General features: G+C 50.5%; 6 protein-coding genes and 1 pseudogene across 23 annotated transcripts; 3 read left to right on the top strand and 4 right to left on the bottom strand.

The window, feature by feature from the left end:
* Positions 1-12,316: 12,316 nt before the first annotated feature.
* On the bottom strand, positions 12,317-20,185 carry C13H2orf81 (chromosome 13 C2orf81 homolog). Of its 5 annotated transcripts, XM_025354218.1 has the most exons (4): positions 15,568-16,193; positions 14,158-14,388; positions 13,851-14,069; positions 12,317-13,760 (listed from the first exon to the last, which is right to left on the bottom strand). In XM_025354218.1, exons 1-4 carry the CDS (start codon positions 15,592-15,594, stop codon positions 12,396-12,398), a joined length of 1,842 nt encoding a protein of 613 aa, XP_025210003.1. In that variant the 5' UTR covers positions 15,595-16,193; the 3' UTR covers positions 12,317-12,395. The 5 variants fall into 5 exon arrangements, with proteins under 5 accessions (XP_025210003.1, XP_025210004.1, XP_025210002.1 ...); XM_025354219.1 differs by lacking the exon at positions 15,568-16,193 and adding an exon at positions 20,105-20,185 and having other exon boundaries at positions 12,317-14,069; positions 14,305-14,388; XM_025354217.1 differs by lacking the exon at positions 15,568-16,193 and adding an exon at positions 20,105-20,185 and having other exon boundaries at positions 12,317-14,069.
* On the bottom strand, positions 16,270-16,616 carry LOC112605279 (annotated as a pseudogene).
* Positions 20,186-20,280: 95 nt separating the features above from the next.
* On the top strand, positions 20,281-24,278 carry WDR54 (WD repeat domain 54). Of its 5 annotated transcripts, none has more exons than XM_025354416.1 (10): positions 20,281-20,369; positions 20,692-20,947; positions 21,403-21,465; positions 21,853-21,919; positions 22,012-22,065; positions 22,389-22,516; positions 23,393-23,493; positions 23,592-23,754; positions 23,936-24,010; positions 24,093-24,278. In XM_025354416.1, the coding sequence occupies exons 2-10, from the start codon at positions 20,726-20,728 to the stop codon at positions 24,222-24,224; spliced, it is 1,005 nt and encodes a 334-aa protein (XP_025210201.1). In that variant the 5' UTR covers positions 20,281-20,369; positions 20,692-20,725; the 3' UTR covers positions 24,225-24,278. The 5 variants fall into 5 exon arrangements, with proteins under 5 accessions (XP_025210201.1, XP_025210199.1, XP_025210197.1 ...); XM_025354414.1 differs by having other exon boundaries at positions 20,281-20,346; positions 20,725-20,947; XM_025354412.1 differs by having other exon boundaries at positions 20,297-20,415.
* A 105-nt stretch (positions 24,279-24,383) lies between these two features.
* RTKN (rhotekin) lies at positions 24,384-41,751 on the bottom strand. Of its 3 annotated transcripts, XM_025354407.1 has the most exons (13): positions 39,696-39,925; positions 38,892-39,318; positions 31,269-31,468; positions 29,084-29,145; positions 28,933-28,986; positions 28,716-28,833; positions 28,315-28,524; positions 27,359-27,453; positions 27,142-27,248; positions 26,789-26,917; positions 25,947-26,115; positions 25,691-25,795; positions 24,384-25,097 (listed from the first exon to the last, which is right to left on the bottom strand). In XM_025354407.1, the coding sequence occupies exons 2-13, from the start codon at positions 38,961-38,963 to the stop codon at positions 24,766-24,768; spliced, it is 1,653 nt and encodes a 550-aa protein (XP_025210192.1). In that variant the 5' UTR covers positions 38,964-39,318; positions 39,696-39,925; the 3' UTR covers positions 24,384-24,765. The 3 variants fall into 3 exon arrangements, with proteins under 3 accessions (XP_025210192.1, XP_025210191.1, XP_025210193.1); XM_025354406.1 differs by lacking the exons at positions 38,892-39,318; positions 39,696-39,925 and adding an exon at positions 41,044-41,751; XM_025354408.1 differs by lacking the exon at positions 38,892-39,318 and having other exon boundaries at positions 39,696-39,973.
* Positions 41,752-55,218: 13,467 nt separating this feature from the next.
* Positions 55,219-58,155, top strand: INO80B (INO80 complex subunit B). Of its 4 annotated transcripts, none has more exons than XM_025354420.1 (5): positions 55,219-55,364; positions 55,595-55,787; positions 56,008-56,126; positions 56,296-56,465; positions 57,536-58,155. In XM_025354420.1, exons 1-5 carry the CDS (start codon positions 55,256-55,258, stop codon positions 58,064-58,066), a joined length of 1,122 nt encoding a protein of 373 aa, XP_025210205.1. In that variant the 5' UTR covers positions 55,219-55,255; the 3' UTR covers positions 58,067-58,155. The 4 variants fall into 4 exon arrangements, with proteins under 4 accessions (XP_025210205.1, XP_025210203.1, XP_025210204.1 ...); XM_025354418.1 differs by having other exon boundaries at positions 55,225-55,364; positions 55,580-55,787; XM_025354419.1 differs by having other exon boundaries at positions 55,228-55,364; positions 56,341-56,465; positions 57,536-58,152.
* Positions 58,156-58,269: 114 nt separating this feature from the next.
* Positions 58,270-61,117, top strand: WBP1 (WW domain binding protein 1). 3 transcript variants are annotated; one of them, XM_025354424.1, is made up of 5 exons: positions 58,270-58,884; positions 59,042-59,129; positions 59,855-59,957; positions 60,085-60,261; positions 60,433-61,117. In XM_025354424.1, exons 2-5 carry the CDS (start codon positions 59,082-59,084, stop codon positions 60,891-60,893), a joined length of 789 nt encoding a protein of 262 aa, XP_025210209.1. In that variant the 5' UTR covers positions 58,270-58,884; positions 59,042-59,081; the 3' UTR covers positions 60,894-61,117. The 3 variants fall into 3 exon arrangements, with proteins under 3 accessions (XP_025210209.1, XP_025210207.1, XP_025210208.1); XM_025354422.1 differs by lacking the exon at positions 59,042-59,129 and having other exon boundaries at positions 58,274-58,884; XM_025354423.1 differs by lacking the exon at positions 59,042-59,129 and having other exon boundaries at positions 58,491-58,750.
* A 173-nt stretch (positions 61,118-61,290) lies between these two features.
* MOGS (mannosyl-oligosaccharide glucosidase) lies at positions 61,291-65,391 on the bottom strand. 3 transcript variants are annotated; one of them, XM_025354402.1, is made up of 5 exons: positions 65,226-65,335; positions 64,808-64,899; positions 64,408-64,634; positions 63,424-63,620; positions 61,291-63,246 (listed from the first exon to the last, which is right to left on the bottom strand). In XM_025354402.1, exons 2-5 carry the CDS (start codon positions 64,839-64,841, stop codon positions 61,509-61,511), a joined length of 2,196 nt encoding a protein of 731 aa, XP_025210187.1. In that variant the 5' UTR covers positions 64,842-64,899; positions 65,226-65,335; the 3' UTR covers positions 61,291-61,508. The 3 variants fall into 3 exon arrangements, with proteins under 3 accessions (XP_025210187.1, XP_025210186.1, XP_025210188.1); XM_025354401.1 differs by having other exon boundaries at positions 61,295-63,246; positions 64,808-65,391; XM_025354403.1 differs by lacking the exon at positions 64,808-64,899 and having other exon boundaries at positions 61,295-63,246; positions 65,226-65,297.
* Between the last annotated feature and the right edge of the window lie 788 nt (positions 65,392-66,179).

Here is a 66,179-nt window from a genome sequence, read left to right on the forward strand (position 1 = left end):
GTTTGAGACCATCCAGTGAAACACTATCTCAAAGAAGAAAAAAAAAGGTCGGAGGTGGGCAGGGGATAGGGACAGAAAATGAAATCATGGAGGGTTGGAATGGAGAACTATACTCCGCCACACACATAGGCCAGGAAAAAGAGTAACATCCTCCAGAGAGTGAAAAACAACAAGAAGGAGTCCCTTCCAGAGGGAAACAGTAAGGGTAAAAGCCTATCTTAGAGGTGAGGAAAAGAAATCTTCTCTGATTATTCAAATAATAAGCGTGTACTCATACAAGTTTAGGACCAGAATATATATATATACACACACATATATATATAAAAAATATATATGTATAGAAAAAAAAGGGCCAGGCGCGGTGGCTCAAGCCTGTTATCCCAGCACTTTGGGAGGCCGAGATGGGCGGATCACGAGGTCAGGAGATCGAGACCATCCTGGCTAATACGGTGAAACCCCGTCTCTACTAAAAAATACAAAAAAAAACCTAGCCAGGCGAGGTGGCGGGCGCCTGTAGTCCCAGCTACTCGGGAGGCTGAGGCAGGAGAATGGTGTAAACCCAGGAGGCAGAGCTTGCAGTGAACTGAGACCACGCCACTGCACTCCAGCCTGGGCGACAGAGCGAGACTCTGTCTCAAAAAAAAAAAAAAAAAATATATATATATATATAGAGAGAGAGAGAAAAAAATATATAGAGAAAATATATATAGAGAAAATATATATAGAGAAAAAATATATATATATATTTTTAAAGTCCCAAAACAAAAATTTAATTTTAAGTGGTACCAAGTTGGTTAGTACTCCTGGGAACCTGGCCAAACGAAATGTAATGAGGGAATGCCTCATTCCTAATTCCAGTCTTAAATAATTTCTACAGCTATGGTTCCAAGAAGGATGAGTTTACAGTCACTAAAAACACAGGAAACAAGCCACCATAAACTGTTCAAGCCTGCAAAGATTATAGATACTGGAATTTTCAGTTACAGTATATAAAATGAATAAGCTAAGTATGTTTTTAAAACACATAGGAGGATTTAAAATATAAGAAAGGAACAGGAGAGTATCAAAATTGACCAGGTAGATTGGAATATAACTAATTATAAAATCTAGTAATAAAAAAATAATGGGCTGGGCGTAGTGGCTCACACACCTGTAATCCCAGCACTTTGGGAGGGCGAGGCAGGTGGATCACCTGAGGTCAGGAGTTTAAGACTAGCCTGGCCAACAGGGTGAAACTCTGTCTCTACTAAAAATACGAAAATTAGCCGGTCATGGTGGCGGGTACCTGTAATCCCAGCTACTCAGGAGGCTGAGGCAGGAGAATCACCTGAACCCAGGAGGCAGAGGTTGCAGTGAGCTGATGATATTGCGCCACTGCACTCCAGCCTAGGTGACAAGAGTGAGACTCCATCTCAAAAAAATTAATTAATTAATTAAAAAAAATAATGATTGGTAACATAAGGTTACTGGATGGAATAAACAAGAGATTGGCCATGGTTGAAGAAAAAAATTAGTAAGTTGGAAAATAGATCTTTTTTTTTGAACTAGAAGTGTCTATTGCAGAAATTTGGCTAAGGTTCGAATTGGGGGCCCAAATAGAGCTTTTAAAAAATGAACTTAAATGTAACTTTAACGTATATAGAGAAGGAAAATATGAAAGAGAAATTAAGAGACATAAAAGATAAAGTGGGAAGATCTAGCTTTTATCTAAATTGCAATTCTATAGAGAGAGAAGAAAAAGGTCTGGGCACAGTGGCTCACTCCTGTAATCCCAGCACTTTGTGAGGCCAAGGCAGGAGGATTGTTAGAAGCCATGAGTTTGAGGCTGCAGCAAGCTAGGATTGTGCCACTACACTCCAGCCTGGGTGACAGAGGAAGACTCTGTCTCAAAAAACAAAAAAAAAAAAAAAGAGAGAGAGAGAAAATGGGGGGTGCAAAGGAAGGAAGGAGGGAGGGAAAAAGGGAAGGAAGGAAAGAAGGAAGGAAGGCAGACAGGCAGGCAGGCAGCCAGGCAGGCAAGGAAGGAAGCTAATAAAGAAGAGATTGTATTTAAAAGAGTAATACAGGTTAGATACATATCCTCAGATTCAGGAAATCTGAGAAATTTCCACCAGAATAAATAAAAAGAAATTCACATGTAATAAATTCGTGAGTTTATTACGATGAAACTAGAAAAGCAATGACAAAGATAAAATCTTAAAAGGAGCAAAAGAGAAAAGGCAAAGTCCCTGCAAAATAACTGTTAGATTAACATTAATTTATCAATAACAATGAAAGCCAGAAGATGTAGAAATACTATATTTGTACGTGGGTGGTGGCTCACACCTGTAATCCCAGCATTTTGGGAGGCTGAGGCCGGTGGATCACCTGAAGTCAGGAGTTTGAGACCAACCTGGCCAACATGATGAAACCCCGTCTCTACTAAAAATACAAAAACTAGCTGGGCGTAGTGTCAGGCGCCTGTAATCCCAGCTACTCCGGAGGCTGAGGCAGGAGAATCGCTAGAATCCAGAAGGCAGAGGTTGCAGTGAGCCGAAATCGCGACATTGCACTCTAGCCTGGGCAACAAGAGCAAGACTCCATCTTAAAAAAAAAAAAAAAAAAAAGGCCGGGTGCAGTGGCTCACGCCTGTAATCCCAGCACTTTGGGAGGCCGAGGTGGGCAGATCACCTGAGTTCGAGACCAGCCTGACCAACATGGAGAAACCCCATCTCTACTACAAATACAAAATTAGCCGATCGTGCTGGCGCATGCCCGTAATCCCAGCTACTCAGGAGGCAGGAGAATCACTTGAACTCGGAAGGCAGAGGTTTCGGTGAACTGAGATCGCGCCATTGCACTCCGACCTGGGCAACAAGAGCGAAACTCCCATCTCAAAAAAACAAACAAAAAAAAAAAACAAAAAAAACCAAAAAACCTGTTGGCCAGGCGCGGTGGCTCACGCCTGTAATCCCAGCACTTTGGGAGGCCAAGGTGGGCGGATCACGAGGTCAGGAGATGGAAACCATCCTGGCTAACACGGTGAAACCCCGTCCCTACTAAAAAAAAAAAAAACAAAAATCATCCAGGCGTGATGGAGGGCGCCTATAATCTCAGCTACCCGGGAGGCTGAGGCAGGAGAAAGGCGTGAACCCGCGGGGCGGAGGTTGCAGTGAGCCTAGACCGCGCCACTGCATTCCAGCCTGGGCGAGAGAGAGAGACTCTGTCTTAAAAAAAAAAAAAAAAAAAAAGTACTCATAACAGCAAAACCAGGCAATTTCAACATAAATAAGGAAAAATACAGGCCAATCTCCTTTATTATTTATTGTTTATTATTTTTATTTTATTTATTTGGGCCAATCTCCTTCAGGAACATAGTAAAAAGTTCTTTAAAACAAACAAAAAAAAAAAGCCTGTAATCCCAGCACTTTGGGAGGCTGAGACGGGTAGATCACGAGGTCAGGAGATCAAGACCATCCTGGCTAACACGGTGAAACCCTGTCTCTACTAAAAAATACAAAAAACTAGCCGGGCGAGGTGGCGGGCGCCTGTAGTCCCAGCTACTCGGGAGGCTGAGGCAGGAGAATGGCGTGAACCCAGGAGGCGGAGCTTGCAGTGAGCTGAGATCCAGCCACTGCACTCCAGCCTGGGTGACAGAGCGAGACTCCGTCTCAAAAAAAAACAAACCATGAGCATGCTGTTTAGCAATGCATAAAAAAGGTAACACTATTACAAAGTGGTTTATTCCAGAAATGTAAGGTTGTTTCAATACTAGAAAATCTATTATGGTTTTCTAGAAAAAGAAATATGAGTTAGAATAGTTACAAAGGAAGAAATAAAACTGTGATTATTCCTGGATGATGTGATTTTCCATATAGAAAAACCAAGAGAATCTATGGATAACTTATTAGAATTAGATAACTTCATAAAGTTGTTTGATGTAAGATCAATATGAGGCAGGAGAGGTAGTCAAGGAAGTGACCAAGTAATCAAGGCAGCAACAGTGGTGACTGTACAATCAACACAATAAACCTCAGCATATGCATTGTAACTGAGCTCATTCAAGCAAAGCTATCCTCAGTAGGGAATTTCCCCTGTAGACAGCATGTGCAGTTTGATTTTACCTGTCCTCAAACTGACCCATTGCTCATTTTATTAGTAAAAAGCACACCCCTGGATATTGAAGATGCTAATGAGACATGTGACATATGAACAAGCATATACAGCTACTGAGCATCCACACCCAGAGGACTACCCAGAACATGCTTACTAGTAACACCTCTTGCCACCTCATGAATAATCATGTCAGACTTCCATAAAGGGAGTCTCGCTAGTGCCAGTCTTTGCTGTCTCATCCTTATAAGCAGCCTGCCCTGAATTCTCTCCCTCTCTCGGTATACTGCCTGTTCTGTACCTACCTTTCAAAATATTTTTTCTTTTGCAATAAATACTCTATGCTGCACTTCTTTTGCTGTGTGTCTCGTGTTTAAATTCTTTTAAACTAAGAACTGAGGTTTCACACAGCCATCAACAGATATACACATTTTAAAATATCATTTATAATAGCATAAAAATGAGAGTGCCTGAATATAAATGCAGTAAAACTTCTGTGCAAGATCTTTGTGGATAAAATTATTTAAAGTTTTGTACAGGTATTAAGAAGATTTAAATAGATATGAGTCAACCTTGTCCACGGTTGGGAAGACTCAATCTCATAAAAATGTCAATCCTCCCAAGTAGATCTATAGATTCAATGCAATCCCCAACAGGGTGTGTGTGTGTGAAATTCAAAGAGCTGATTCTAAAATTTATATATATGAACAAGGATCCCAGAAAAGGAGCAATGGGCTCATACTCCCTAAATTAACTGGATCACCCACAGCAGGCTCAGTATAATACTAGCTGGGAGACAACACCCTATGAGGTTGGGGTGCTGTGCTATAGGATGTGGTACATGGCTTAATCCAGAGGTCACTGTGTGGGGCTGTCTTCCCCATAGGCAAGAAGCACAGGTCTGGGAATCAAGAGGTACAAATGAAAGTTTCCCTTCTTACTGGTAACCCTAATGCTCCCTGGAAGGAGTTTTACTTCAAGTCACCACAACCCGCCATGACACTCGGTAGGTTGGGAGATCCTAGTGCCTAAAGGATGAGTACTTCCACCAGCGAACTGGCAGTAAAGTGGAAGATTAAACTGTGTCGATTATTCTTTTTTTTTTTTCTTTTTGAGACAGGGTCTTGCTCTGTCACCCAGGCTGGAGTGCAGTGGCGCAACCTTGGCTCACTGCAGCCTTGACCTCCTGGTCTCAATGCAATCCTCCCACCTTACTCTCCTGAGTAACTGGGACCACAGGAACACATCACTCTGCTCAGCTAATTTTTGTATTTTTTCATAGAGATGGGGTTTCACCAAGTTGCTCAGGCTGGTCATGAACTCCTGAGCTCAAGCAATCTGCCCACCTCGGCCTCCCAAAGCATTGGGATTACAGCTGGCCCCTGACTATTCTTGGCTCTCAAGTCATCAGTAAGCCAACAGGCAGAGGAAGTGGTCATTATATTGGACAGTGATTGGTCCTAGAAGCCAGCAAACAAAGAGCATAATCAGAGTAAGTGCTGGAAGTTAGAGGAAGGGTGGCAAGTTAGGGCAGAGGTCACAGAGGGTCAGTCCATCTTGACTAGGCTTGTCAGTCGAACTGAGGCATTACAGAGGCTCTGGGCAACATGAGGATCCTGAGAGGCTTTAATGGGAAGAGTTATCACACAGGAACTGCTGAAATATTTTCCAGAAATACCATCCTGCTCCTCTGCCAAGCTCAAGTAGAGGACTGGGAATACACTTTATTTGAGATCCTGTTGGGAGGGAGGAGCAAAAAAGAAGTCATGCCAGGCAAACTTTGGCCTGCTGGGACACACTGAGAAGTTGAGCCCTGCCCCATTCCTCTAGGCCAAATCAGTTCTTTCCCCTACCCACCTTCATGAAGAAGCTGACAAGCCAGAAGAAGCAGCAGTATGGCCGAGAGAAATGCCTCATAATCCCCATGTACAAAACACCGGGCTCCACAACATTCACAGTCATTCCTAAGAAGGTGAGACACAAGGAGAGCGCAAAGTGAAGAGAGAGGAGGATGACCGATAAAAGGGGTTAAGTAGGGCCGGGCGCAATGGCTCAAGCCTGTAATCCCAGCACTTTGGGAGGCTGAGACGGGCGGATCACGAGGTCAGGAGATCGAGACCATCCTGGCTAACACGGTGAAACCCCGTCTCTACTAAAAATACAAAAAAAAAAAAAAATAGCCGGGCATGGTGGTAGGCGTCTGTAGTTCCAGCTACTCGGGAGGCTGAGGCAGGAGAATGGTGCAAACCTGGAAGGCAGAGCTTGCAGTGAGCTGAGATCCGGCCACTGCACTCCAGCCTGGGCAACAGAGTGAGACTCCGTCTCAAAAAAAAAATAAAAAATAAAAAATAAAAAAAAGGGGTTAAGTGTAGTTCAGCAGCATGCAAATGAGGGAAGGGTCCTTCCAAGTCTGTTGGGTAGTGTTGATCAGCGACTTGAGGGTGGTGCAGGGGACACTGGTACTCCATAGCTTACCTTAATGGTATCCAAGCCAGTAAGGAAGAATAGGTATTGGAAGTGTTGGGTGAACTGCAGGAGGAACACGATGGATGATGCTGGTATTGAAAACACCAGCAGGAAAGAAATACTGTGGGAGATGAAAGAATGGGAAAAGGTTGAAATGATGTGAATACAGGATTGAGAGAAATAGAGGGTACACAGATGATAGTTGGAGTGGAATAAAATCCTGGTTTGGGGGCACATTGGGCATACTTTATGGCCAGGACATGTTGGAAGGAGATGCGAAAGGTTGGGAGGTGGTGCTGGGACTGGAGTAAGGGGTGTCAGAGGCAGTTACCTGTTCCTGGAAGTCTCTGGGCAAGCTCTCCAGTGAATGAAGTCAATAGCAGTTTGCTGCAGTCATAGTTTTGGTTAAAGGTCGAAGGGCCTCCAGCCTGTCAGGTGCCCCTCATCAATGTACCCATGTGCATACTGAACGGAAGACACATTCACCCCTGGGGCTGACTCTGCCAGTTGTAGGGCCCCTGGGTAGAGATGAGAGGGACCATACTCCTTCAATCCAAGTTCTAGAGTAAACTCCCATGCTCACTCCCCAACCTGCTTCTCCAGAAGATAGGAGAGCAGGGCTCTCTAAGAAGGGGCAGTGGGGCCCCTATCCAGAAATCTGGGCTAGGCATACGAGAGCTTAATATTAGCTGGGACCTCATTTTCATTATTAGCTGCCTTCCTAATGATCTTTTTCTTCTTTCATATTAGTGTTTAGAGTTTTGCCTTGCTTTTCTTGTACGTGCTAGTTGAAGCTAACTTAATTGATCCTCATTTATATGTTTTATTTCACTGATGGCTAAGAAGGGGAAGGAGAAGCTGGAAACACTGTGAAAGTTGCTTTCATGTATTTATACATTAATTCCTTCATTTAGCCATCCCACAAATGTTCATTAGGCACCTGGAATATGGCAGACACTAACCTAGGTGCTAAGGACATAAGGGTGCTAGGTTTGGGGGAAAAGAAATATGTGTGCAGAGATACTTGAGAAAATATTTTTAAAGAAACAAAGCTAGGGAAGGCCATCACTGGAAAACTATTGACAAGTTTAATATTAAAAAACAAAAACAAAAACAAAATTACAGTCTTGAAGTTAAATCTTAAAAAAATGTTTAAAATAGTACATAAGTTTTAGTCTGTTCTCACACCACTATTTTTTTTTTTTTTTTTTTTTTTTGAGACGGAGTCTCGCTCTGTCACCCAGGCTGGAGTGCAGTGGCCGGATCTCAGCTCACTGCAAGCTCCGCCTCCCGGGTTCCCGCCATTCTCCTGCCTCAGCCTCCCGAGTAGCTGGGACTACAGGCGCCGCCACCTCGCCCGGCTAGTTTTTTTGTATTTTTTTTAGTAGAGACGGGGTTTCACCGGGTTAGCCAGGATGGTCTCGATCTCCTGACCTCGTGATCCACCCGTCTCGGCCTCCCAAAGTGCTGGGATTACAGGCTTGAGCCACCGCGCCCGGCCTCTCACACCACTATTAAGATGCTACCTGAGACTGGGTAATTTATAAACAAAAAAAGTTTAATTGACTCACAACTCTGCATGGCTGGGGAGATCTCAGGAAACTTATAATCACGGCGGAAGACAAAGGGGAAGCAAGGCATGTCTTACATGGTCGCAGGTGAGACAGAGAGCAGGCAGGGGAAAATTGCCATTTTTAAAACCATCAGATCTTGTGAGATCTCTCTCAATATCACAAGAACAGCATGGGGGAAACTGCCCCCATGATCCAGTCACTTCCCACCAGGTCCCTCCCTCCACATGTGGGGATTACAGTTCAAGATGAGATTTGGGTGGGGACACAGAGCCAAACCATATCAGTAAGTATACAAAAAAATCTGGATTGGCCGGGTGTGGTGGCTCATGCCTGTAATCCCAGCACTTTGAGAGGCCAAGGCAGGTGGATCACCTGAGGTCAGCCTGCCCAACATGGTGAAACCCCGTCTCTAGCAAAAATACAAAAAATTAGCCGGGCGTGGTGTTGGGCGCCTATAATCCCAGGAGAGTGAGGCAGGAGAATCGCTTGAACCCAGGAGGTGGAGGTTGCAGTGAGCCAAAATCGCGTCATTGCACTCCAGCCTGGGAAACAAGAGCAAAACTCCGTCTCAAAAAAAAAAAAAAAAAAAAAGGCTGGATTATATAAAGTATAAAAAATAGTTGTCACATATCAGTTTACAGTATTGTTTTTAAAATGCTAAAACTATTTCAAGGCTTACACTGAAATTAAGAATCACTCAGCAGGAGGCCAGCCTGCTGCATGGGCTGCTTCCAACACCTGCGCCTTGTCTCCCCAGGAAAAAAAAAATTAATACAAAATAAAATTTAAAAATTACAAATTATAAATGAAAAACTGAGCAGGTGGTATTTAGCCAAAATTTGCTGGAAAGAAAATTATTCTTAAAGAAGACAATGGACTTTAAATTTGCAGACAGTGACATAGAGAGCAAAAGCACTCTCTGCTCAGTTGGAGAGACTGATCCTCACAGAGCAACATCAGTGCAGTCACAGAGATGTGTCCAAGGGGGCTAATGGAGCCCAGTAAATGGGGGTGACTGGGGGAGGTGAAGGTTGTGGAAAGATCCACAGCAGAGGTGATATCTGTGCTGCATCTTGGCAGGTGAACTAAAGTTAGCCAGGCCAACACGATGAGAAAGGATATCCCAGGTAGAAGGAACCATATGTGCAAAAACACAGTAAGAGGGTGAAAAAAAAACCAGACCATGGTCCAAGAGCTGCAGATTGCCTGGCTGGAGACTAGGAGGTGGGTTAAGGAAGGGCAAAAGGCAAGGCTCTCAGCCAGTGGAGGGTTTTTTTTTTTTTTTTTTGAGACAGAGTTTCACTCTTGTTGCCCAAGCTGGAGTGCAATGGCGCAGTCTCAGCTCACTGAAACCTCCACCTCTCAGGTTCAAGCAATTCTCCTGCCTCAGCCTCCCGAGTAGCTGGGATTACAGGCATGCACCACCATGCCCGGCTAATTTTGTATTTTTACTAGAGATGGGGTTTCTCCATGTTGGTCAGGCTGGTCTCGAACTCCCGACCTCAGGTGATTAGCCCACCTCAGCCTCTCAAAGTGCTGGGATTACAAGCATGAGCCACCACGCCCAGCCTAGCACAGGGCCTTCTAAGTGTAGAGAAGGGGCTTAGAGTTCATCCTACAAAGGAGAGGGGTACCTTCAAAGGATTTTAAGCAAGAAAGTGTCATGATGAAAAGTGATTACTAGATGTGGCAGTGGGGATAATAGATTAGAGAAGAGGAGACAGGAAAGAAGTTTAAGAAACTGTCACTAAGCAAGATGCAGATAATGTCATGACATGTTACAATTTGTGGAAAGGGACAAAAACAATCATACTTGCAGGTGCATAGAGTTTTGCCTTTGTTCACTTTCCAGTTGGGATTAATTTAGTTGACCACGAAAGGATACGTGAGACCCTGAGTTGCCTCTCGGCGGGGGAACAGGTGGTTGATGTACAAGAAGAGAAGAATAGTTTAAAAAAAAAACAAAACTCTCTATATCCTTTTGTACACTTTCAATTTTGTACTTTGGATATGTATTACCTGACCCCCCCCAAAAGAATTGCTTTTCTTTTAAAGAGGCTATCATTGCAAGGGGATGAGTAATTTTTTTAAAAAAAACAAACAAAAATAATAAAGGGGCTATTCTACAATCTAAGAGAAAGCATCCGGGAGAATGTGCCTGCCACCCACTCCCCGAACCTTTCCCCGGAGGAGCCAAACTTTCTCAATCAGAAAGGGCCTCTTCAAAGGACTTAGGCCCAAGGCAGTAATGCATCAACTGTATCACCTGTATGGCCTACACCTCTGGCCGACCCTGAGAAAATAAACTGGGTCTTCTTGCTTTCTCTGTTTCTGATGCCTAGTATCCCCCTCAAGAAGCCTTTGTTGCAAAAACTGACTGTACTGGTCTGGCTGGAACTAGGGGATGGGAGAAGGAGATCTGGGATCTCATATCCCCTTGCTGATTATATTTTGGGCTGAATGATTCTTCTACCAGCCTTCTAATACTGGCTTGTGCCAGCTGGGCCTCCCTGATGTGTAACACAAAAAGTGTGTTGGGTCACCACTCAGCAAGCAGTTGGGTGCCAAGAGGCAAGAGGTGGTCCTGGGAGACAGTCACTAGAATGCCAGGGGTACAGGGAAGAGGGGCAGCACAGAAGGTGCCCATCCTTCCTTACCTTGGAGTAGATTTGTGAGCAGAAAGGGCCCAACATAGTTAGTGACAAAGGTAAGATCCAGGCCCTCTGGGGTAAGTGTCTTGGGGAATCCTGGGAGGAAATGAAAACACTGGCATTGAGTGATAAAGGGACCACCTTGAGGGAGACAAGGTCTGGGAGGGACATATTACCTTCAGCAGAAATGCCACAGGGGCACGTACATGCAAAGATGGGGGCAATGAAGTTTAAGGCTATAACTCAATGTTGGCTTTTTAGGGGAGGGTATGGATTAGTGTGTTCTGGTAAGATTGCATACGTTAGGCTTTGAGGACACCTGTTTTAGGGTTCCTGAGCTAGAAAGGAGGCTGCAGAAAGGTGTTTGGAGAAGCAAGCCAAGGCACATACCAGCATTGTTTACCAGCAGATGTATCTCAGGATTCTCCTGTAGAAGCCTCCGGGCAAAGCTCCGAATAGAGGTCATGGAGCTAAGGTCCACCTCACCAAGCAGGAGGCCGTTACTGTTTGAGGCTGCTTGAATCTCAGCCAGGGCTTACTGTCCACATTCCCTGCTCTGACAGGTAAGGATCACTTGGGCCCCACACGGAGCTAGGTCCTGGCATACAACCTTCCTGATGCCTGTGGGAGGACAGCTTTGGCTGGGTGGTGACTACAGTGAATAAGGGACACTCTAGGGGAGGAACCAGGGTGTTGATAGTGGATGCTTCTCCCTGCCTTCCCTGTGAGAGTTGTTGTAGGCTGAGGACCACAGTGAGGATTCAGGGTGGCAGGAGCACTCACCACTGTTGGCCCCAGTCACTATGGCTGTTTTCCCAGTCAGATCTGTGGAGCAGCGCTGGAGGTCCCAGGGATGAGACTTCTGCCAGAGCAGCACACATAGTTGAAGCAGGAGGACCAGAATAAGGAAGACAGAACCAGCGCCCCAGACTAGGATGCTGAGTGCAGCCCACAGCAACACAGCAGAAACTTCCTGGGCCTGCTGGGGAAATGCTGTAGGAGGAAGTGGGTGCAGGATAAATCTGGGCAGAGTGGAGACCAGCAAGGAGGCAGGTGTGGAGCCTGAGATAAAATTTAAGGAGGCACTGACTCTGGAGTTTGTTCAATATACTGTTTGAATTTGAGAGTTCCTCCTTAACTCCAAAAGTGAAATTTGGATTTGCAGTCTGAGGTGAAGTGACCAAGCTCCAGGGACCGGGGAAGCAAGAAATCAAGTTCTTCATATCTCGAATCACTCTTTGCTTATGCAGGGCCATCTCCTTCCTCCCCTACTGAAAGGAGACTCCAAGTTCTCTCTACAGAGCCAGACCTGCTGGCAGCCCTTATGTGTACTCCTTTGGAGGACGGGGATTTCTCTACAATACCTCTGCGATGGGCCAGTTTTGGCCCTAAAGCAGGGTCTCCTAAGGGTGGCGAGAGGATTATTTCCTGAACCCTGGTTCTATCTTCTTCTAGGCCTGCAGGATAACTGCTCCCCTTGGAGTTCAGTGAGAGGGTGGACACCCTTGGAAGAAACTGACAAGAGACATCAGACTAGTTCCTAAGGCAACTCAGGTGTTTATTTCTGGCAAGTAGAGGGAGGGGCCTGTTACCACTGCCAGAGGCTAAGGGATCAGAGTGAGGCAGCGGGCTTAGAGGAGTGTGACCACACTTTGGGGGTTGAGTTCTTCATTAGCTGTGCTACGGTCACCTGGGGCTTTGGGGCACCTGTCTGGATGGGGTGTTGCTCAACAGGAGGAAAGGTGCTACCTTCTTTGTCCTCTTGTTCAGGCAGAGCGGAGCTGAACAACATCTGGGTGCTCCGGTTCCACATGCTCACACCAGGGGCCAGCTTCAGGGCTTCTGGCAGCAACAGCGGCTTCCACATCACCTGGGAAGTGGCTTCAAGGACCGGGGGTGTGGTTCGAGGCCATCTGCCAGGATCCTGGCCCTCCCTGTCTGCCAGCTCCAGACCCTGTGGAGGCACACGGGTCCGGCCAGTCCACAGCTCGCCCAGCAGCTCGGCCTCCCCCTCCCAACCGCTGGGCCACCTGGCACTGGGCCACAGCTTGGGGCTAAGGCTGCGGGCCACATCAGGGAGCACCGGGTGTGTGGTGAGGAAGCGGATCCTGGAGTCGGGGAGTGACAGCTTTGACCTGAAGGATGGTGACGATAGGCCTAAATTTAAAGTGGGGAACTGGAGTGCGGGGCCCGAGTCCAAGGCACGGAAAGGAACGCCTGGCCGGAGAGGGAAGAACGCTGCCGGGGAGACACGGGTGCTGGGGCCGAGGGCTTGGAGTTCGGCCCGGGCCTTGGTCTTCTCGCACCGCTGGCGTCCGCGGTAGGCTTCCAAGGGGCGTGTTTGAGAGTCTGGGACCAGGACCTCAGCCACAGGGCACACCCAGTGGCACGGGAGCCGCGCAGGGTCCAGGCGCTTCACGGCCGCCTTGCGGCGCATCCTGTGGTGCTGGGCGCTCAGCAGCACATCCGAGGATCCGGCCCGCTGCTGCTGGGAGGACGCCGAGGGGCCGGTGGCGCCGCCCACAGAGGGGCAGGACTCCGACACGCCCGAGGCAATGCGTGGCACCCCCTCCGACCTGGGTTCCAGCCGATCCCCAGCCGCGTCCAGTTGGGGCATGCAACAGTAGAGGTCCTCCAATGACAAATGGAAGTCTAGCGGCTGTCCCCTCTGGGTTAAGGCCTGGGAGCTGGCCACCAGGTACGGCTCCAGAGAAGAGTCGGCATCCTCCGCAGGCGCCTCCTCCACCGACAGTTGGAAGCTTGCGCTCAAGGACCCGGCCGAGGAGAGGCCTCTAGACTGGCCGTCCGTTTCCTCTACAGGACCGCCGGGCCCTGCCTCCTGAAACAGCTCTGACGTAGTAGGAGGGACAGAGGTGACTTTCAGCTCCGGAGAAGGCTCCCAAGATTCCATCTGCTCCTGGGAGCCTCGACCCATCCATGACCTTCCTAAAGGGATCTGGTCCACGCCCCCAGGGTCCTGGGGAAATGCACTCGGACAGTGAGATGTCGGAAAGGGGAGAGCAGGAGTAGGGGCAAAGGAGACCGGAGAGGTTCCTGAGGAGTGTACTTCGCCTTGGAAGTTCTCCAGGCCCTCCGAGGTGGGCGCGTGCAGCACGGGCACTGAACCCTGAGCCCAGGAGTCTGTCGTGCATGCTGAAGGTTCCTCGTCCTCACCCCATGTAGGGTCCTCAGCCACTGCAGATTCTCCCTCGTCCCGGGCCAGGAAGCGCCACTCCGTGATCTGCAGCATGGCCTCTCGGGCCTGGCTGATGGTGAATGGAATGCACTGCGGAGGCGAGAGAGGGTCTCTCAGGTCGGCAGGGAGAGGCGGGAGAGGGAGGAAATGAGTCTGAAGGACCCGAATCCCGGCCCACCTGCTGAGTCAGGTAGACTTTGAAAGCAGAGTCCATGACTCGAGCCAGCAAGTCAGCCAAGATGTCCCCTACCACGTCCTCGCCCTCCTCGAGGGCGGTAAGCGCCATCCACTCGGCCTCATTGAGCCGCCCAGGCACAATATCCACCTGCGGCACTGGCACAGTGGGCGGCCGTACTTTTTCCGCCTTGGACCGGGTCACCCCGCGGTCTCGGACCTGCCTCTCCTGCCTCTGTGAGAACAAAACAGGGCAGTCAGAGCAGGAAACCAAGAAGTGGAACGTAAGAGTAGCTGTAGGTTAGAAGGAAGCTTTCTCCAGTTGTCTAGTGGGAAGGAAAAGGGCCAATTGAGGAAGAGCCCATATGTGACTGATACTTAGTAGATGTTTCACCTAATAATTTTCATTAACAGCCCACTAACCACAATTGACAGATAAACTGAAGTGGGGAGGCTGAGGCAGGAGAATTGCTTGAACCCGGGAGATGGAGGTTGCAGTGAGCAGATTGCGCCACTGCACTCCAACCTGGCGACAGTGAGACTGCGTCTCAAAAAAAAAAAAAAAAAAAAAAAAAGAAAAAAGAAAAGAAAGAAAGAAAAGAAAAAAAAAGAAAAAGAAGAAAGAAACTGACAGAAGTTAACCATCCTTGCTTAGGAGCACACAGTGAGCAAACTCAGGCAATGTGAAGGTTTAACTTCATGGGCCTTATACCAGTGCAAAGTGTTCAAAATTCTTCAGTGTTCAAAGTACTTGAGAAAGACAATTCAGTAAACAGTCCTGGAATTATTGGTGCTATTTAGAGTCTTCTCCACATTTTGTTTTCCAGAAAAGGATTTTTTTTTTGTTTTTTTTTTAAATTCAAGTAACTGCAAATAGGAAACCAGAGGGGGAGCCCCAGGCTGGGACAAATAATGGCTACCCCTCCCTGACAGACCAGGGGAAGGAGGTGGCCCCTACACCCTTTATGGTGGATTCGGGCCCCCTTGCTCTCTTTGGGGCAGCATCCTAGGGGCAGGACCCCGACTGGAGTAGTCGGTCACCCAGCCTGCCATGCCCCAGCCCCTCTTCCCCACGAAGAGTAACTTGGGGGAGGGGATCATGTGCAGAGCAGGAGGCAATGTGGATGAACAAATATTTAGCGCTGGTAGCAGCAGCAATGACGGATGTCAAAGAATGGAACGTTGAACCAAAAACAAAACAACTGTCTGGAGGTAGTTTGTGAACAAAGGAAAAATGGAACCAGAACCTTGGGGGGTGGCAGGAGCAGGAGGGTTGGGAGTGGGAAGGGTGGTTTCCTTGTTATTGGTGCCCCATCTGAGGAGGGGGAAATGGCCAAGTGGTAGAAGCAAAGTAGGGGTGGGGGAGCAGCCCCAGCCCATCTCAGGTGGCTGCCACAGGGCTCATGGGCCTCACCTGGACAATAGGTGACTGCATCTCCATCACTGCAATATGCACTCAGTACCCAGGCAGAGGGTAAGGGGGCTGGGGCCACTGCAAAGAGGGAGTAGGGGACTCACACCCCTCCTGCTTTCCTGTAGCCAATGGGGGCTGTCCAATCTAGTGCAGGGACTAGGGAAGGTGGTGAAGGATGAAAGGTGTGAGCCTCACATGGTGACAAAGACAGTTTGGCTGGGGGAATCCTGGGGGCCAGCACCCCCCTCCATTGGCCACACCTGCTGCTGCCAGGACAGTGGAGTAGGGTGTCCCAGAATGGGGGCTTGGGCCCCTTTTAAGGCCAGGGGAGCCCTCCCAGGCCCCTCTATGGGAAGCCAGAGGGAACAGTGGAGGAGCAGAGAGGTGGCCCCCAAACCAAAAGCGCAGAGAGCAATGTCCCCACCACCAAAGGAGTGGGGACGCAGCAGGTGCAGGGTGCGGCTAAGTGGGACATTAGCTTTGTCCAGGAGGGCACATATGTATGAGTGGGTGGGCGGGGGTTGGAGGTGGGAACAGGCCAGGGGAAAAGTCCTCCCCACTCAGCCCATAGGGACCCTGCAGCGGCTGGTGTGTTATGTAGTGTGGTGGTGAGGGCCAGGTGGAAGATGGGGGTGGTGGCAGGAGGTGGTGGTGATGGTGGGTGTCGGGAGGGGGTGGAGGGTGTGGCGGGGTGGGAGTGGATCAAAGCTGTCCAGTCCCAGAAGGAAGCTGCTCCTTCGGTGAGGACTCCTGCGAGATGCCCTTCTCTTCCTCCTTCTCCAGTTTTTTTGGTCTTTCCCTTGGTTTCCTTCCTGGAGTTGTGGTGGTTTTCCGGGTCTTAGCAGCACCCTTGTTTTTGCTTCCCTTTGGTCGACCCGAGGTCTCTTAGGTGTTGGCATTTCGCTGGGCTCCTTCTGACTCCATACCAGCGATGTCCCGGGACTCACCGGAGGCTGCTGGTGGGGCCTGCCACGGCCCCGCTTCTCAGTGCCGTCCTTTTTCTGCTTGGAGGCCAAGGACTGGCTGGACTTTGAGCTTGACTTGCTCATCTTCCCTTCTCTAAGGAGCAGGTGGAAGAGTGATGGCTGGGATGGGCGAACTCGGCCGCCAGCCTGCGGTGCATGCTCCGGTTTGGCGGGAGCGGCGGTGCTGGGCGCTGAGGCCCGGCCAGGCTCCACCGCTGCCGCCGCTGGTTGCAAATGCGGATGCCTTCCTGGAGCCGCACCAGCGCCAGAAATAGCCCAGGCTCGGAGTCCCCCTTAGGACAGCGCAGCCCCGCCTCAGGGGAGCTAAAAAGTTCTCTACATTTTTTTTTTTTTTTAATCAACTATTCTTATCTCCATTTTATGGTAATTTACCCAGTATCACACAAGTAGGAGGTAGTGAAGTCAGAATGCATTCACATGCAAGTCTGACTCCAGAGCGTCTCAACCAAAGACATTTGCAACAAATATGAAAAAAAAAAAATATCCCGAGTAAATTAAAAGCTCATATTTAAAAAATGGCCGGGCACGGTGGTTCATGCCTGTAATCCCAGCACTTTGGGAGGCTGAGGTGGGTGGATCATTTGAGGTCAGCAGTTCGAGATCAGCCTAGCCAACATGGTGAAACCCCGTCTCTACTAATAATACAAAAATTAGCCAGGTATGGTGGTGGGCGCCTGTAATCTCAGCTACTAGGGAGGCCGAGGCATGAGAATTACTTGAACCCAGGAGGCAGAGTTTGCAGTGAGCTGAGATCATCCTGTCGAACTCCAGCCTGGGTGACAGAGCGAGACTCTGTCTCAAATAAATAAATAAATAAATAAATAAATACTAATAAAATAAAAAATAGAAGAAGAAAAATGGCCAGGCACAGTGGTGCACACCCATAGTACCAGCTGCTTGGGAGGCTGAGGCAGGGAGATTGCTTGAGCCCAGGAGTTCAAGTCCAGCTTGGGCTACATTGCAATAAAAATTTAAACTATAAGAAGAAAAACCATTTGAGATCCCAAAGATAAGCAAAGGACGTGACATTTCACAAAAGAGGGGCTGTAGATGACTAATAAATATAGTATTGAGATTCTGATTTCTAGTTCATCAAATTAGAAATTATTTTAAAAACAAGAATACTCAACATTGGCAAAGGTTTAGTGTGACATCATGCTGCAACAGTATGCATGAAGACATCAAAAAATGTTTTCACTTCTTCAACCCTGCAATTTCAGTTCTATAAATACAACCAAAAGGCATTTTCTGAAATGAATATAAAAATATATTCTCCAGGCCGGGCACGGTGGCTCAAGCCTGTAATCCCAGCACTTTGGGAGGCCAAGACGGGTGGATCACGAGGTCAGGAGATTGAGACCATCCTGGCTAACACGGTGAAACCCCGTCTCTACTAAAAAACACAAAAAACTAGCTGGGCGAGGTGGCGGGCGCCTGTAGTCCCAGGTACTGGGGAGGCTGAGGCAGGAGAATGGTGTAAACCCGGGAGGCAGAGCTTGCAGGGAGCTGAGATCCAGCCACTGCACTCCAGCCTGGGCAACAGAGCGAGACTCCATCTCAAAAAAATATATATATATTTTTTGGTTCTTAATATATATATATTCTCCAACAAATTCCCTGTGGTATTTTTATAATAGCAGAATATTGAAAATATGTCTTTAAAAAGAGAATAATTGACTATGCTATATATACTGAAATATTACGCAATGATTAAAGGTAATCTTTTCTGTTTGTTTTTGTTTTTGAGACGGAGTTTCGCTCTGTCACCCAGGCTGGAGTGCAGTGGCAAGATCTCAGCTCATTGTAACCTCTACCTCCCAGGTTCAAGCAATTCTCCTGCCTCAGCCTCCTGAGTAGCTGGGATTACAGGCGCCTGCCACAAGGCCCGGCTAATTTTTTTTCTATTTTTAGTAGAGATGGGGTTTCACCATGTTGGCCAGGCTTGTCTTGAACTGGCCTCAAGTGATCTGCTCACCTCGCAGGCGTGAGCCACTGACCCAGCCATTAAAGGTAATCTTTAGAAAGAATTTGCAATGGCATAAAGCAAATGTTTATGATGTAATATTAAGTGAAAGAAGCAGGATACAAAATTACATATCAATTATGATTTCATATATGTAAACCACTATGTGTTCAACAAAAGGAAAACATCAAAATGATAACAGAGAGTACATTTCCTTCCTATGCTCTTTTCTATTTTGTAAGTTCTCTACAATTAGTTTGTTTCCTTTTGTAATCACTTAAAAAAAAAAAAAGACTAGTCCCCAAAACTCACTTTAGGGACATAAAAAGTTTACAAACAATCTCTTGGGAGCTCCCTCAATTCCCCACAACAGTCTCCCTGAACCTGGTTCCTTCCAAAATGCACCTCCAAATGTGATCTTCCCAAACCTTTGCTTATTGCCCTGTAAAACCTTGTCTCATATCTGTTTCCTAAAATTCATTATCTCCCCAAATCTGCTGTTTCCTAAGTCTTGCACTGAACTCAAAATCCCTTAAGTCTCATTACCCCATCCACCAGTGAGAAGAGCCCTGTGGCAAGCACCAGGAGTGGCCCACAGCCCAGGCCAAGCTTGACTAGAGCAGGGCTGACTGGACTGGGTAAAGAGAGTTGGTTCCTTAGACCTCCCCTCCCAGCTTCGCATCTGACACCCGTGATGGTGACCAGAGGGGACAGAGATATTTTTGCATAAAGGCTCTTCAAATCCGTTTTCTTTTTTCTTTTTCTTTCTTTTTTTTTTTTTTTTTGGAGACAGTCTCTCTTTGTCACCCAGGCTACAGTGCAGCGGCGCGATCTCGGCTCACTGCAACCTCCGCCTCCCCGGTTCAAGCGATTCTCCTGCCTCAGCCTCCCCAGTAGCTGGGACTACAGGCACCGCGCCACCACACCCAGCTAATCTTTTGTATTTTAGTAGAGACGGGGTCTCACCATGTTGGCCTGGCTGGTTTTGAACTCCTGAGCTTAGGCAATCCGCCCGCCTCAGCCTCCCAAAGTGCTGGGATTACAGGCCTGAGCCATTGCAACCGGCCCCGTTTTCTTTATTTTAAAATTGATTGGTTCTTAAACAATTTAAAATTGATTGGTTCTTAAACAATTAAACAATTGATTGGTTCTTAAACAATTCAGAGGCTGACTTTCAAGTGCAGCCTCTGAATTATTTAATATATTTCTTCCTCTTGAAATTCTCGAGATAGATTTTTTGTTATCTTCTCTCTCTAAATGCTTATCCATTTAAATACGCACCACCATGTTAAGAGACTTACTACATTCATTAGCTGTTTCAAAATCCACTTCCCGTTCTCGGGCTCTACACCACCCACTGACCCTTTCCCTCATGGCCTGAGTGTGACAAAGCGTTTGAGTGGGCACCGTGCAGGTGTAGGTTTTCTGCCCGAGTACCGACGTGGCTTCCTAGGTCATCTAGAACTCCCGCGCGGTGGGCGGGGGCAAGTAGGCGCACTGGGCGGCCCAGAGCCAGCCCACTGTTCCCGACACCGTCCTTAACGGCCGACCCTGGCTCTGGTATATCCCCAGCTGAACTGAAGCTCACCGAGCCTTCGTGCGCCATAGCCAACGCGGTCGCAGCAACTCTGCCGTTTCTGCTGCGTCCCGGCCGCGCCGCGGCCCAACAGTCGCCTCGGCAACCACGCGCTCGGGGTCGCTCGCCCCGCCCACAGTTGCCCCGGCAACCGCGCCACGTTCCGGCCGCTCACCCCGCCCAAGGGCCGTGCGTACGTGCGTCGTCTCTATGGTGGCGGTGGATTTGGAGGGACCCTACGAACCAAGAGTCAGGCGAGCCGATCTGGGGGCTGCGGGTGTTACTTCTGACCTAGGCCGGGGGCTTCAGGGATCCGAGCCGAGGTAGAAAGCCTTGGGGTCTTCATCACACTTATTTGGCTCGCAGGCTTGGGGCCATCGGGTGGTCCTGTGTCATCACCATTCCTCCTCTGCGATTCCCCCGTCGCCCCAAAACAGCCCTGGGACTCCCCTGTCTTGCTCCTCTAGACCCTCCCCACGCCATGTGACCCTCCCCCATCACCGTCGTCAGGGCACCCCATCCTGTGACCCAGTATCAGGCATCTTCCGAAATGCTCGATGATAGCCTCCCTCGGACATCTCCGCTGCGTCTGTTTGTAGCGCGCCTGGTGATTCGGAGGCACCTCCCTACAGGATGTTCCGCTGGGAGCGCTCCATTCCCCTTCGAGGCTCGGCCGCCGCCCTGTGCAACAACCTCAGTGTGCTGCAGCTGCCGGCTCGCAACCTCACGTATTTTGGTGTGGTTCATGGACCAAGCGCCCAGCTTCTCAGCGCTGCTCCTGAGGGTGTGCCCTTGGCCCAGCGCCAGCTCCACGCTAAGGAGGGTGCTGGAGTGAGCCCACCACTTATCACTCAGGTGAGGCATGGAGTTAGCAGTGATGTTGCTGAACCCAGTCCTACCCCCAGCCTTTTCTCTCCAAACCTTCAGGAACAGGCATGTTCTAACCTCAGAATCTCCACCTTTCTGCCCGGCGCGGTGGCTCACGCCTGTAATCCCAACACTTTGGGAGGCTGAGACGGGCACTTGAGGCCAGGAGTTCGAGACCAGCCTGGCCAACATGGTGAAACCTCTTCTCTACTAAGAATACAAAAATATTAACGGGGTGCACCTGTAATCCCAGCTACTTGGGAGGCTGAGGCAGGAGAATCGCTTGAACCCAGGAGACTGAGGTTGCAGTGAGCCGAGATGGTGCCACTGCACTCCAGCCTGGGCAACACAGCAAGACTCCATTCCCCCCCACCCCCCGCCAAAAAAAAAGACTCATCTTCCCTGCTTTGATTTTCTCCCTACACTGATGCACCTCCCTCCAGGTCCACTGGTGTGTCCTCCCCTTCCGAGTGCTGCTGGTACTCACCTCACATCGAGGAATACAGGTAAGAAGAGGACTCTCCTGCTTGCCCCACCAGAGCCTTCTCAGCTCCCCTCCAGGCTTCCAGACTCTTCCCCACTTGCCTCTGAACACTTCCAAACTTTTCACATGCTTGGCCCACTCACTCTTTTTCTATTTTTTATCTGCAATCTTTCCATCTTTTCCAGTTCCCAAGTGTCACCTCCAGTATCTGCCCCTTTACTAGCTGTGTGTTCTTACACTATTAACTTCTCACTCTCACTGTTATCCTCTGAAAAAATTAGGATAAAAATAGTACCTACATCCCAGATTTGTTTTGAGGATTAAATGGGCTAAGGCTAACATGGATATGTGAAGTACTCAGCAGAGGTCAGTTGGGTTATGCCCCCTGGTTCTTGCCCTTGTCTTCCAGATGTACGAGTCCAATGGCTACACCATGGTCTACTGGCATGCACTGGACTCTGGAGATGCCTCCCCAGGTACCTGCAGGACCAAATGGGGTAGGGGCAGAGAGTGTTTGCTAGGGCTGCAGGAAGGGATATTTCTGATCATTCTTCCCTTTCATATTCAGTACAGGCTGTGTTTGCCCGGGGAATTGCTGCCAGTGGCCACTTCATCTGTGTGGGTGAGGGAGCCAAGGGTAGGGCATGGAGGGGTGCTGGAGCATGTGGGTTGTGGCCAGGAGGATAATGAGGGCCTGAGGAAACTGTGGAAAGTTAGAGGGAAGGGTGGAACTGGAGTGGAATCAGAGACTCCAGTAAACCATGGAAGGGTTCAGAGGATCAGGGTGGGATAGGATGAGGATGGTGAATGAAGGGGCATGGCTGTTGGAGCAGTGAGAGGGGGTTTTGTTACTATGGTTTCTGGGATGGAGTAAGTGTTGAGTATGGTGGCTGGAGACCCAGGTGGGTCAGGAAGTCATCACTGGGGTACTGGTTCTGGCTATAGGAACATGGTCAGGCCGGGTGCTGGTGTTTGACATCCCGGCCAAGGGTCCCAACATTGTACTGAGCGAGGAGCTGGCTGGGCACCAGACACCAATCACAGACATTGCCACTGAGCCTGCCCAGGGACAGGTGAGTGGAATTCCCCTACCCAGCTGGGAGCCTTCCCCACCCTGGGAGGGAGGGGACCTGGCTCTGAGTCTTGGCTCTGCCACTAAACAGGTGGATTGGCAAATCTGCATTTTCCTAGTCTTTAGCAACCAGGTTTGGTGATAAAGCCAGAGATACTTTACATTTATGTAGTATTTTATAGTTAACTAAGGCTTTATAATACTGATGTGAAATGAGGAGTTGGAACAAATGGTTTCTAAGATACTTTCCAGCTCTGAAATGTGCAGCCTCCTTCTCTAGGGCAAGTCCCACCTATTCAGGCCCAGCTCCAGTGCCATCCATCCTCTCCAGGAAGCCTTCCCCATATTCTAGCTCCCACTGATCTTAGCTGAAACCTGAATTGGCACTGCCCTCAAAAGACAACTCTTGTCTCCCCAATTAATTTGCAAACCTCTTGAGAGGAGGGTATTTTCTTATTCATATTCTCCATTGTACCTGGCATAGGGCTAGGCCCATGGGCTGTGTTGGCTGCCTGGTGTTGGGGGTGCAGGGGCCCAGGGTCTAGTCATGACTGTGACTGGTTCACTACAAGACCTCCAGAAGGTCATGACACTGTGGCCTCAGTTTTATCATCCATCCAGAGAGGCAATTATGCAGCCCCTCCTAACGTGTTACTGGGGGATGGGACTCCACGAAGAAATTCAAGGAAAGCAGTTCATGCTTCCTAAGGGAACGCTGGTGGTAGGGGTGGTTTCTGATGGGTCTAGCTAGTGAGACCCATCTTGCCCTTTGCCTGGAGAGGCAAAGATGCACACATTGCCTCCCTTCCCCTCCTGCCCTGTATACAGGACCATAGCAGGGGAGAAAGGGAAGGGCTGATCTTGCCTTTCCCTTCAGGATTGTGTGGCTGACATGGTGACGGCAGATGACTCAGGCTTGCTGTGTGTCTGGCGGTCAGGGCCAGAATTCACATTATTGATCCGCATTCCAGGATTTGGGTAGGTGAGGCAGAAGGGGTAGAGGGCTTCCTGAGGTAGCTTCAGGTTGGGGAGTGCGATTTGATCTGGCAAAACAAAGTTGGGTGTCACTCTTGCAGAGTGCCGTGCCCCTCTGTGCAGTTGTGGCAGGGGATCATAGCAGCAGGCTATGGGAACGGACAAGTGCATCTGTATGAGGCCGCCACAGGAAATCTACATGTCCAGATCAATGCCCATGCCCGCGCCATCTGCGCCCTGGACCTGGCTCCTGAGGTGGGCAAGGTCAGTCTCCTCCTCTGTCCCTACATACCCTTTTTCCTGGCAGTGGAATGTTGAGAGAACACCACAGGCTTGTCTTCGCAACTCACTATAGCCCCCTCCCCGGGGCACCTCGACTGCGGATTCCATCTTATACCTGTCCCCTGTCAGGGCATTCTGACTCCCCCCGCTTCCTCTTCCACAGCTACTCTCTGCAGGTGAGGACACCTTTGTGCATATCTGGAAGCTGAGCAGAAGCCCAGAGAGTGGCTACATTGAGGTATGTGTCATGGGGTGGGGGGAAGGGGGGGGGGGGCCCAAGCATGGGGCAGCAGGCCCTGACCAGCCCTCTGCTCTCCCAGGTGGAACACTGTCATGGTGAGTGTGTCTCTGACACCCAGCTGTGTGGTGCTCGATTTTGTGATTCCTCAGGCAGCTCCTTTGCCGTAACTGGCTATGACCTTGCGGAGATCCGGAGATTCAGCAGTGTGTGAGAAGAGCAGCCTTCCTTTGTCCCTGTGGTATTCATAAAGTACCCACTCCACCCAGCGTTAGTCTGATTACTCAGTATCACAGTCATATTTCACAGCTGGTAAACTACGCTCCAGGGATGAAGTGAGGCAGGTCTAGACCAGGCAGAGAGAGGCACCCTGTCCTCAGGAGCCAGGTGAAGGCTGCTGTTAAATAGCTTTAATGGTTGATGTGGGAGTCACAAGGGAGGTATGTTTCCTCCAAGGGTTCTTCAGTGCCATCCTCAAAGCTGGTTAGTGCAGGGAGGTAGGGCAGAGTTGGTTCCAGTTTTCTTCCAGGAAGGGTTTAGGGAGGTCCCAGCCAGCCCCAGGAATGAGTCCCTCAGTACCATGGCAACCACAATTTAAGAGGGGCTTCTGCCCACCCCTGCAGCCTACCCCAGGTCCAGCAGAGGAACAGGAGGCCAGACTGGCCAGCTTGCTATAGACAGCGCCGTATCCAGAGCCCGACTGTGCATGGGTCATTTTCTCTTCTGGGCAGATCCTATGCCAGCACCTTTCTCTCTCACACTGGTGACTGGAGCCAAGTGCGAGGTTGGCCTTTACTGCAGAGGCCTCTGGTCCGTGGGGATCGCTGAGGTGGGAGGGGGGCAACCGAGCGAGCCCTCGGGGAGTGGTCTGGGGGTACAGCATCCAGGGAAAAGGTTCGGGGTCTCCCCCAGGGCAGGGGGTGGGTCCAGGCTGGGGCTGGGGCCACTGAGGCAGGCGAGCAGGGGTTAGGCAGGGCAGGCTGGTCTGTAAACATTGCCAGCCAGGGTGGGGGTGTTTCCAGCCTTGCGCCCTCCCGCTGGGTCAGGATGTCTGTCACCGCTGCGATGTCATCCAGCGGCTCAATAGCTGTGGCACCAGGAAGGGATTGGGGGACGGGTGGGCTAGTCAGAGCTCAGGCCCCAAGCCTACCCAGCCCTATCACCTGTCACTGTAATAGGAGGAAAGCAAAGCCCGGATCTCAGCCGAGATTGCGTTATCCTGCAGGAGCAGCCCCTCACCTAGGCCCCCTGGGGCTATAGGCTCTGATAAAACTGTGGGATGAGGGGCACAAGGTAGATGGGGATGGGAAGGGGACGGGTGGGGAGCAGAGGTGGGTGAAGAAACCAAGAAACAGGAGAAAACGAAAGCGGTGCCAGGCAAGTGAGGGGTCAGAGGAAGAGACAGGAATCCACATGCAGAAAGGGAAACAGAAAACAAGAAATTAGGAAAGAAATCAATGAAATGATCCTGGCTTATTGGGGTTTTGTTTTGAAATTTGATGGAGGTGGTTCTAAGAGTTGGAGAAGAGAAAAGAACACACAGGATTGGGTGAGAATTGGGTCCCCAGAGATCTGGTGTAGCCCAGAGTGTGCTTTCTCTGTTTCCATTATCTGGTTTCTCTTGAAGTCCCCAACCCTACTTCCCATTAGCTTCCTGGAGTGCACATTCCTCTCACTTACCCATCTCATGGTACAAGGACCCCTGCTTTGCCAGTGCTTGGGGTGGTTTCCGGGAAGCAGGAGTTTCAATTTTCATGATTTCATCACAACACTGCTTCCACTGGCCTGGAGGAAGAGCGCTGATTAGAAGAGAAGGCCAGGCTGCCCTTTATCCTGCTACATTCCCTTCCACACAATCTTGAAACAGAGACCTTTAGGAAAAATGACAAAACTCCAGTCCTTCCCAGAGGTTCAACCCATCCCCCTTCTCTCTTACTCATGTCAAAGAAAAGCTGCCACAGAGCCTCCATCCAGCTCTGCAGGGCTTCCCGACTTTCTGTCTGAAGGGTGTGTGTCACCACATCATCCCCATACTGGTTACTGATGCTTAGCGTGAAGGGCCGTCCTAGAGCCTGGTCCAGCTCCCCTGCCCGGACTCGAGTCTCCTGCAGGAGAAAGAAGAGGTCTACCTTGGTCACAGAAGTTGGCAGTGACAATCAGGCAGCCTTGATCACCCCTGCCTTAGAAGAATGAGCTTGTGGGGCTTTTCCTGAGCCCTCTCATTTGCCTCCTACTGACCAGAGTAGGAAGGAATGGCAAAAAAGGGCTGGAGATGAGACAGCCAGTCCTGAGTCAGGGGAGGAAGAGCAGCTTGAGACAGGGAAAGATGGATTGAGCCAGGCAGGGAAGACACAGAGGTAGGCAAGGATGCTCCAGCCAGAGGTCCCTCCGAATTGCCAAAAAGTAGGCAGGAAAGCCAATAAAAGGGATGGGGAGCAAAGAAGGGCAATTGGACCTGGAGAGAAATGGGAAGTGGTAAAATAGATACAAGTTGGAATCTGAGGGAGAAGAGGGAGAGAGGATGAAAAGCCCTGAACTGGCAGGCGGGAAAACCCTCTCTGAGACTTGGCAGGGACTGAGGATGGCAAATGAATGGGACAGTCCTCTCCCAGTGATGCTGTGGTGGGGAGAATACGGGCCCCAGAAGCTGGATGTGGCACTGTCAGGAGCAGGAGGCCTGCTTCTATCTCTCTGAGGTACGTGCCCACCCTCCTGGGGCCTGAAGGAGAGGCTCCTGGGCCTGTGCCTTTGGTGGCCTTACCACAAGGGACCCATCACCTTGTTGATGGCAATAGTAAGCAGCGGCTCTTCCCCAGTGTCTGCATCCTCAGGTCGCCGGTAACAGAAGAGGTTTGTGCCTTTTAGAACTCCATGCACTTGTGCCCAGTTCTGCATCTCCCCAGCTGACTGCACAAATGACTCAACATTTTCTGGGGAAGTCACACCCCCCAGTATCCCTCTTCTCAGCCCCCCTTTTGTCCACCCTGCTGTCCATTCCTCCCCTCATCTGGTCATATCCCATTTCTTCCACCCAAATCTTGATTTTTCATTAGCTCTTCTATTCCTGGTTATCCAGCTCTCCTCTGCCTTCTCCCTGCTCCCTTCCACTCCTCAGGGCCCTCTCACCTCACCTGCACCCTGAGGGTACCACTTGCAGTAGGCTGAGTCATGCAGAGAGGCTGAGCTGCCAGACGGCAACACACACTACCATAAAGGGGTAGCCAGGCAGGGTTCTCCTCTGGGGGAGGAGGAAGTGCAGGGTGAGGTAGGGGAATGAGAAGGGGACCATCCCACAGCCCCTCTTCTCACCATCACATGTGTGTGTCCCCCATGCACATACATGCTTACCATGACTGGCAAGGGTGAGGTCATGTGTGCGGAATCCATCTTGCACTGCTGCCAGGGTGAGTGTGGTGTGAGCCAAGAGGTGGTAACGAGGACCACTAAGGGAGATAGGAGAGAGCATCAGCCGAGGGAGGGGCGTGTTGGCCAGCAGGAACTCTAAGGGCTGAGCAGATCTGCCCCATTGTTCAGGCTGCCCCACAGAAAACTCACTTGTCTCCCCAGAGGGTTAGGAATGAACATTTACTGAGCTCCAGCTGAGTGTCAGGACCTATGCTTTATATGTTTTATCCCACTGTATTCCTATGACAGCCCTGTGAGGTTGGTGGCATTCTTCAACTAGATGAGGCAACTTGAGGCTTAGAGAGGTTAAGAAACTTGCCCATAGTTTGTAACTGGAAAGTGGGGGAGTTTGAATTTGAACCCATATCTGTGTCCAAAATCAGTATTCTGTTGACTACCCAAAGGTTCTCAAACTGCTTCTCAGAGTCTCAGTGGTCCCATGAGGTGTCTCCGGGTGCATGTAGATACCACCACAGGTCCAGGGTACTCTGCTCCAACCAAGAAGCTCTGCTCTATCCACATGAAATGTATTTGCTAGGCTGAGTGCTGTGGCTCATGCCTGTAATCCTACCACTTTGGGAGGCCGAGGCGGGAGGATCACTTCAGCCCAGGAGTTCGAGACCCCATCTCTAAAAATAAAATGTATTTGCTGCTACTAAAAAGTTAAGACCCCAAGGCCTAAGTCTCCCTGCCTTCCTACTGGTATTCTGGACTGACTTCAGCCCAGCTCTGGGGCGTGGGCTGGAATGCCTCCCAGCTATGTGGCCACTGCTCATTCATGTCTGTCTGCACATCCTGGCAGCAATGCAAAATGGGTTCTGCACACTCAACACAGTTCAAAGGTCACCTGTGGGCCGAATATAGGCAGCTGAGGGTAGTGGCAGTGTGCAAGGCCTTACCCAACAGCTGGGGTGGGAAGCAAGATGGGACTGCTCCCTGAACCCCCAGCACTGTCCAGCGATGCCCGGACACGCCTCCCTGAGGAGCGGCCCAGGGAGCTGCTGAGTTTGGTGGCAAGCCTCTTGGGGGCACCAGTCAGGGCCCCCTCTTCTTCCACACAGGCCCCATACAGCTCTAACCGAAGTTCAAAGTCTGGCCCCGCCTCAGCGCTGGTGGGAGGAAGGAGGGTGATCACAGGGAAGTCCAGGGAGGCAGAGGGTGGGGGATGTGGGTGGGGCAAATGCAGGACAGCTCCACAGGGAAGGCCAGGTGCCCCCCACCCACAGCTTCCTCCCCTGGAACTTGCTCATCTAGAACTGGAGCAGAGTGGAGGAAGGGAGCCACAGTTTGAGGTACTCACAAGAGCACATTGCTCTGAAAGGAGATGTCTGTAAGGGTCCTGTCCACCAGGATCATCTCTGTGTCCTGGATGTGTTCCCCCAGCTGCAGTAGCAGGAACACAGCCCAGCGGTGCAAGTCTAGGAACAAAGAGGGCAAAACTCAAAAAACACGTCCCACAAGAGCCTCCTACTTCAGGGTCATTCCCCTGAATCTGTACCAGGGTGTGTGGAACTCACCACCTTTGTTCTTGAAATATTCTGTGTCCTTCCACATGAGTGGAATCCGGAGGTCTAAGGGGCAGAGGGGTAGGAACAGATGTTGAGATGGGGCAAAAGGCCGTGTGCTTGGGCAAGGGGTGCCAGCAGCTGGGGTAGCTGTGCTTCTTACCGGAGATGCAGACCCGGCCGCGGCAGGGGGAGCGCTCAGCAGGCGGGCCACTGTCAGAAGGCCTGTGGATAAATCACAATGTCCTGGCCTGGCCTCTAGCCACTATTCCCCCTTGCTCTGGTCCCAAGGACTCTAGGATCCCCCTGGTCCCAGGGCTTCAGCCACCAGGTCCCCAGCCAGGCTGACAGGCAGGGCTGAGGGACTATAAAGGGAAAGTTGTCCATTGAACCCAGCAGTTTGCCAGGCTTGGGGACACCAGGGACACTCAAGCCACGTTAACTCACACATAAGGCATAAGCTCAGGGCTCCTCTCTCCAAGCACCCTCCCTGACCACCTCTCCAGACCCCTGCCAAGGACAGGTGTGGCCTTGAGGGGACAGGTGCCCACAGAGAGACTTCATTTCCAGGGCTCTCCATTAAACCCCTGCCTTAGAGGCATTTCCAGGCTTTTTTTTTTTTTCTTTCTGTTTTCTTTTTTTTTTAACAATAGGAAGGCTGCTTATTTCCCACTATCCCATCACTGCTTTGATATAGGAGGGTACTGGGTCAGAAAATAATTTGGCCAACGTTTGTTCAAAGGGAAATCACCAATAGGGAAGAGTTACATTCTATTCACTACAGACCCTTTTCCTTCCCTACCACTCCCCAACTTCGATTTCTCCTTTTTCCTCCTGGCCCTATATGCTGTACCCTACTAGTGCCCCAAGTTCTGCAGCCCCCTACCCACCCCACCGCAGGGCCCAACACCCCACCTTCCTTCCCTCCCCGCGCATCAGGACTCACCACATGTGTCTCTTTCCTGAAGCGACTGCCAGTTCATCTGTACTTATCCATAATGCCACTAAAGTAATTACTGACTTAGTAGAGCCTTAAGCTAAATGATGTGGCACTAATGGCAATGTGTTTAGCTGCCAGGCACTTGGGGTGTACCTCAAATCACCTGTGTGGGCTGTGTGAGGACTTAGGCAGGACAGAGTCTGTCCATGCTGCTTTTCAGGAGAGGCTGTCCCCCCGCCAGCTTGCCCTTCCTCTAGCTTCATGGGATAGCCATAGAGTGGGTTTTCTGCCTTCTGGTAGCTTCATGGGTGAGCTCCTGGCAACCTCCCCTTGTGTCAGCCTTCATGGGTGGAATGAGCACCACGCCTGTGAGGGGCTGGGACTAATTCCCCAAGCAGCCTCAGTGGAGTAAGTAGGCCACTTTCCTAAAAACCAGTTCTCCAAATGACCACTTTATCCAAATTGGCATATTCTTAGAATAATTTGCCAAATATTTTCCCCACTATTTTGGTTTTATCATGGCATCACTTAAGTCATTATAGACTTGTCAGATCAACAGTCTAATGTCAGTGTTGCTTACATTTTACGTCCAGAAGCTGCGCCCTTTTAGAATGCACAATCTAATTTGTTTGAATGGGTAGGCTTTCCTTAAGTGGTTTCTTTTTTTTCTTTTTTTTTTTTTTTTTTGAGACGGAGTCTCGCTGTGCTCCCAGGCTGGAGTGCAGTGGCGTGATCTCGGCTCACTGCAAGCTCCGCCTCCCGGGTTCACACCATTCTCCCGCCTCAGCCTCCCAAGTAGCTGAGACTACAGGCGCCCGCCACCACGCCCGGCTAGTTTTTTGTATTTTTAGTAGAGACGGGGTTTCACCATGTTAGCCAGGATAGTCTCGATCTCCTGACCTCGTGATCCACCCGCCTCGGCCTCCCAAAGTGCTGGGATTACAGGCTTGAGCCACCGCGCCTGGCCTTTAAGTGGTTTCTTATTTCCTTTCCCACTCCCTGCCTCTGATGGTGAACCCCGGAACAAACTATTGTCGGTATGTGGTAAATTGGCCATTTTGTGAACCAGCATTGAGGAAATTAATTTTCCAAAAGCCAGGTAGCCAGTCTTATTGGATCACAGACAGGGCTTAGCAAATTAGTGCTTTTGCATTACTTGCTACCCTTCAGATCAGCTACCTTTCACTAGACACACTGACTTTCCTAAGTCCTGCCCTGCCTACTCACAAATGCGCCTCTGGGCAACACATAATGGTGGTAAAACACCAAGGTCTCTCCCAGGTCCCTGATAAGACTTCATGGGGAAGTCATCTTTAAGGTGGTCCACATGCCACACATGCACACACTGCACCATCACCACCCAGAAGGCCTCCTGCCTCCATCAAGGCCTCGCCTCCCCCTTGCTCACCGCCGGCCTGTCTTCCCCAGCACCTGCGCCTCCTTGCGCCGCTGCAGCTCGCCCATGTAGCTGAGGATGCGGCTGTTGCACACTAGCAGGCTCTTGGTGGCCTCCAGAGCCTGCTCTCGCTGGGAGCAGGCTGCCAGCAGCTTACAGGCCCCTTCCCTCATCCGGATCTCATGGTCTAGCTTCCTCTGCAACTCCGTGTCCTAGCCAGGGTTGGGGGAAGGGTGAGAAGGAAATGTCAGTCAGAGGACAGGCTAAAGCACTCCCCAGTCCCCAAGTGGGCTGTGGCCAGTAAAACTGACAAGAAACTAATGTTTTAGGCAGTTCAAGAGCAGGCATTGGGTGTCAATCTCAGCTGCCCACGAATATCCAGAGAAGCTTTGTAGCCAGGTGCAGTGGTGTGTGAGGGAGGCTGAGGCGGGAGGATCCCTTGAGCCTAGGAGATCAAAGGCCAGCCTGAGCAACATAGTGAGACCCCACCTCTAAAAAATATATATAACAAATAAGAAAAATAGAGATGCCCTCATGCATTTGATGGTTGGAAGTATAAATTCCTTCAGCCTCTTTTGAGTGCAATTTGGAAAAAAATCTATGAAAACTACAAATTCATATATCCTCTAATCCAGCTATCCAATATCTAGGAGTTTATCTTACACATATAGTTTCACATATAACTAGGTAAAGCCATACATACAAAAATATTCATTGCAGCATTGTTTTAAAAATCAAAATTAAGGCCGAGCGCGGTGGCTCAAGCCTGTAATCCCAGCACTTTGGGAGGCCGAGACGGGCGGATCACGAGGTCAGGAGATCGAGACCATCCTGGCTAACACGGTGAAACCCCGTCTCTACTAAAAAAAATACAAAAAACTAGCCGGACAAGGTGGCGGGCGCCTGTAGTCCCAGCTACTCGGGAGGCTGAGGCAGGAGAATGGCATAAACCCGGGAGGCGGAGCTTGTAGTGAGCCGAGATCCGGCCACTGCACTCCAGCCTGGGCGACAGAGTGAGACTCCATCTCAAAAAAAAAAAAAAAAAAATCAAAATTAAAACCCCCTCAGTAGGACATTGGTTAAGTAAGTAACAGCACATCTGTACCCTGTAGTATTGCAGACATTAAAGAGGTATGCATTTGTATACAGATATGAAACAATCTCCAAAATAAATTATGTGAGGAAAGAATGGTAGTATTACACATACATGTATGATATATATGTGTATGCATGCATATATATACATATATATAGATATGCATATTTATGCATAAAATATTAGTGATTGTAGGCCTGGGAGCCAGGAATGGAAAACATTTATGATACTTTTTTTTTTTTGAGACTGAGTCTCACTCTGTCACCCAGGCTGGAGTGCAGTGGCGCGATCTCAACTCACTGCAACTTCTGCCTTCCAGGTTCAAGTGACTCTTGTGCCTCAGCCTCCTGAATAGCTGAGATTACAGGCATGCACCACCATGCCCAACTAAGTTTTGTATTTTTTTTTTTTGAGACAGTCTCACTCTGTTGCCCAGGCTGGAGTGCAGTGGCATGATCTCGGCTCACTGAAACCTCCACCTCCCAGATTCAAGCAATTCTCCTGCCTCAGCCTCCGGAGTAGCTGGGATTACAGGTGTGAGCCATCACACCCAGATAATTTTTATATTTTTAGTAGAGACGGGGTTTCACCATGTTGGCCAGGCTGGTCTCGAAATCCTGACCTCAGGTGATCTACCCGCCTCAGCCTCCCAAAGTGCTGGGATTATAGGCATGAGACACCACGCCCGGCCGAACTTTTGTATTCTTAGTAAAGATGGGGTTTCCCCATGTTGGCCAGCCTACTCTCGAACTCCTGGCCTCAAGTGATCCTCCCGCCTCGGCCTCCCAGAGTGCTGGGATTACAGGCTTGAGTCACCGTACCCACCCTAATGATACTTTATATATACTCTTTGTACTACTGGAAATTGTATTTCCTTTAAAAAATATTAGGCCGGGCGCGGTGGCTCAAGCCTGTAATCCCAGCACTTTGGGAGGCCGAGACGGGCGGATCATGAGGTCAGGAGATCGAGACCATCCTGGCTAACACGGTGAAACCCCGTCTCTACTAAAAAATACAAAAAACTAGCCGGGCGAGGTGGCAGGCGCCTGTAGTCCCAGCTACTTGGGAGGCTGAGGCAGGAGAATGGCGTAAACCTGGGAGGCGGAGCTTGCAGTGAGCTGAGATTCGGCCACTGCACTCCAGCCCCGGCGACAGGGCAAGACTCCGTCTCAAAAAAAAAAAAAAAAAAAAAAAATTAGATCTTTAGAGTTTAAAAAAAAAAAGACCAGGCCCTACCTAAGATTTGCAGAATAAGAATCTCTAGGAGTAGGGCATATGTACTTTTGGAAAAGTCCCCAAGTGATTCTGAGGTACAGCCAGGTTGAGAACCACCAACTTATGGGAATGGATAGAAGGAAAGGCAAATGAGAGTTATCCCTCAGACTCAAGTGATGCTGGGGACATCTAGTTGGCAAGGGATCAGTGGACAAGGAGCATACCACCTACAGTGTTCATTGATGCTGCACAGAACCCTATACACCCCAAATTAGAAGACTAGAAGACCCAACACCTACTGGCCCTCTGAGCTTGGGAGATAAGGTCAGAGGCAAGGAATGGGGATGGGAAGGTAGGTGGTCCAGGAGTGAGAGACTGTGGATAAGGGCCAGCTGAGAGGCACTGGGAGAGACACCAGGATTCTCAGGAACATTCATTTAGAAAGGAGCCCTTCCTGCTTCTTAAAAAGCAATGGGCAATTAGCTCAACCTCCTTAAGCCTCAGTTTCCCCATCTGTAAAGCAGGAATGGAAATAGTCCCTAGATCCTAGGGCTGTGAGAATTCTGTGAGGCAGGAACTTAAAGCACTTAGCACAGTGCCCAGCATGCGGCATACATTAATGGCAGGGATGCTTATTTCATGATGCTATACTTTGGCAGTAGCAGCATTTACTCACTGGAGCATTCCTGTGCTCTGCAAGGCTGTACATTTAAAATCCAGCTGGGAGATGAGAGATGACAACTTTAATGGCTGCTCCATAAGTGCCATGTCATGGCACAATCATGCTCACAAGAAACAGACTCTGTTTGCTTCTGGCTGAGGTGATCAAGGAAAGCTTCAGAGAGGAGTTGGAAGACTAACTCCATCACAGTGTACAGATTGGTTCAGGAGACAAGTCGAGCCACCCATTTGAAACGGGAACTAATGTGACCACCCCAAACCTGTCTTTTTCCTCATACCAGCTCTCCTCCATACCCTGTGCCCTTGTATCTGTCCCTAGTGGCTCCAGCCTTCAAGTCTCTCAGACCTGAACACCCTAATTTCCCTCTCCTAAAACCCTTGTCCCGCCTGCCTACAGATGCTTCCTTGGCTATTTTCTGGGCCACCGTGCTAGGCCGGACTTTTATCACCTTCCCCCATCACCATCCACCTGTTTTCCTTCTGTAATAAGCCAACCCTTTCCCAAAGTCCCTCCACCAAGAAGCCCTTTCAGACTACATAGGTCCTCCCAGTCTAGTTTTGTCTGCACCAGGGTTCTACGCTGCCTGCCAACCCCCACCCTAGTCTGCACCCAACTTCAGCCACAAACATCCCAAATGGGTGAGCCCGGCAGGAAGGGGACACAGAGGTGTCCTCAACCCCCATCTTGGCTAGTCTCATCCCAGTCCCAGCACTCACGGATCCTTCCCCAGCCCTGTCCATTGCGAGAGGCGCGCACAGGCGCGCGAAGTCCAGAGAGCTGCACTGGCCTGGGGAGCCGGCGGGGCCCGAGGGCCGCGGGAAATCGGAGGAGCCAGGGCGCCGGCGTAGCTGCACCGCCTCCAGCCACAGCGATCGGGGCGCCGGTGACATCAGCTCCCAATTGCCGCGAGAGCAACTGAAGGGTACCAGGGCGTTGGAGGTCCCTCCGGGCAACTGGTTGGGCTTGGCTCAAGGCGGTGCTTCCACCGAGACTCCGTCGCGGCAGGAAGGGACCTCCGGGAGTGCGCCCCACCGCCCTGGAAAAGCTCCTGGCCTTCACGACGTGCTCCAGCTCCGGGAGGCCCCTCCCGCGTAGCGTTTGCCCTCCAAGTTGACCCCTTGCCTGAGAGTATGGAGGGCGGATAGTGTATACATTAGGAGAGCTGGGGCCCTAGGGAGGTCGCTGGGCCTAGCATGGATGAGCGGGACCACAAGCCCAGACACCTCCTCTATTTCCTTACTGCTCTCCAGCCCCAAATCCACTCTCCCAAGGCCCAAGGCCGGGAGCGCCCTAGGAAACTGGCTCCCACCTTTTCACGCAGAGGAACTGGGAATCCTGGCTCAGGATCTGGACCCTTGTGCTTCCAGCGTTTCCCCACCCCAGGGATAGTTCTTTGTTGCCCCCTCCCCACCCAAACGCACCCTCTCCCCAAGTGGGCATCATTTGCCCCAGGCTCCCCTGGGAAAGAGCCCAGAGCTGGGTGTCAGCTGGACCTGGGTCAGATCCCAAGGGGCTAGAGAATGAGTCATGTGCCCCACACACATTAGGCCCCCTGTTGATATCCCTTCCACCCCTCCCACTCTCTTCTGTCTCTGACTTCCTGCTCTGCTTCTCACCACCCTCTGTTTCCTTCAGAATTTCCACCAGGGCTAAGTACAAATCCTGGCTTAGGGACTTGACAAGCCCAGAGAATTTGACCCCTGGAGCCTGAGTTTGTAAAATGGGGAGTATTCCACCTCCTTTGTAGCACTGTTTGAGAATTATATGGGAAAGTCTCATCTCTACCCGGGCCTAGCACATGTTTTAAAACAAGCTCCCTTTACTTGCAGCTTGAGTCACTTCCTCCAGAAAGTCTTCTGGGATTTACTCTTCCATGACTCTCTCTCTTAACATTCCCTGAAACATCAATGGGTCTCTCTTTTGAGGACCTGCTGAACTTGGTTGAGAAAGAACACAGCACCCTCAGCCACTCTCCTAAAGGAGAGTGACCAAAGTGAAACTGAGCCTCTCCTCTGCCCCAGAACTTGAACAGGCCTCCCACAGAGAAAAATTACATTTTTTGGAGGAGGGCAGGATGCAGAATTTAAATATTTACATACCTAGACCAGCTCTGTCCAATAAAACCTTCTGCGGTGATGGAAATGTTCAGTAACCATCTAGCACTTGAAATATGGCTACAGCAACTGTAACTGACATGGACACTGCAGAGGACTATGAATGGCAAATAGGTTTTATCTCATGCACTGATGGAGGATAATTAGGTAAGAGTCCCAACGAGTTCACTGGACACCTTTCTACAAATTAGGAAAAGTTGACCCTCTCCAGGCAAAAAAAATAGATAAAGGTGCTCCCTCCTGATGCAGTTGAAACCAGACCAGGACTCTCACCTCTGGCTGGCACCTGTGTGAAGGACAGACACAACCTGCACAGTTTATGCCAAGATGGTCCTGAGAAAGATTCTGAGGCCAGGTCTGGGCTCATTGATAAAGAGTGCCAAAATTGACCAGTAACATCTACTATGATCCAGGGAGTAGGGGCAGGGCTTGAGCAGGGCAGCACATCCTGATCTAGACTCTTTGCAGTCCTGCCTCTGACCTCTCAGCAGCAGCCCCTGCCTGGTCCAGGCAGTCACTTCCACAGCTTCCTCCATCTTCCCCACCTCCGTAAACAGCCACACCACCCAGTTGCTTAGCCACATACCTGGGAATCATCCTGGAGTTCTCTTTCTTTGCCTTACCCGCCCCCCCCAATTCAATCCATCAGCAAATCCTGTCAGACCTACCACTACCATTTTAAATCTACTCCCTTTCTCCACCATGAGCATTTTAATTCACACCACGAGGTTTACTACCCTATTACTGAAACAGCCTCCCACCTGGACATTTGCGACCTCTCTTGCCAACCCTCCACGCCCAACCCTACCATCAACTTCCCACCAGCCTATTCTCCATAGCAGCCATCATTTAAAAACATGACTCATGGGTCATTCCCTTGCTTAAAACCCTTCCATGGCCCAACATCACACTTAAGGTGAAACCCAGGTGCTTTATCATGGTCTTCAAGGCCCTGCATGATCTGGCCCCTGCCCATCAGCTCCACCCCAACTACTATATTCCAGCCACACTGGCTCTCTTTCCCACAAATATATTACCCTCATCCTCATCTCAGGGCCTTTGCCCTTCCTCCAATCTTTACGTATCTCCAAATCCTCCTGAGCTTAGCTCAAAGATCTCCCAACAGAGGCCTCCCCTGACCTCACATCTAACATTGCCTACCTCATCTGATTTTCATTACATCCCCATTTTCATCATAATTTCTTTACGTGATATTATTTATGTGTTTGTATGTATATTTCTGTTCTCCCACTACAATGGAACTTTCTTGTCTTGTTCACTGAGGTATCTTATGGTCTAGAAAGGAGCTTGGCACATAGTACATGTTCTATACATGTGTTTAAGAATACATAGGTAGCCGGGTGCGGTGGCTCAAGCCTGTAATCCCAGCACTTTGGGAGGCCGAGACGGGCGGATCACGAGGTCAGGAGATCGAGACCATCCTGGCTGACACGGTGAAACCCCGTCTCTACTAAAAAATACAAAAAAAAACTTAGCCGGGCGAGGTGGCAGGCGCCTGTAGTCCCAGCTACTCGGGAGGCTGAGGCAGGAGAATGGCGTAAACCCAGGAGGTGGAGCTTGCAGTGAGCTGAGATCCGGCCACTGCACTCCAGCCTGGGCGACAGAGCGAGACTCCGTCTCAAAAAAAAAAAAAAAAGAATACATAGGTAGGCCGGGCGCAGTGGCTCAAGCCTGTAATCCCAGCACTTTGGGAGGCCGAGACGGGCAGATCACGAGGTCAGGAGATCGAGACCATCCTGGCTAATCCGGTGAAACCCCGTCTCTACTAAAAAAATACAAAAAACTAGCCGGGCGAGGTGGCGAGCGCCTGTAGTCCCAGCTACTCCGGAGGCTGAGGCAGGAGAATGGCGTGAACCCGGGAGGCGGAGCTTGCAGTGAGCTGAGATCCGGCCACTGCACTCCAGCCTGGGCGACAGAGTGAGACTCCGTCTCAAAAAAAAAAAAAAAAGAATACATAGGGCAAGGTGCAGTGGCTCACACCTGTAATCTCGACATTTTGGGAGGTCGAGGTAGGGAGATCGCTTGAGCCAGGACCAGCCTGGGCAATATAGTGAGACCTCGTCTCTATAAATAATTGAAAAAAACAAATACATGAATAAACAGCACCTTGCCATCTCAAGGGCCAGCAGAATCCTTACTCATAGCCCAGAGTCCTTCTCTTCTCTAGTAAAGCTACATCCTTTCTGCAAACCTCGCTCACACTGAACTCCTCTCTTCTTCCCATACCTAAAAGGAACCCTTGTCCCCAGAACAGACATCTACACTCACCCACAGAGCTTCCTGAAATAGGTGTAAAAACCCTGCTGCAAACATAAGACTACGATGGGCAGAACTGAGCCTGGGTCCACACACTGCACCCAACACAAGGCATAGGGAACCACCTGTCCCTCTCCCCACTTTAAGCAGGCCTGGCTCTCCCCACCATGCTCTAGCAGGAATGTGCAGGGCAGACATTGGGGCTGGGATGCAAGTGAAGAAAGTGTATACTCCAAGGGTCGGGGGATTACCTCCAGGCTGAGTGCCATCTGCCGAATGTAGAGCATATTCAGGTCCTCCAGGATGTGCAATCTGTCCTGCATCTCTGTGCCCCCTGGTGCCCTTTCCTTTGTCAGCCCCTCCAGAGCGGGGACAGACAGGTACCACACTGTCCCACAGTTCCTCCTCCCACTGTTCCCTCAGTCTTTAAAGAGGTGGCCAGCTCTTGGGCAGAGGTCAGAGGCTGCCCTTATCCCTCTGCACTCCTGTTAAACCTCTCTGGCTGCTGTGACAAATTTTCCTTGCCCACTGCTGCTCCGGGGCCCTGCTGTGAGCCAGGCAGGGAAAAAAAGGAAAGCGAAGTGAGGATGAGTGGGGTCCCAGGAGGAAAGGCCAGCTGCAGAGGGGGCTCTAGGCACAGAGTGTCCAGTCTCGCTTTGGTGGCAGCTGTTCTCCCAGCTGTGGAAGAAAAAGGCCCTTTCATTCCGACTCTGGCCGCTCCCCAGCCCCCGCCCACATCCCTGGCCTGGTGGACAGAGAATCTATGTGTGGAGAGGGCAGTGAGGGGCAGGCACAACTGGAAGGGGGCAGGGAAACGACGCCTCATGCAGGTTCTAGAGCCATAGGGCTTGCAGGAGGTTGGAGCTTTCCGAGAGGGGTTCCGGCTTAGTTTGAGAAAGTTAGGAAAAAGAGCCACAGAGGTGAGGACCTCAGGGGAGAGTGAGCCCAGGGAGCCCAGGACAAAGGGGTGAGTTGGTAAAGCAGCCCAGCCCCAGGGCCACCCCTTCCAACTCAGGGCCCCCATCCAGCCCGCTCCACCCTGGACTCACAATTACCTCGCTTTTCCAGAGAAGGGAGGAGAGGGAGGGAGGAAAGCAGGGGTGTGCCTGTCTGCTGCTGTCCCGCTCCCTTCTGCAGGCCCCTTCCCTTCCAGACAGGAAACCAGCCCCGAATCCCAGCCAGCTGCAGCCTAGCGCCCCCGCCTCCACGCCAGGCCCACGGAGTCACACTCCACTCGGCGGCCGCCGGGCTCTGCGGCTCCGCCCCAGCTCCTCCGAGCTGTCCCCGAAGGCCAGGCTAATCCCAGGGGCGGCCCCAGCTCCCAGGCCCCTCCTCCTGGTCCCAGGCCTCGCCCCTTACTGCCCCACGCTGGCCCCACGCGGGTTCCTCGGGCCCAGTCGCTTGGGGGCAAGGGGACCCGACAAAGGCCCCCTCTCCGCAGGCCCACCAGCTTCTGAATCAGAGAAGGCACGGGACACCGGGACAAGGGTGTGAAAGAGCCTTTGTTCTGGGCAGGCTGGAGGGAAAGGGCAGAAGCCAGGCCTGGAATCCCAGCCGGGAGGGCGAGGGGGCGGGAGGAAGGCCCACCTCACTTAACCCTTTCCAGACCCGGAAGGGAAGGCTTGGAACTGGGCTCTCCTTGGGCGAGTGTGAGTCTGACCTTGGGGACAGAAGAGTCTTCGGGATAGCTATTCGCCCTGTTAGTCCCCGCTCAACCACACACCTTCAGCCCCGCCCTAGCCTCTAGGGCTTTACAGGTGGGGCTCCAACCGGTTAACGCGTGGACGGTGGACGGGGGAAACGCTCAGCCTAGGGGCTGGACTCCTCTTAGGCACCAGGAAAGGAGGCGGAAATTTTGCGTGTGGGAAGTAACCCCAAAGAGTTAAAAGCCCTGCAGGGGCATAGAGGAGCCTTTGAATTGGGCTTCCGAGAAGCGAGCCACCCCGGCCTAAAGTCGGGACTGATGACAGGCTGGCCCAGATGGCTGCGACAGGTTGTGGGATGGGGCTGGCGGCAGGGGAACAAGCGGGAGCCCAGGCCAAGAGTCCGAGCGTTTGGGGCCCGCCTAGTTGCCCACTGCCCTTGGCCTGGGGATACCCAGGACATTTTGGGGTCCAGGCACATTTTGGGAGTCGAGCTGGGGCCCTACAAATGGAGACCAACCTGGCTTTTTCCAGGCTCAGGCAAATCATCCTAACCAGGCCGGGTAATGGGCAGCACGGATCCAATGAAAATGCAGACCGTCCACACCTTACTTTTCAAGTCAACAACTCCGTCGGGTTTGTACCCAGACAGTGCGTCCCCGTCCCTTGGCGTCCACGCGGGCGAGGGAAGGAGGCCGAGGTGGCTGGGGCTGCCCCCGGGATTCCACGGAAGGGGAAGGCAGGGACGCGGGTCTCTCACCTCGGGCGGGTCGCTGAAGAGGCTGAGTCGGAAGCGGCCGCGTTTGAACTCCATCTCCAGGGCGGATCCCCTGGCCACGGTGACCCGGCTCCGGTGGTTTCGGGAGAACATGTTGGCGGCCCTGCGACTTCGCCTGCGCAGTGCGCTCCCCGCGCCGCTCGGCTTGGTCTCCTCTCCGCGGCTTCTGTCTCTCGACGCTCGCCCGCCAGTCCGGCCGGGAATCTCCCGCTGCGGGGCTCCAAACCCCGCCCCCGGAGACGACACCTGGGCCGGGCAGGGCGCGGCAACCTCCTCTTCCACCCCCGCCAAAGGCCCAGCCCGTCCGGCCAGTACCTGGGCGCCAAGCCGACCTGGCCCGACGGCCCCGGAGCCAGAGGCGCCCTGCACCTCGCGAGCACAGCGGAGGCGCGTTCTCCCTGCCCGCGCGGGTCGCGAGCGCTTACCTGGACTTGGGGCAGGCTGAGAAGCCCTGCCCCGCCAGCCGCCCCCGCCTGGCAAGCCTGGCTTCACGGGCGCTGAAAACCCCGTGGCCAAGGGATCGCCGCGTAGCACGTTCCGGCTCTACTCGGGCCCTGGGACCTTGCCCAGTTTCAATCCCAGCAGCCTCTGAAGAGACCATTTCAACATCCCACAGTCCCGAATATTCCTTCTTCGTCCCCCTCCCCACTTAGGCTCCTCTGCGAGGCTATCCGCCCAAGCCTAGTGGCCACAACTGATGAGGCGGTGCTTAAACACGTCGTGAAACCCCAGCTCTGTCACTGACTCACCTTGCAGTCATTGACTTGGTCCAGTCATTGGCCTTTCTGAGCTTCAGTTTTCTCATCTGTTCAGTGGGAATACTGTAATTATCACCTCTCCTCAAGTTGCTATGAGGATTACCTAGAAGAATGAGGGTAAAATGCCCAGCATAGTGCCTGGCACAAGGCAAGTGCCCCATATTTGCAGCCATAAAGAGCAGCCGGGCGCGGTGCAATCCCAGCACTTTGGGAGGCTTAGGAGGGTGGATCACAGGTTCGAGACCAGCCTGACCAACATGGAGAAACCCCGTCTCTACTAAAAATACAAAATTTAGCCGGCCGTAGTGGCACATGCCTGTAATCCCAGCTACTTGAGAGGCTGAGGCAGGAGAATTGCTTGAACCCGGGAAGCAGAGGTTGTGGTGAGCTGAGACTGTGCCACTGCACTCCAGTCTGGGAAACAAGAGCAAAACTACATCTCAAAATAACAAACAAACAAACAAACAAACAAAACAATGACTGGGCGCAGTGGCTCAAGTCTGTAATTCTAGCACTTTGGGAGGCCAAGGGGGACTGATTACTGGAGCTCAGGAGTTGGAGACCAGCCTGGGCAACATGGTGAAATCCTGTCTCAACAAAACACACACACACAGACACACACACAAATTAGCCTGGCCTGGTGGTGGTGCATACCTGTAGTCCCAGCTACTCGGGAGGCTAAGGTGGGAGGATGGCTTGAGCCCAAAAGCTCAAGTCCAGCCTGGGCAACATAGTGGGACCCCATCTCTTTTTTTTTTTTTTTTTTTGAGATGGAGTCTCGCTCTGTCGCCCAGGCTGGAGTGCAGTGCCCGGATCTCAGCTCACTGCAAGCTCCGCCTCCCGGGTTTACACCATTCTCCTGCCTCAGCCTCCCGAGTAGCTGGGACTACAGGTGCCCACCACCTTGCCCGGCTAGTTTTTTGTATTTTTTTTTAGTAGAGATGGGGTTTCACTGTGTTAGCCAGGATGGTCTCGATCTCCTGACCTCGTGATCCGCCCGTCTCGGCCTCCCAAAGTGCTGGGATTACAGGCTTGAGCCACCGTGCCCGGCCAAGGACCCCATCTCTTAAAAAGCATTACAAATATATATTACTTTTTATTTTTTATTTTTTATTTTTTTGAGACAGAGTCTCGCTCTGTCACCCAGGCTGGAGTGCAATGGCATGATCTTGGCTCACTGCAACCTCTGCCTCCTGGGTTCAATCGATTCTCCTGCCTCAGCCTCCCGAGTAGCTGGGATTACAGGTGTCTGCCACCACGTCTGGCTAATTTTTGTATTTTCAGTAGAGACGGGGTTACACCATGTTGGTAAGGCTGGTCTCCAACTCTTGACCTCAGGTGATACACCTGCCTCGGTCTCCCAAAGTGCTGGGATTTCAGGCATGGCCCATACCTGGCCAATATTATCTACCTATAGATATAGATATAGATATAGATATAGATATAGATATAGATATAGATACAGATATATCAGCTGCTTTGCTGGATGGCTGGACTTACCCAGCTGGACTTATCACTCCCTGCTTCCATAAAAACAGGGTTCCCTTCTTGCCCACTCCAGGGAAAGCCCAGTGGAAGAGAAGGAAATGGTAAAGAATTAGCTTGCTGACCACACATAAAGGGATCTCCTGAAGGTTTCAGAACACAGACAGAACTTGAGATAGGGTGAGGCTCCTACATAGCAGGCTGGCTGGACCCAGAGACATACCAGTCTTGAGCTCTTAGAGAGTCCAGATTAGAAATTTCTGCTACAGCAAATCATTCAAGATTCTTTTGGAAAAGCTGACTGAAAACTACTAAAGCAAAAGGGGAAATGTATTGGCTCCTGGAACTGAGCCAATACAAACAAATGAGCCAGGGGTCAAGCTTTAGATGTGGCTTGACCCTCTCATTGAGTGTCAGGAAGATCCAGTCTCTTCCCAACACTTGGCTCTACTTTCCTCCATGTTGGCTTCACTCTCTACAGTGTAACGAAATTGCTGCCCAAAATTCTGGGTCTACATCTTTTCAGGCTTAAATTCATCTGAAAAGAGCATCTGTTTCCTGAGGCTCCTACACATGTCTGGGATTCACTGTGAGACATTTAGGATCATTCATCCATCCCAAACCAATCACTGGAGTCAGAGGGTGGCCAGATATGAACCAATTGCTGTGGCTAAGGAGGTTCTAGGTGCCAGCTGGCCAGGCCTGGGGTCACTTGCCCACTCCTGGAGACTAACCAGAACCCAGTGAACTGGGAGGGAGAAGGTGGGGGAGGGTTGTTTCCCAAAGAATGTTCCAACCACTACCACCAGAAGGTGAGAGAATGGAAAATGAACAGGAAAAACAACGAACATCCCCTACACACAAAATTTTATATGGAGAAGAGAGTTCTTCTGGTCAGTAGGAAAGGCAGATGAAAAGATTTATAAAGTCCATGGCATCTGAGATTAACCACAAAAGATGTGTGAGGGGAATGAAAGGGAAAGATATTGTTCCTTAATTTCTTCAAATATTCATCATCACTCATCTGAACTGTAAGCCTTCCAGGGAGGGGCAGTCTGTCTTGTCCCCAGTGCCTGGCACATAGCAAGTGATCAATTAACATCAGTTGAAGTAAATAAACAAAGGAGAAGCATGCAGATTTGCGAGTCCTTGATTGAGATGTGCCATCCTCTTGGACTAAGACAGTTCATTTCAAATGTTTGCTTTTAAGCAACAGAACCTTTTTTTTTTTTTAATGAAATCTTACCTGAAATGTGTGAAATCAAATCAGAGCTGCTATGATGGGAATAGGTGCTGGAGCCTCATGCCTTGTCTACCCACAGGTGCTCAGCCACTCCCTGCTCCCCCAGTGAACACAAGCTCTATGGAAGAGTTTGAAAACCCCTGGCCTGGCCAGGTGCAGTGGCTCATGTCTGTAATCCCAGCACTTTGGGAGGCCGAGGCGGGCGGATCGCAAGGTCAGAAGATCAAGACCATCCTGGCTAACACGGTGAAACCCCGTCTCTACTAAAAATACAAAAAATTAGCCGGGCGTGGTGGCGGGCACCTGTAGTCCCAGCTACTTAAGAGGCTGAGGCAGGAGAATGGCGTGAACCCGGGAGGCAGAGCTTGCAGTGAGCCGAGATTGCGCCACTGCATTCCAGCCTGGGTGACAGAGTGAGACTCTGTCTCAAGAAAAAAAAAAGAAAAGAAAAAGAAAACCCCTGGCCTGAGACCCAGAAAGGAGGCAGAGGAATGGAGGATCTTCGAAAAGGAGGTTGAGCTCAAATCCTGCCTGAGAGTTTGTACTCAGTGTGGCTGAAGATTTTGGGGAAGGAGGGACATGATCAGGTTTATCTTATATTATATTATATTTTATATATATATCACTCTGCTGCCTAGCTGGAGCAAAGTGATGCCATGATAATTCACTGCAGCCTCGAACTCCTGGGCTCAAGCAATCCTCCTGTCTCAGCCTCCTGAGTAGCTAGGACTAAAGGCATGCACCGCCATGCGAGGCTAATTTTTAAAATTTTTTTGTAGAGACAGTATTTTACAGGCTAGTCTTGAACTCCTGGCCTTAAGTGATCCTCCTGCCTCAGCCTCCCAAAGTTCTGGGATTACAGGCATGACCACTGTTCCTCAGCCCAGAATTAACTTTAGAGATTGTAATTTGGCAACCTTTTCCATAAATCAGTTGGAGGAGTTGTGACTGGAGTCAGGGAAGCCAACTAACACTGCACTCAACTGAGGGAGGAGAGATAAGGGTCAAAATTTCTATGTTTTTTTTTTTTTTTTTTTTTTTTTTTGAGATGGAGTCTTGCTCTGTCACCCAGGCTGGAGTGTAGTGGCGTGATCTTGGCTCACTGCCAGCTCCGCCTCCTGGGTTCATGCCATTCTCCTGCTTCAGCCTCCCGAGTAGCTGGGACTACAGGCGCCAGCCACCATGCCCGGCTCATTTTTTGCATTTTTAGTAGAGACGGGGTTTCACCGTGTTAGCTAGGATGGTCTCGATCTCCTAACCTTGTGATCCGCCAGCCTTGGCCTCCCAAAGTGCTGGGATTACAGGCGTGAGCCACTGCGCCTGGCTGGATTTATTTATTTATGTATTTATGTAGGTATGTATGTATGATTTTTATTTTTATTTTTGAGACGGAGTCTAGCTCTGTCCCCCAGGCTAGAGTGCAGTGGCGCAATCTCGGCTCACTGCAACCTCTGCCTCCCAGGTTCACACGAGTCTCCTGCCTCAGCCTCTTAAGTAGCTGGGATTACAGGCACGTACCACCACGCTCGGCTAATTTTTCTATTTTTAGTAGAGACGGGGTTTCACCTTGTTGGTCAGTCTGGTCTTGAACTCCTGACCTTGTGATCCACCCACCTCGGCCTCCCAAAGTGCTAGGATTACAGGCGTGAGCCACCGCGCTCGGCCAGATTTATTTTTTAAGTTAAATTTTCATTTGAAAAATATTTGAAAGTACATGTACAGTTTTTTAAACACTATAAATGCCACTGTTTTTTAAATAATGTAAATGATGAAAACAATGAATAAAAGTATGCCTTCCCCACCCTCAATTATTCCACTTCCAGAAGAAAACAGTGAGACAGTTTGGTGCATTCAAGTGCTGAAGCTCACACCAGCAGCTCGTGTTGCTGACTTTTCTGGAATTGGGCATGCCAGTTGCTAAACATTGCCTTAATTAAAAATTAAATTACCGGCTGGGCGCAGTGGCTCACGCCTGTAATTCCAGCACTTTGGGAGGCCAAGGCAGGCAGATCACAAGGTCAGGAGTTTGACACCAGCCTGACCAACAAAGTGAAACTCCATCTCTACTAAAAATACAAAAATTAGCTGGGCGCTACTTAGGAGGCTGAGGCAGGAGAATTGCTTGTACCTGGGAGGTGGAGGTTGCAGTAGGCCGAGATTGGGCCACTGCACTCCAGCCTGGGCAACAGAGCAAGGCTCTATCTCAAAAAAAAAAAAAAAAAAAAAAAATTAAATTAAATTACATTACATTACATAAACATATAGCTAAATAAATTTTATTAAAGCAAAGGTGATAAATATTCAAAATTCATCACTTCCTGAGTATTTTACTGCATTTCACTATGAGGTCTTGAGTAGTTTCCATCTGTAGTATCTGTATGGAGGGAATGCTATATATGCCAATGCACATCTCTTTCCAACTCTGTATTCAGTGATGTCTCATTTCAAATTGGCCATGGTGGGAGTACTTACACAACAGAAATAGGTGAACATAACAAATCCAGCTTGTTGTTTGTTTGTTTGTTTTCCCCAGGGAGCTTTTGTTGAACATTTACCAACATGCCACTGGTTTGGTGCACAGTCTTTCCAACTTTATCCTTTCGTTTATGTCTGTATCTGTATCTCCCCAGCTACGAAATAGATATGTGGGAAAGGGGCTGTGGGTCACCTAGGGTTCAAATCATCTTATATTTCTGCACAGTTCCCCACTGTGGACAGTATTGACAGAATGAGCTCTAGCCCCTTTATGGTAGTTGGAGAACATTTATTCTTCTTCCCACTTTTTCACAGCCTAAAGGTAGGTACTTGGCCTAACCCAACTAACTGGAATGTTTCCAACTGGACTTTGAATATTGAGGGAGTGCAGACAAGACCTAGCCAGAGTTCATGATATACACTCAGTGCACCTGCAGCACCTGAGAAGGGCGTAGCAATGCCAGTAGAAGATTCTCACAGCAAGTTCAAGTGGCCTGACTTCAGTGTGGCCTTGGCATAACCTTAGCCATAGGTTCGTGCTGCCTGGCCTCCTTTGAATCTTGCTTCTTATCCAGAGAAAGTATGAGACGAGCCCCAGAACATTTTATCCAGGGAAATCTGAGTCTCACTTCTTATCCAGGGAAAGTACGAGATTAGCCACCTGGCATGGTGGCTCATGCCTGTAATCCCAGCACTTTAGGAGGTTGAGGCAGGAGGATCACTTGAGCCCAGGAATTTGAGACCAGCCTGGGCAACATAGTGAGACTCTGTCTCTACAAAAAATAAAAAAGATTGGGCGTGGTGGCTCATGCCTGTAATCCCAGCACTTTGGGAAGCTGAGGCAGGTGGGTCACTTGAGGCCAGGAGTTCAAGACCAGCCTGGCCAACATGGTGATACCCCATCCCTACTAACAACACAAAACAATTAGCCAGGTGTGGTGGCAGGCACCTGTAATCCCAGCTACTTGGGAGGCTGAAGCAGGAGAATTGCTTGAACCCAGGAGGCAGAGGTTGCAGTGAGCTGAGATCGCACCATTACACTCCAGCCTGAGCGACAGAATGAGACTGTGTTTCAAAAAAAAATGAAAAAAAGGCTGGGAGCGGGACTCATGCCTGTAATCCCAGCACTTTGAGAGGCCGAGGCGGGCGGATCATGAGATCAAGATCACCTGGCCAACATGGTGAAACTCCATCTCTACTAAAAATATGACAATTAGCTGGGCATGGTGGTGCACACCTATAGTCTCAGCTACTCGGGAGGCTGATGCAGGACAATCGCTTGAACCCGGGAGGCAGAGGTTGCAGTGAACTGAGATCGCGCCACTGCACTCCAGTCTGGTGACAGAGCGAGACTCCGTCTTAAAAAAAAAAAAAAATTAAATTAAAACAACAAAACAAAACAACAACGACAAAAAACTACAAATAAAAAAGTAGCCAGACATGATGGCACTAGCCAGTCATCCCAGCTACCTGGGAGGCTGACAAGGGAGGATCACTTGAGCTTGGGAGATTGAGGCTGCAATAAGCCAATAAGCCATGATCGTGCTACTGCACTCCAGCCTGGATGACAGAGCAAGACTTTTCCTTAAAAAAGAAAAAAAAAGGCCGGGTGCGGTGGCTCAAGCCTGTAATCCCAGCACTTTGGGAGGCCAAGACGGGCGGATCACGAGGTCAGGAGATCGAGACCATCCTGGCTAGCACGGTGAAACTCCGTTTCTACTAAAAAATACAAAAAACTAGCCAGGCAAGGTGGCGGGCGCCTGTAGTCCCAGCTACTCAGGAGGCTGAGGCAGGAGAATGGCGTGAACCCGGGAGGCGGAGCTTGCAGTGAGCTGAGATCTGGCCACTGCACTCCAGCCTGGGTGACAGAGCGAGACTCCATCTCAAAAAAAAAAAAAAAGCTCAAAGAATGTTGGAGACATGTCAAAATGATACAGAAACCAGCTTAAAGGAATACTCACTGGCCAAACCTGTGAGAAATTTGAACATCAAGCCAGGTGTGGAGGCTCCTGCCTGTAATCCCAGTGCGTACGGAGGCCAAGGCAGGAGGACTGCTTTTGCCTAGGAGTTAGAGACCAGCCTGGGCAACATAACCTGAACCCTACAAGAAATTTAAAAAATTAGTTGGGCAGGGTGGCACATCCCTGTAATCCCAGCTACTCAGGAGGCTGAGGTGGGAGGATCAGTTGAGGCCAGCAATTCGAGGTTGCAGGGAGCTATGATTTGGCCACTACAATAGAGCTAGACTCTGTCCACCTCTAAAAATTGAGCATCATAATAAGTAATGACAGCAATGGATTACAACTCACTGCTTAAAATTGGAACCCATACTGAAACAAATAAATATATATGTAAATAAACATAAGGAGAGAAAGCTCTTATAGTAGAATGCTAACTAATACATGTAACTGCAATAATGGAAATAGATCACCATTTGGCAATTATTATAGTAGAGTTGATTCATACACTAGTCATCAATGGATACAATGCCTGGTGGGTGAAGGTTTGATGGGGAATGGGATATTAGGGTAGTTGCAGAGTATTTCCCAGAAAATACTTATTAGTTGGAAAGGTAAAAATGGTGACATTACAGTGGAGGAAATAGGCAGACAGCATCTTGACCAGGTGATCAAGGTTAATACCATCAGTGGTGGGAAAGGCTGACATCATGGGCCTCCCAATATGACACACTGAGAAGAACAGAGCATAATGTTTTTGTGGGCTGGGCATGGTGGCTCACGCCTGTAATCCCAACACTTTTTGAGGCTGAGGGAGGAGAATCACTTGAGCCCAGAAGTTCAAGACTAAACTGGGCTTGAACTTTTTGAGACCCTGTCTCAAAAAAAAAAAAAAAAGAAATCAATTTTTTGGGTGTGTGGTGTTCTTGCCAAGAATTTATAAGTCTAGGCCAGCCATGGCGGCTCATAGTGTAATCCCAACACTTTGGGAGGCCGAAGTGGGCAGATCACTTGAAGCCAAGAGTTCAAGACCAGCCTGACCAACATGGTAAAACTCCATTTCTACCAAAATATACAAAAATTAGCTGGGCATGGTGGTGCACACCTGTAGTCCCAGCTACTCAGGAGGCTGAGGCACGAGAATTGCTTGAACCCAGGCAGCAGAGATTGTAGTGAGCCGAGATCATACCACTGCACTCCAGCCTGGGTGACAGAGCAAGACTCTGTCTCAATCAACCAATCAATGTATAAATCTAGACCTGAGGAAACACCAGACAGACCCAAGTTGATGGCCATCCTATAGAATTAAAGACTTCTACCCTTTAAATTTGTCAAGGTCATGAAAGACAGGATAAGAGTGAGGAAATGTTCCAGATTAAAACAGATTAAAGGGACTTAATTTAAAAATGTAATACATGATCCTAAATTTGGATCCTGGATAAAAAGAAAAAGGAGGACCAGGCACAGTGGCTCATACCTATAATCCCAGCACTTTGGGAGGCTGAGGTGGGTAGATCACCTGAGACTGGGAGTTCGAGACCAACCTGACCAACAGGGAGAAACCCTATCTCTATTAAAAATACAAAATTAGCACATGCCTGTAATCCCAGCTACCCAGGAGGCTGAGGCAGGAGGATCACTTGAACTCGCGAGGCGGAAGTTGCAGTGAGCCGAGACTGCGCCATTTCACTCCAGCCTGGGCAACAAGAGCGAAACTCCATCTCAAAAAAAAAAAAAAAAAAAAAGAGGCCAGGTATGGTGGCTCATCCCTGTAATCTCAGCACTTTGGGAGGCTGAAGCGGGTGGATCACGAGGTGAGGAGTTCAAGATCAGCCTAGTCAACACGGTGAAATCCCATCTCTACTAAAAATACAAAAATTAGCTAGGGATGGTAGCAGGCGCCTGTAATTCCAGTTACTTAGGAGGCCAAGGCAGAGAACTGCTTGAACCCAGGAGGTGGAGGTTGCAGTGAGCCGAGACTGTGCCACTGCACTCCAGCCTGGGCAACAGAGTGAGACTCTATCTCAAAAAAAAAAAAAAAAAAAAAAAGGGAGGTATTTCACAGTTTCACAGTTGCTGAAATTTGAATGGTGTCTGGATTAATGTTGTATCAAGTTAATTTCCTGATTGGGACAGCTGCACAAAGCTTATAGAAAACTGTGCTTGTTTGAGGGAAATACACACTGAATGATTTAGGAGTGATATGACATCATGTCTGCAACTTGCTCTCATATTGATCAGAAAAAGAATAATGATGTAAACCAAAAATAAAATTCTGAGTCCCCCAACCATGTTGGGCCATTCCATGTTAACCTGAAAAACTAGTATGGGCCATGATGGGAAAGGGGGGGCTGGACATGCCTTGTTATACCCTCCTCCCTTTTGTAAATACTGTTATAACAGACTCTTTAAGTCTGATAAGAAACATTTACAATGTATTCTCTCTGAAGTGGGCTACCTGGATGCTTCACTTGCATGATAAAATCTTGGTCTCCACAACCCCTTATGTCAACCCAGACATTCCTTTCTATTGATCCCAAGTTTCTAGACAATAATTTAACTCTTTTTTTTTCTTTTGAGATGGAGTTTCACTGTTGCTGCCCAGGCTGGAGTCCAATGGCTTGATGTCAGCTCACTGCAACCTCTGCCTCCTGGGTTCAAGCGATTCTCTTGCCTTAGCCTCCCCAGTAGCTGGGATTACAGGCATGTGCCACCATGTCCAGTTAATTTTTGTATTTTTAGTAGAGACGGGGTTTCAACACATTGGCCAGGCTGGTCTCAAACTCCTGGCCTCAGGCGATCCACCCGCCTTGGCCTCCCAAAGTGCTGGGATTAGAGTGTGAGCCACCGCAGTCAGCCAATAATTTAATTCTTTCAACCAATTGCCAATCAGAAAACTGCATCTACACAATACCTGAAAGCCCCCACCTTCCAGTTGTCCTGCCTTTCCAGACCAAACCAATGTACATCTTACATGTATTGATTGATGTCTTATGTCTCCCTAAAATGTATAAAATCAAGTTGTAGTCAGATCACTTTGGGCACATGTTCTCAGGATCTCTTGAGGGGTGTGTCAAGGGCCATTAGTCACTCATATTTGGCTCTGAATAAATCTCTTCAAATATTTTAGAGTTTGACTTTTCATTGACAATGATAATGGGCATAAACACAGATAAATGTTAACAATTTCAGAATCTGCCCCACCCCCCAACCATGTTGGGCATTCCATGTTAACCTGAAACACGTGGAATGTTTCAGGAGTTAAGAAAGTTTTGGCCCGGCACTGTCACTCACACCTGTAATCCCAGCACTTTGGGAGGCTGAGGCAGTAGGATCGCTTGAGCTCAGGAGTCTGAGATCAGCCTCGACAACATGGCCAAACCTTGTCCCTACAAAAAAAAAAAAAAAAATAGAAGAATTAGCTGAGCATGGTGGTGTGTACCTGTAGTCCCAACTACTTGGGAGGCTGAGATGGGAGGATCACTCAGGCCTGGGAGTTTGAGGCTGCAGTAAGCCATGTTTGCACCACTGCATTCCAGCCTGGGAGACAGAGCTAGACCCTGTCTCAAAAACAAAACTAAACTAAACTAAATAAAACAAAAATGTTATTAGAGAAAGTTATTTGTATTCATCTTGCAATTTTTCTGTTTGAAGTTACTTCAAAATAATTGTTTAAAATAAGACTAAGAAATCTTTCAGAAAGAAGAGTGCCTCTCAGCCTACAAACATGCTCAAATCTCTCTCACTCTAAACAAAGCAAAACTAAAAACAAACAAAATAATGAAGCCAGTTGTCACTTACTGTTGCCACTTCCTCCCTACTGGGCATCATGATGCACAGGAAACACCACTGGGCCAGGTGTCAGGAAGCCTCTGTTTGAGTCTGGCTCTGCCACTCCCTAACTTTGTGACTTTGGCAAAAACATTTCTTTTTCTAAGCCTCAGTTTCCTCATTTATAAGATGGAAACAATGGTATCTCCCTTATGGAGATGCTGTGGGGGCCAAGGGAGAGAAGGAATATAAAGGCAGGTTATAAACTCGAATGTATTCTACAAATACGAATTGCAAGTGATCCCTCACTGTAACTCCCGGTGAAAAGAGTATTGCCTTCACACCGTGATAAAAGCCATTCTCTTCTTGGAGCTCAGCCTGCCCTCTGAAGGACTGTACCCAGCTGATCACAGCCTTAGTCCCTTGATACTTTCTGCCTCTCCTGACCTTCTCAACCCTGTCTGGCCCCTCTGCTCGGCTGTGCAGGACAGGTGCTCACTTGTTTCTGTTCCTGGTTCTTTTCCTATTATCTACTTACTCTTTCTGGGTGTCTCATCTGCTTCCATCACTTGGGGACCTCCAGTATTACGCTGATGACATCCCCACTCATACTTTCATCCTTGGCTTCTCTCAGCTATTCCACCTCCACCCAGGCATTCCCACAGGCACTTCAAATTCACCTTGGGCAAAACTAAATAATTCCCTTCTTAACTTGCTTCTCTTCCTATGTTCTCTTCCTTACTGAAAATACCATCTTCCCACTAAATACTTGGGCTAGAAACCTATAAATCACTTATTCTTATTTGCTTACTGAAGCATCTGCTATGTGCCTGTGCCTGCTGATACCCTAGGTATCGTGCGTTCTTGATTTCCTCTATTCCTTGAAAGAGCCCTCATGGGGTGGATCCTACTGTATTCCATCTTACAGAGTTGGATTCTGAGGTTCAGAGAGCTTAAATAATTTTAAGCCCAAGGTTGCATAGCTAATAAATGGTGAAACTGGGATTTGATAATAGGCTTGTCTGACTCCAAAATCCCTTTTCATAATCACATACTACATGACTTCATCCTGGATTCCCCCAATATAATTGCTCATTGATTCTTGGTAATTTTATCACTGAAATGTAAGAGACAAGAGGAATAAGTTCTTTCTTTTTTCACTGCTGTTACCTTGCTCAGACACTCATATATATTTAGATATATGTATATAGGTGTTTTTTTCCAATTATAAACGTGATATATATTGGCTGTAAGAAAATACATTACAGATCTAGATAGTGAAAGTTCCTAAACCCCAACTTCTACAGTTAACCAATATTAACAGGTATACATTCCTCATTTTTTTCTATGTATTTGCTAGTATATTATGCTTTTAAAAATCAGATCACATAATCCTGAAATTTACTTTTCTTTTCTCTCTTTTTTTTTTTTTTTCTTTTTTTGAGACGGAGTCTCGCTCTGTCCACCAGGCTGGAGTGCAGTGGCGCGATCTCGGCTCACTGCAACCTCCACCTCCTGGGTTCAAGCGATTCTCCTGCCTCAGCCTCCAGAGTAGCTGGGTCTACAGGCGCGTGCCACCACGCCAGCTAATTTTTTTTTTTTGTATTTTTAGTAGAGACGTGGTTTCACCATATTAGCCAGAATGGGGAATTCACTTTTCTTATTTCATGTATCAACACATACAAACCTACCTGTTTTTATATCTTTTTAAAAATGAGGTAAAATATACACGTTTTATACAAAATTCAAAAGACGCAAAAGGGTATAATAATAAAAAATAGGTGACCATCTACCCTTGTTCTCCATCTGCTCATCAGCAAATGACTCTTACCAATTTCCTAGGTAGCCTTCTGGCGCGCCTCATTTCTTTTCCAAGCTACTTGACATCCCACTGTATGGATATACCAAGTTCATTAGGACACTTAGACTGTTAAAATTCTGTGTCAATCTCATTAATTACTTATCACTCAACTTTTCTTAGCAATATGGTGTTCCACATTGTACAGCTGCACCGTAATTCATTTATTTATTCCCCTACTTATGAAAATTTAAGTCTAAATACCTAAGAGCATGTGCTTTGCTCTGCTCTTAGGGCACTTGTGCTGTTTAAGCATTTCGGCCATTTTGTCATCAGTATAGTTTATGTATTCCTCCACCCAATTTTGAGTTCCTCAAGGACAGGGGCAGTGTTCATATTCATCTTTGCATCCTCTTAGACTAGCTTCCTGCACTTGGTCTGGCGTATACATTCACCAAACTCGAGTTCAATAATTGATTCACCCGCGTTGAGTTCTGAAATCTAGTGTGGGGAGGCGGAGCCAGGGGAAAGCCCTGCCCATCTGGGCGGTCCCGACCGCAGAGGGACCGGAACGTTAGTTGGAAGGATTCTTGTTTCTCAGGGACGATTTTGGACGCGAAGCGTGCCCCGCACAAGGATGGTTGCTACGAACGGGAAGTAACTGGTTATTTTGCTGGCTCCAGTTTTTCCGCGGGGCGGAAAAGGCATGTCTGCGTGTGTCCCAACCATTTCTAGTCCCCTTTCCTTGCAGGACCTCATGAGTAAGCTGTGGCGGCGTGGAAGCACCTCTGGGGCTATGGAGGCCCCTGAGCCGGGTAAGCGCGGATAGATCAAGCAATTTAGGCCGTGTTAGAAAAGAAGTCCCGTTCTTTCTCCTCGGAGAGTTCAGGGTACTTCGGCCACAGGTGGGAAGGAGAAAGGCGGTGCTGTTGTTATGGTAACAGAGAGTACTGCGGAAAGGGTGGGATCGGTAGGGGCTTAGGTTATTCAGGGCTTCCCCTGCCACCCTCCGGCCGAACACTGTCGACAGGCGTTCCTTCCGCAGGAGAAGCCCTGGAGTTGAGCCTGGCGGGTGCCCATGGCCATGGAGTGCACAAGAAAAAACACAAGAAGCACAAGAAGAAACACAAGAAGAAACACCATCAGGAAGAAGATGCCGGGCCCACGCAGCCGTCCCCTGCCAAGCCCCAGCTCAAACTCAAAATCAAGCTTGGGGGACAAGTCCTGGGGACCAAGAGGTGAGGCCAAGAGGGTCAAAGTTTTATAAGGGGAACTTTAGGAGCAGAGAAAGTAGTTAGAAGCCGACTGGGCTTTCTAGAAGACCGAATGGACACTGTGACTTCATGGTCCAGGTTTAGGCAGCAAGAGTCTTAAGAGGGTGGGGAAAGTTGGGTGGAGCTACTGCGTAGGAGGAGGAGACGCTTGCTCATTTTAAAGAGTAGTGTTGCTTCTCTGCAGTGTTCCTACCTTCACTGTGATCCCAGAGGGGCCTCGCTCACCCTCTCCCCTTATGGTTGTGGATAATGAAGAGGAACCTATGGAAGGAGTCCCCCTTGAGCAGTACCGTGCCTGGCTGGGTGAGAAGGATCTGGAGGTGGGGAAACTGGGTTTCTTATTATACCCGCCTAAGGAAAGAAGGTTGGTTCTGAAATGGGTTAGGATTTTCCATATCCCAGTATTAACTCAGCCAAATTAGGGTGCACCATCTGAACAAGTCTATTTTTCTTTCTCCAACTTCCTTCCCAGATGAAGACAGTAATCTCTCTCCCTCTCCACTTCGGGACCTATCAGGAGGGTTAGGGGGTCAAGAGGAAGAGGAGGAACAGAGGTGGCTGGATGCCCTGGAGAAGGGGGAGCTGGATGATAATGGAGACCTCAAGAAGGAGATCAATGAGCGGCTGCTTACTGCTCGACAGGTATGTTGGTCATTGTTTATTCACTCACCAAAGTATACAGTATTGAGAACTCTCCACGACCCAAGCACTTTGCGTGGTAGTGGGGATATCGATAGTGGAGAAAAGACAGACAAAGTTTCTGTTCTCCTGGAGCTAGTATTCTAGTGTGTGTGTTGGGGGGCTGGGAAGTAAATAAGTAAATAAATAATTTCAAAAAGCTATATGGTTTATGACAAAAAGAATAGGGTGATGAAATAGAAATGGCATAAACAAACAAATAGAAAATGACAGAAGAGAGACATTAGGGTAGTTAGAGAAGGCTTCTCTGAAGAGATAACATTTGCAATACCAGAGGAGCTTTTCCAGCAGAGACCAACAGGCGCACAGACCTTGAGACTGGAACATGTCTAGCAGAGTAAAGGAGAAGAAAAACTGCACAAGCCACTGAAGGGCTGTACGCAGAGAAGTGACAAACTTGGTTTACATTTCAATAGATTACTCTGGCATCCTTGTAGAGAATGAATCTCCGTGGAGACAAGAGATAGAAGTATGGAGACCAACTAGGAAGCTGTTGAAGTAATCAGCCGAGAGGCAGTGGTTGCTTTAACCAAGACCAAAGTGGTGGAGATGGAGAAAATCATATGAAATATGGCTATATTTTGGAAGTAGATACTTGTGGGGAGGGGAATGGAGAGAAAATATATCAAGGCTAAGCCTGGGATTTTGGCTTCAGCAGTTATCCAACTGATACTCTCTACTGAGATAAGATTAAAAACAACAGACCTCTGGGAAAGCCGGTACAGTTTTGGTGCACAGGTCAGGCAGGCAACATTATTGATGCTTCTCCCCTTGAGAGTTAAGGACCTAAAGCTGAATGTCAGGAGATCTGGGATGAGGCAGTATTTATGAAGAGGAACCTATGGAAGGTGTCCTGGAGAGGGTGCTTATTTATTAATATCCCGTCTCCCAAGGCCTGCGCTGCTCAAGACCCTGCCTTCCATGTCCCTGCTTTCCCCTCCCCCGATCTGACCGACCTCGCCTCTCCATCCTCCTCCGTTTTCAGACAGCACCCCGTCTCTGTCTCTCCCTAGCGAGCTCTGCTCCAGAAGGCGCGGAGTCAGCCTTCCCCGATGCTGCCGCTGCCTGTGGCTGAGGGCTGTCCAGCTCCTGCTCTCACAGAGGAGATGCTGCTGAAGCGCGAGGAGCGGGCGCGTAAGCGGCGGCTCCAGGCGGCGCGGCGGGCAGAAGAGCACAAGAACCAGACTATCGAGCGCCTCACCAAGACTGCGGCGACCAGTGGGCGGGGAGGCCGGGGAGCCGCACGGGGCGAGCGGCGGGGAGGGCGGGCTGCGGCTCCGGCCCCCATGGTGCGCTACTGCAGCGGAGCACAGGGTTCCACCCTTTCCTTCCCACCTGGCGTCCCCACCCCCACGGCGGTGTCTCAGCGGCCATCCCCCTTAGGCCCGCCTCCGCGCTGCTCTGTCCCCGGCTGTCCCCATCCGCGCCGCTACGCTTGCTCTCGCACCGGCCAGGCACTCTGCAGTCTTCAGTGCTACCGCATCAACCTGCAGATGCGGCTGGGGGGACCCGAGGGCCCTGGATCCCCCCTTTTGGCTACGTAAGGCCCTTACCTAACCTGGACTCTGCGCCCTGTCCCATGCCCGCTCTTGAGTGTCTTCCCCACCCTATTAAATTTCATCCGGTGCTTTGGCTTGTACAGAACTGGGGGAGTGGGATGTTGTGGGCAGACCAGTCTCCGGTATACACATATTTTGCCCCTGTCGGAGCTTACGTCGATGCCTGGGGCTTGGAAAGCACCGCAAGAAACTGGGCTGGTTTGCGGCCAGAGTCGGACCGACTTTTGGGACCCCGCCTCTTACAGGCGGGATTACCTGGCGGTCGCCGGCATTTGGCGTCATTCCGAAAACATGGCGCAAGCCAATCAGCGATAACCTTGGTCTTCGGGGCGGCTGTTCGTTGGTTGATATGCTAGAGCCTGTTCTGCTGTCTGTATTGGCTATTGCCGCTGTCAGTCAGGGGCGTGGGTCGAACCTTCCCCTACTCTTTGTCTGTACAAGCTCATGTTGTCTGGGAGAGCGGCGACGGCGCTGCTGTGGATTGGTCACAGGGAGAAACCTCTTATCTGTTCCTATTGGCCTGTCCGTCAAGGGACGATGCTGATTGGTAGGGCAGAGCAATCTGAGTCCTAGTTGGTGGAGTTCTCCCCGGATGGAAGCTCAGGCCGCGTAGTGATGGTGGCGGCAGCGAAGATGGGCCAGGCAGGGACCATGGCGGTGGCAGCAGAGGTGGCAGGGGCGGGGCGGCTGGCGGTAGAGGAGGCTGTGGTCCTCAGGGGGCTGTAGGTGGAGGCATGGCTCGGGCCAGCAGCGGGAACGGCAGCGAGGAGGCCTGGGGGGCACTTCGGGCATCGCAACAGCAGGTATCCCAACAGCTCCAAAGCCTATCACGACAGCCGTTTGTCTCTTTCCCCTTTCCTTATCCCTTCCTTTTTGGGGGTGGGGGAGGAACTCACGGAGCCAAAGGTACTGTGAAGTTCCTAAACATGTCCCACTCTTTGTCTAAACTTTGTAACGTAGATGCAGCTGACTTTTCCTGTAGCCTCATAGACCCCATCCCATGGCTGCAGTGGAAGCTTGCGGTGGCTCGCCAGTGACCAGAGGCATAGTGAGGCAGGCCCCAGGGAGGCTCCCTCTGTCTTGCAACAGTTATTTGTGATCTTTTTCTATGTGCCTGTTGTCACAACAGAGTCCGGCAGCGTCTTCTCTTGAGGGAGCAATTTGGAGAAGAGCTGGAACCCAGACTCGCGCCCTGGATGCCATCCTTTATCATCCACAGCTTCCCATCTGGTTGGGAGCACTGCTCTGGGTCTCACACTGCCCCTCCTCTGTCCTAGGGAGCCTGAGGCCCAGGGGTGGAAAGATCCAGTTGGGGGTGGGGGTAGTGAACCGCGCAGGATAATGAAAGCAACTTGCTTTGGAGATGACCTTCCCCTACACGTTGTCTGAGACTGAGATTATCTCAGACTGTCTTCTGGCTTCTGCCAAAATACTCCCATAACAGAAAGCACCGGGGGGATGGGGGTAGGGGGGTTGGGGAGGGTGAGGCTTGAGTGTGAAGGAAGTCTTATATATGCAGACCTGAAATCTCCCTCTTTGTATGTCCACACTTTTGTCTTGTTCTCTAGACTGATTCTTGCTATTCCAAATCCTCTTCCACGTTGACAGCCCTTCAGATATTTCAACACTCCTCTCAGCATCCTCCACTTCCCCCATCTCTCCAAGCTGAACTTGGTTCACAGGGTGGGATTGTGTATGTGCATGCAGGAGGTGGGGGTGGACAGTGCCCTGCGCTGGAATCCCCCTTAGTTCTAAGTGCCTCCTTGCCCCCAGCTTCGAGAGCTGTGCCCAGGAGTGAACAACCAGCCCTACCTCTGTGAGAGTGGTCACTGCTGTGGGGAGACTGGCTGCTGCACCTACTACTATGAGCTCTGGTGTAAGTCTCCAAGAGGGCTGTTTCCAGGTCCCTGTGCCCACCCTCCCTTGGACCTCAGAATTTCGGCCTTCAGGGCCCCTTCTCTGCATGAAAGATGCCTGAGTCCCTCCCTCCTTGCCTCTTGCAGGGTTCTGGCTGCTCTGGACTGTCCTCATCCTCTTTAGCTGCTGTTGCGCCTTCCGCCACCGACGAGCTAAACTCCGGCTGCAACAACAGCAGCGGCAGCGTGAAATCAACTTGTTGGCCTACCATGGGGCATGCCATGGGGCTGGTCCTTTCCCTACCGGTTCACTGCTTGACCTTCGTGAGTGACTTGATGCTCTGGGTCAACTACCAGTGGCCCTCCCCGAACCAGGACCCCAAATCATCTGACATTCCTTTTTCTACACATTTCAAAGTATTTTTCCCTAATATAAAAGCTAGCACCCTATACCTGGTTGCCTTCAACGAATTATGCCAATTTTCTCCCCTGCAGGCCTCCTCAGCACCTTCAAGCCCCCAGCCTACGAGGATGTGGTTCACCGCCCAGGCACACCACCCCCCGCTTATACTGTGGCCCCAGGCCTCCCCTTGACTGCTTCCAGCGAACAAACCTGGTGTTCCTCCTCATCCAGCTGCCCTGCCCACTTCGAAGGAACAAATGTGGAAGGTGTTTCCTCCCACCAGAGTGCCCCCCCTCATCAGGAGGTTGAGCCTGCGGCAGGGGTGAGCCCTGCCCCCACACCCCCCTCCTGTCGCTATCGCCGTTTAACTGGTGACTCCGGTATTGAGCTCTGCCCTTGTCCTGCCTCCGGTGAGGGTGAGCCAGTCAAGGAGGTGAGGGCTAGTGCCACCCTGCCAGATCTGGAGGACTATTCCCCTTGTGCACTGCCCCCAGATTCTGTACCGCAGGTCTCTCCCATGGGGCTGTCCTCCAGTGAAGGGGACATCCCGTAAGTAAGTTTTGAGAGGGTGGGTGGGTTACTTGCCCACCAGAAACAGCCCTAGTCCCACCTCCTTGCGTTCCCTTTGGCCCCTTCCTGCCTACCTAGATCTGCCCGAAAGGGCTGGAGCCCTGAGGAGAGGGGCAGTATTTGGGGGATTGTGCTAGCTTTACCCCCGCAAGGCATCAAGACATATACACAGGAGCCTTTGATCTCATTAAAGAGATTTGAACCAGCCACTTGTGGATTTGGGTGGACTAAAGCTCAACTCACTGCATTGCACTTGACCCGACTGGGTTTGAAGGGGACAGGTTATGGCCACTTGACCCCACCTTCCCTGAGGACAGCAGACAATCCTGAGGCCTGGACTGACCTAAGGCCTCTTGGTGAGGCAAATCTGGCAAAAGCAATAGAGTTCAAAATGTTTTTTCCAATTTATTTAGAAAAATAGATTCTGAATTCACATTCACCCCAGGGCTATGTGGGATGACAGTAAGGAGACACCTGAGATGAAATGAGGAAGGTTTGAATTACTGGTATCCAAGGGACTGGGGGCAGAAGCCAGAAGCCTTTGTCCCTCTAGAGCCAGAATGGCATGAGTGGTCTGGCTCCCCTCCTCTCCCTCCCTTCAGTAGTCTTCAGCCATGGCCAGTAAAACAAGGCTGGTCCAGCCGTGGAAAGGGCGGCAGCCCATGCCTCGCCCATCTCGGTCACTATACTGCTCCCAGAGAAAGCCTGTAGCCTGGTACTGGCGCCATACATTGCCTACCACATTGGCACGGAGCTCACTGTGGAGTTTGGCAGCCCGAGCCTGGTGAGGACCCTCCAGATGCCCATAGTGGTGGAGTGCTCCCAAAGCCAGGTAGTTGACGTTGAGCCACACAGCACCCCGCCAGTAGGGGGGATCATGCTCTGAATTGCGCTGGCCATAAAAGGAGCTGGAGGCTGCAAGGGAGCGTAAACCAAAGGGGCTCCAGAGATGGCGGCTGTCAGCTAGAATGTCCAGCAGGGGCCCAAGGCGGGATGAGTTGGGGTCCAGCAGTCGCAGCAGCAAGGGAAAAAGACTGACATAGCCAAGGGCATCTACATACTGCAGTCGAGGTTGGGGCCGGCCCACCACCCGAACCAGCCCCTGAGGGGGCCTGGGCTTCAGCTGTACTGCTTTTGTGTGGTTCCCAAAGTCTGCAAAGACTCCTAGCTCTGGGGCCCAGTGCAGCTCATCCAGGCTCTCTGCTGCCTCCAGTGAGGCAGCCAGTGGGCCCAGCTCAGCAGCTACCTCAGCCTCACCCAGATGCTCTGCCAGCTGCGTCAGCACACGGGCACCCAGTGCCACCCAACATCGCAGGTCCAGGTGCCGTTCGGTGACTGAAGGGTGTGAAGCCCGGGGGTAGTCATCCAGCCCAGAGGGTAGGGTCTTGGGGTTCAGTAAGGTTGGTAAGGCAGGGTCCCGTCCCCGCCAGCGGTAAGATAGTGGAACTGGGCCTGCCTGGCTCTGATGGAGCCAGGAGAACCAGGCATGCAGGCGGGGGAAGGCCTTTCGGAGGAAGGCCAAGTCGTCAGGGTCACCAACCTCTAGCATATGGGCTACAGGCAAAAGTAGGGTTGGGGGGTTGGCATGGACTGCTCGTTGCACTAGGAATTCTGGAGGTACCCGGGCTCGGGCCTCATCCCCCAGTATCTGCTCCCTCCCAATCCAGCCATCAGCATTTAGCAGCCCCAGCCAGTGGCCTAGGGCTTCCCGGGTGAGGGAGGGATCCCACCGCTGAACCACCAGCTGGTGAAAGCCCTCATCCCAAAGGAAGCCTCGTGGGAAGAATGACCGGGAAGGCACTGCTGTAAAAAGAGGTAGGGGTGGAAAGAGGGCTGGGTCCACCTTCTGCTCAGACCCTTCCACCCCCATGTCTGGCAATACCAGTCCTTGTCCGTAGAAGTAGCCAATTCCACCAAGGAGGCTGCTGAGGGCAGCCTGACCCAAAGCCTGCTCGCCAGGGCTCAGGCCCTTCTCCTTCAGCTGGAAGGTCTTCTCAAAGCGCTCTCTAAAGGCCTCAGCATGGCTCTCCAGGGCATGGGTCAGTAGACTGCCTGCCAGTCTTGGTAGGACTTGATTTCCTCCTGCCTGGGCACTGCCCGATTCAAACACAAACTCTATGGAAAAGGGAACTTTCAGGGTCACCTGCTGTATCAAGAACTGCCCCTGCCCTTGCCCACTTGGGCCTCTGTCCTCCCACTTCAGAGATCCTGGCAAGCCGAGGTAGCGTTCAGGGGAGGCCCCTGGGGGCCGATGCTGAAACCAGCTATTTAGGCGACTCTTTACCATCTCTGTCAGCAGGGGCAGTCCTGGGTTGGAGGTCCAGAAGACATTGTAGCTTGAAGGGGAGAAGATAAATAGGAAATATTATTCAAGAGAAGGCAGTGGGCATTATAAAAACAAATACGAAATGTTCAGGAGTCAGGTTGGGAGGTCTCAGGCAGGGGATATGGAGACTGGTGAAAATGGGAATAACCACCCCTTCCATCCCTGAACATTCTCTTCCCCCAATTACCTGCCATACTTGGGGGCTGTATCCCCTGGACTAGTTGGTGGCAGAAGTGTAAAACGGAAGTCACCAAGTTCACTGGTGTGCCCACTGATGAACTTCAACTGCCCCTTGGACCCAACCTCCGGTATTAGGACTTCATTGCTATCTGTCACCACATAGAAGAACAGGGAGACCAAAGGGATGGCAGAGGTACCTGAGGCCTAAGTGACCAAGGAGGACAGAAAAGAACAGTGTTAGACTGGCATTCTCTCTTGAGAATCAGCCTTAGTGAGGGAAAGGAACAGCAGGCAGGGGTAATGTAAACAACATACATCTGGCAGTACTGAGGGTCACTGAGGGTAACCAGGTACACCCAAGTGGGATGAGATAAAGAGCCTTGCACTGGGTGCCCTGGAAGATAACAGTATACTCTTGTACTATGTCCTACACTAAGAAATCTACACAGTTTATTTCATTTAATTCTTTTTTTTTTTTTTTTTTTTTGAGACACAGTTTCTCTCTTGTTGCCCAGGCTGGAGTGCAATGGCACGATGTTGGCTCAGTGCAACCTCCACCTCCTGGGTTCAAGCAATTCTCCTGCCTCAGCCTCCCGAGTAGCTTGGATTACAGGCATGCGCCACCATGCCCGGCTAATTTTGTATTTTTAGTAGAGAGGGGTTTCTCCATGTTGGCCAGGCTGGTCTGGAACTCCCGACCTCAGGTGATCTGACAGCCTCAGCCTCCCAGAGTACTGGGTTACAGGCGTGAGCCACCGCGCCCAGCCTCTTTTTCATTTAATTCTTACAGTCCTGTGAGTTAGGTGCTATTATTATCTACATTTTACATTTTACAAGCAAGGAAATCAAGGCTTAGAGATGCTCAAAGAGGCAGCTGTTTAAGGCAAGATTTAAGCCAGGCAGCCAGAGCCCACTTCATGCTGCATTTGCTGGCAGCAAGGGAAGGATAGAGGGGGTCTGGGCTGAGAAAAGGGTGTCCTGAGGCCCTGACCTGAGGCTCTACAGTCACTCTCCAGCTCCAGTCCCCTCCGTGCTGACCCCCAGGCCTCTTGACGAACTCAGTGGTGAGCTTTAAGGCCCCATCCTGGATGTGCTGCCGCCCGAAGGAGAGGCCGTCGTGGAACTCCCAGCCATAGGGACCCACACCGTCCCCCTGCTCACACGTGTGCCTGAGCTTAGGAGTCCCCGGGGTGGTGCCCTGCTGCGCCCACATCAGTCCTGGGGGTAGAATGGCCACGTAAGTCAACGAGCAGGGGACCTGTCCCTCCGGGTCTCTGGGTCATCCCTCTTCATAACTCTCCTGATCCATTCCTCCCCACCCTTGATCTGGCTTCAAGCTGGGGCGCCCAGATTAGGAGTCCGCCTGCCTGCCCGCCCTGGGGCCCGGTTACCGGTGAGGAGTGGCTTCGGGCTGCGGGTCTTCATGCCGAAGTAGACGTGAGGGCGGTAAGTTCCCCAGAAGAGGTCCGGGGCCACTGCGGGGCTGGAGGAGTCGGCAGGCAACACAGGAGGCGCGGAGTGCAGCGTGACCGCCCGCCGCGCACGGTGCCACGCCAGCACCCAGCGCCCCGACATGCCCAGGGCCAAAGACAGGACCACGACGGCCAGAGCCACTCCTCCAGCCGTGCTACGCGGCCCGCCGCCCCGGCCGTCCCGTCGCCCGGGGCCTCCCCGAGCCGCCCTCTCGACGGTCCGCACTCCCTCTGCCGGCACTGCGCGGCGCCGCCGCTCGCCCCGAGCCATCCTGGCACTGAGGTCCGCGTCGCGAGAGCTCGGAGAGGCGGCAGTGGAGCCGGGGTCCTGCCTCGCCTCTCCGGCTCCAGCTTCTCGCCCCAGCGACCACCGTCCGGTCAGCGACACCTGCCAGCCCGCGCCTGCGCCTCCGCCGCCGCGTCAGCCTCCCGCCGGAAGTCCCGCCCTGCCACATTAGGTTAAGTCCCAGAGTCCGGAACCGCTGCCTGCGGCTTGGCATAGGGTTTGTCTACAGCATCCGTCCTGGGCGTTGGTCCACCGGGACTGCGCTTATCTGGCAACTCCATGGAGTTCACAGGCTCGGAAAAACCAATCTAGCGTTGGGCTGAGGCATAAGAATCATTTGAACTCGGGAGGCGGAGGTTACAGTGAGCCGAGATTGTGCCATTGCACTCCAACCTGGGCGACAGAACGAGACTTCATCTCAAAACAAAACAAAACAAAACAAAACACTGATGTGGCCAGGCTTGGAGGCTAACATCTGTAATCCCAGCACTTTGGGAGGCCAAAGCAGGTGGATCACCTGACATCAGTTCGAGACCAGCCTGGTCCACTTGGTAAAACCCTATCTCTACTAAAAATACAAAAATTAGCCGGGTGTGGTGGTGGGTGCCTGTAATCCCAGCTACTCGGGAGGCTGAGGCAGGAGAATTGCTTGAATCCGGGAGGTGGAGGTTGCAGTGAGCCAAGATCGGGCCATTGCACTCCAGCCTGGGCAACAAGAGTGAAACTCTGTCTCAAAAAAAGAAAGGAAAGAAAGAAAGAAGGAAGGAAAGGAGGAAAGAAAATACTGATGCTTTATGCAACACGACCACTTATATTTCACTATAATCTGACTTCTGGCCCCACTCTCCACTGGTGGTAGACTTTTTGCTTATTAAACAATCATCTGACCAAACCCAGTGGTCAGTCCTGTTTTTGTCTTTCTTGCTACCATTGCATTTGTCTACATCCTTATTGTAGCACTTATTACATACCTGTTTCATTATCCATCTTTGTATCACAGTACTA

This window comes from Theropithecus gelada, chromosome 13, assembly GCF_003255815.1.
Source record: "Theropithecus gelada isolate Dixy chromosome 13, Tgel_1.0, whole genome shotgun sequence".
Taxonomy (NCBI): domain Eukaryota; kingdom Metazoa; phylum Chordata; class Mammalia; order Primates; family Cercopithecidae; genus Theropithecus; species Theropithecus gelada.

What these genes read in the sequence shown, in the direction of transcription:
- WBP1 (XM_025354422.1), top strand. Translation starts at nt 58,816, where the DNA reads ATGGCTCGGGCCAGCAGCGGGAACGGCAGCGAGGAGGCCTGGGGGGCA. An exon ending in TTCGGGCATCGCAACAGCAG is followed by an intron (nt 58,885 to 59,854) that starts GTATCCCAACAG and finishes CCTTGCCCCCAG; the next exon opens with CTTCGAGAGCTGTGCCCAGG. An exon ending in CGGTTCACTGCTTGACCTTC is followed by an intron (nt 60,262 to 60,432) that starts GTGAGTGACTTG and finishes TCTCCCCTGCAG; the next exon opens with GCCTCCTCAGCACCTTCAAG.
- RTKN (XM_025354406.1), bottom strand. Translation starts at nt 41,154, where the DNA reads ATGTTCTCCCGAAACCACCGGAGCCGGGTCACCGTGGCCAGGGGATCC. An exon ending in CTGGGGAAGACAGGCCGGCG is followed by an intron (nt 29,146 to 31,268) that starts GTGAGCAAGGGG and finishes ATTTATCCACAG; the next exon opens with GCCTTCTGACAGTGGCCCGC. An exon ending in ATATTTCAAGAACAAAGGTG is followed by an intron (nt 28,834 to 28,932) that starts GTGAGTTCCACA and finishes CTTTGTTCCTAG; the next exon opens with ACTTGCACCGCTGGGCTGTG.
- C13H2orf81 (XM_025354216.1), bottom strand. Translation starts at nt 15,594, where the DNA reads ATGGAGATGCAGTCACCTATTGTCCAG. An exon ending in TGCAGTCACCTATTGTCCAG is followed by an intron (nt 14,389 to 15,567) that starts GTGAGGCCCATG and finishes TTGTTCTCACAG; the next exon opens with AGGCAGGAGAGGCAGGTCCG. An exon ending in AAGTCTACCTGACTCAGCAG is followed by an intron (nt 14,070 to 14,157) that starts GTGGGCCGGGAT and finishes TCGCCTCCGCAG; the next exon opens with TGCATTCCATTCACCATCAG.
- MOGS (XM_025354401.1), bottom strand. Translation starts at nt 65,159, where the DNA reads ATGGCTCGGGGCGAGCGGCGGCGCCGCGCAGTGCCGGCAGAGGGAGTG. An exon ending in CCCGAAGCCACTCCTCACCG is followed by an intron (nt 64,635 to 64,807) that starts GTAACCGGGCCC and finishes TTCTACCCCCAG; the next exon opens with GACTGATGTGGGCGCAGCAG. An exon ending in GAGTGACTGTAGAGCCTCAG is followed by an intron (nt 63,621 to 64,407) that starts GTCAGGGCCTCA and finishes TTGGTCACTTAG; the next exon opens with GCCTCAGGTACCTCTGCCAT.
- WDR54 (XM_025354412.1), top strand. Translation starts at nt 20,303, where the DNA reads ATGGTGGCGGTGGATTTGGAGGGACCCTACGAACCAAGAGTCAGGCGA. An exon ending in CCTCACATCGAGGAATACAG is followed by an intron (nt 21,466 to 21,852) that starts GTAAGAAGAGGA and finishes CTTGTCTTCCAG; the next exon opens with ATGTACGAGTCCAATGGCTA. An exon ending in CTGAGCCTGCCCAGGGACAG is followed by an intron (nt 22,517 to 23,392) that starts GTGAGTGGAATT and finishes CTTTCCCTTCAG; the next exon opens with GATTGTGTGGCTGACATGGT.
- INO80B (XM_025354418.1), top strand. Translation starts at nt 55,256, where the DNA reads ATGTCTGCGTGTGTCCCAACCATTTCTAGTCCCCTTTCCTTGCAGGAC. An exon ending in GCAGTACCGTGCCTGGCTGG is followed by an intron (nt 56,127 to 56,295) that starts GTGAGAAGGATC and finishes CTTCCTTCCCAG; the next exon opens with ATGAAGACAGTAATCTCTCT. An exon ending in GGCTGCTTACTGCTCGACAG is followed by an intron (nt 56,466 to 57,535) that starts GTATGTTGGTCA and finishes GTCTCTCCCTAG; the next exon opens with CGAGCTCTGCTCCAGAAGGC.